At 42.9% G+C, this 70,949-nt stretch overlaps 5 protein-coding genes across 9 annotated transcripts; 1 reads left to right on the top strand and 4 right to left on the bottom strand.

Annotated features, from left to right (window-relative positions):
- Positions 1-13,670: 13,670 nt before the first annotated feature.
- Positions 13,671-26,823, bottom strand: LOC311113745 (ras-related GTP-binding protein C-like). The gene is made up of 7 exons (XM_084157047.1): positions 26,418-26,823; positions 24,802-25,005; positions 21,712-21,911; positions 19,872-19,986; positions 15,717-15,859; positions 15,306-15,454; positions 13,671-14,852 (listed from the first exon to the last, which is right to left on the bottom strand). The coding sequence occupies exons 1-7, from the start codon at positions 26,598-26,600 to the stop codon at positions 14,701-14,703; spliced, it is 1,146 nt and encodes a 381-aa protein (XP_084013173.1). The 5' UTR covers positions 26,601-26,823; the 3' UTR covers positions 13,671-14,700.
- A 672-nt stretch (positions 26,824-27,495) lies between these two features.
- LOC311113858 (c-Myc-binding protein-like) lies at positions 27,496-31,055 on the top strand. 2 transcript variants are annotated; one of them, XM_084157123.1, is made up of 5 exons: positions 27,496-27,603; positions 29,953-30,025; positions 30,126-30,174; positions 30,488-30,617; positions 30,733-31,055. In XM_084157123.1, the coding sequence occupies exons 1-5, from the start codon at positions 27,589-27,591 to the stop codon at positions 30,775-30,777; spliced, it is 312 nt and encodes a 103-aa protein (XP_084013249.1). In that variant the 5' UTR covers positions 27,496-27,588; the 3' UTR covers positions 30,778-31,055. The 2 variants fall into 2 exon arrangements, with proteins under 2 accessions (XP_084013249.1, XP_084013248.1); XM_084157122.1 differs by lacking the exon at positions 27,496-27,603 and adding an exon at positions 28,082-28,373.
- Positions 31,056-31,059: 4 nt separating this feature from the next.
- Positions 31,060-34,462, bottom strand: LOC311113714 (gap junction alpha-9 protein-like). Its single transcript, XM_084157019.1, has 2 exons — positions 34,444-34,462; positions 31,060-33,592 (listed from the first exon to the last, which is right to left on the bottom strand). The coding sequence occupies exon 2, from the start codon at positions 33,568-33,570 to the stop codon at positions 32,077-32,079; it is 1,494 nt and encodes a 497-aa protein (XP_084013145.1). The 5' UTR covers positions 33,571-33,592; positions 34,444-34,462; the 3' UTR covers positions 31,060-32,076.
- A 3,597-nt stretch (positions 34,463-38,059) lies between these two features.
- On the bottom strand, positions 38,060-49,581 carry LOC311113762 (rhomboid-related protein 2-like). 4 transcript variants are annotated; one of them, XM_084157069.1, is made up of 8 exons: positions 49,119-49,511; positions 47,592-47,846; positions 46,182-46,330; positions 41,363-41,475; positions 40,878-40,978; positions 40,717-40,777; positions 40,528-40,589; positions 38,060-39,753 (listed from the first exon to the last, which is right to left on the bottom strand). In XM_084157069.1, the coding sequence occupies exons 2-8, from the start codon at positions 47,826-47,828 to the stop codon at positions 39,577-39,579; spliced, it is 900 nt and encodes a 299-aa protein (XP_084013195.1). In that variant the 5' UTR covers positions 47,829-47,846; positions 49,119-49,511; the 3' UTR covers positions 38,060-39,576. The 4 variants fall into 4 exon arrangements, with proteins under 4 accessions (XP_084013195.1, XP_084013197.1, XP_084013196.1 ...); XM_084157071.1 differs by having other exon boundaries at positions 38,062-39,753; positions 49,297-49,503; XM_084157070.1 differs by having other exon boundaries at positions 38,092-39,753; positions 49,502-49,581.
- A 4,233-nt stretch (positions 49,582-53,814) lies between these two features.
- On the bottom strand, positions 53,815-67,808 carry LOC311113838 (akirin-1-like). Its single transcript, XM_084157120.1, has 5 exons — positions 67,431-67,808; positions 56,745-56,888; positions 55,190-55,318; positions 54,462-54,533; positions 53,815-54,272 (listed from the first exon to the last, which is right to left on the bottom strand). Exons 1-5 carry the CDS (start codon positions 67,636-67,638, stop codon positions 54,262-54,264), a joined length of 564 nt encoding a protein of 187 aa, XP_084013246.1. The 5' UTR covers positions 67,639-67,808; the 3' UTR covers positions 53,815-54,261.
- Between the last annotated feature and the right edge of the window lie 3,141 nt (positions 67,809-70,949).

Here is a 70,949-nt window from a genome sequence, read left to right as displayed (position 1 = left end):
ACACCTACACAAGTAGACCCCTGAGTCACCCATGCTCCAAACTTGAGGTGGTGGACTGAGTTTAGTGCACATGCAACACATTTGCCCTGTTCTCCATTCCATTTAAATAAATCTGCAAAGTACATTTAATTCAATTTCAATTTAATATTAAAGAAGAAGAAAAAAGGCTGCCCTGCAATTTGGTTACATTTATCAATCTTCAATTGTAAGGAAATTATTTTGTTATTTTGTGCTAAATAAAAAGTCAGTCTGTCCGAAGAAGGTGAAGAATGATTAAATGTCCACATTGTGCCTCTTTTCTATTTAACATGTGTCTTCTGAAAGTTGATTAACTGACGTGAATTAAATGTGTGCTTTCATTCTCTTGTTTAAGATGAACATGTGACTCTGAGAGAATTTCATTGCCTAGCTAATTGTGGGACAAAACATATGTAAATTGCTCACCAAAATTCTAATCTTGTTAGAATTTTTGACTTGAATGTATGGGGTATTATGTGTTCTTCCAATGCTGAGCCCACAAGACATTATTCATTGCTTGACCACTAACATTAGGAAGCGTCTATACCATACGTATATCATATCAAATATCAAAACATAAAAAAACATGGATTATCTAATTTAGGGATGAAAAAAATAACTATTTAGGCCTTCTTAAAATAAAGCATTAGGACACACCTGAGAACTAGAGAAGGGAAAGAATGTGTTGGATTTTGTGCCAATGGTCCTAGTTGGTTTACGAAAAAAACAAACAGGTAAGGACTAAGGGGCGATCGCCAGGGGTGCTTGTCCAGTCTCATTCTATTTACTGTTGAGTTGGGGATTTTTTCTACCCAGCTAAAACGATCCCATCACCACAGGTGTTAAAGCCGGGCTCTGACTGTCCGTGACAGAGTAAACATCACGAGGGCTTCAGGAACGTCAAACTCTGAAAGACAGACAAGGTCAGGGCAGGCCTGACACTAAAGTTTCATCAAACAACACAGAGCTTCGAAAACAACCTAAAACCCACCTACTTCTAACAACAACAAGACCAAATACATAGATACGAAACTACCTGTATGTCTGTGTTCTATCTCTATGCCCAAATCATTACAAACGTGCAGTGATGACGAAAACCCCATTTGCTGTTACTAAACCTCAAACTGGAGTATTGCTGACTAATATGCGAAAAAGTGCAGAAAAACAGGGAAATGTGTTGTATTGCAGATGGCAGTGATATTTGGTACTCATATGCCCCTCAAGGTGTGCCCACGAGCCATGTGTGAGAGAAAGGAGGGGAGGGAACTGGAGGAGAATTGCCTCTGCAGTGCTGAGGATGCCATTAATGTTCGCTGATCGCTCTCCCACATTTAAATAACAATACTGCGGTGAGGGAAACCACTGGTGTGGATCCAAGCTGCAAAACACCCAGGAGCTCTAGGCCTATCTCCCACTGTTTCTGTGTGTGTGTGTGTGTGTGTGTCAGGGTTTGTGCATGCATATGTGTGGGCCATTCTATTAGCATGTACAGGTGGATCTTGTGTCAATGTGTTCCTGTGTGTTGCTTGCCTGGCCCCAGATATTGTATAAGGAGCAGTGGATGCAATGTATGCAGGCTGGGCTCTTGTCTGTGCCTTCAACTCCTACCTTAGACCTCCTCTCTCAGCCTTGCTTCCTATTGGTCGAACTCCTCCTCTCTACTCATGTACTCCACTGTATTACGTATCAACACCTCTCCATCCACCTTCACATCCCGTCATCTTCCTCTTTCCCTCTATCCCGAGGCTGGTTACATGTAGCTGCTCTCGTTTTCTTGTACACGCACACGCACACACACACACACACACTCGTCGGCAGGATGCAATCCGTCACACTCACTTCTCACTTGCACTCTCCCAGTGTGTTGCCCCTGGGAAGGCTCTGAGGGGCAAACACACACACACTAACACACACACACACACACACACACTCTCTCTCTTAAATAAAGAAGAATAAAGAAGACAGATCACTTCAGAGGAGAATACTAAGCATACTACCAGACTATAAGAAGCTCGTCAGTACAACAAGAGAGTTAGCTTTAGAGCAAAAGAGAGAAGGCAGAGACTAAGTATAGAATGTAGTGGTGTCTTGCAGTGCCATTTAAATACACGGCTCCAGTAGTTACCGTGGAGAGACTGCACTTCACAGCATCAGGACATCGCCCTGCTGGATGTCCATGCTGCTGCTTCACAGTGCCAGAGAAGGGTGTGTGTGTGTGTGTGTGTGCACGCGCTTCTGCATGCACAAGTGAGTGTGTGTGTGTATATGCACTTATGCATGTGCAAGTGTGTGTGTATGTGTGTGTGTGTCTGTGCACACGCTCTGCATGCACAAGTGAGTGTGTGTGTGCGTGTGTGTGCGTGTGCATGTGCGTGTGTGTGTGTGTGCGCGTGCGTGTATCAGGGCTCCATGGTTCTCATTACTGTTTCACTGTAATGTGCTCCTCTTCCTGAGAAGACCCAGTAGCATAAGAATCCTATGTCTCATATGCTCACATACTGGCCTCTCTTAGAAAAAGGCCTCACCCTGACTGCACTGAATCCTTTAATACATATTGCCTTCTTCATCTGGATTTGAACATGGTTTTTCTGTATTTTTGTGTGTGAGAGAAAGGGAGACCATAGAGTTGCCCCTCATTTTTAACCTTGACTTTAGACACCAGTATTCCCAACAGAAGGTTCTACAATAGAAAGCAGGTACATTAGTCTGACTTGATACTGTTTGTCCTCCTTTAATGACACACCAAAACACACATCTCCAATGATGTTGATCATTGTCATCTCAGCAAGACATGACGTCATACTGAAGGTCTGTTTCCAGTCACACTGATTAGAGAGAGAGAGAGAGAGAGAGAGAGAGAGAGAGAGAGAGAGAGAGAGAGAGACAGAGAGAGAGAGAGAGAGAGAGAGAGAGAGAGAGAGAGAGAGAGAGAGAGAGAGAGAGAGAGAGAGAGAGAGAGAGAGAGAGAGAGAGAGAGAGAGAGAGAGAGAGAGAGAGAGTGTTTAGAACGCAGGGCTGGAGGGGGTACAGTAGTGTCCTGATTAGTCTGGCAGCAACGGTGTCAGACACTCAGCAGGGGGGTAGAGGCTGTGTGTGCGTGTGTGCGTGTGTGCGTGTGTGTGTAGTGTGTGTGTAGTGCAAGCGTCAGTGGTGGTTGAGGCTGAAATACTGTAGTAACAGTAATGAGTAAAGAGAGGCCTACTGCAAAGATCTACTTCCTCACAAGTAACTGGATTTATCATTCACCTGTGGAGATTCAAAGATGATGGGAGGAAAATAATCCCTGCAGAGACACCTTCACCCCTCCATCATAGACCACAATCTGTCTGTCTGTCTGCCTCTCTCTCTCCCCCTTTCTCGCCCTCTCTTTCTCCCTCTCTCCTGCTAAGGTCCAGAAACTCCAACACAATGTGTTCAGTCTCAGTCTAGTAAATGACTGGAGGGCTGACATTCTACTGTCAACATCCATCTCCACAGTCTATATCACTGTCCCATGTCACTACACCACACCGAGCAGAGCTAGCACAAATGTGTTATACCCCAAAAACACTGCCTAACGACTCTCTCCCTCTGCCAAGCCTGTTAAATATGCTGTCACATCCCCCGTGCGGCCCCATTTGGGTTCTCCAAATGACCAGAACATCCTTGGTGAAGTGGAAACTGCATATGTTATAAACCCAACACGCAATATGGTTTTCATGATCCCCCTGAATACTGAGCGAGAACTGGGTGAGTGATCCAAATGTCTAGCGGTAACTACACTGGTCATGCATACTCAAGCACATACACACACACACACACACACAGTCGCACACACACATTTGGAGGAGTATGGAGGGGCTCAGACGAGTGTGAACAGGCAAGCCTAGTCCCAGTGATAATCCAGTGCTTCTCTAGCGTGTTTCATTAACTTTGCACACACAGACACGCATCCACGCACATACTCGCTCACACACACACACACAACTGCATGTGTGAACACACACACCATCCCATACCCACTCCACACACCCACACACCCTCCACACACACACACAAAAACACACACACAAGCACACACACCACTTCACCCCCTCCACACACACAGACACACACACCACTTCACCCCCTCCACACACACACACACAGGGCTGCCTGTCTGTCTCCAGGCCTGTGCCTGCATCCAGTTGTATCTGCATGAGGCTGAGATAATGGCATCTGTCACTGCTCCTTTTGTCAGTGTGGCTGCTGCTCTGCTACTGCCCATTAGCTGGCTGTTGTCTGACTAGCCCTGCACTACATGGTCTACTGGCTGACCAGCCACGTAAATACAGGAGACGGCTGCCTCTCCTCTACCTCCCTCTTTCTTTCTCTGTCTCTCCTCTTCCTCTTTTCCCCCTCCAAATCAAAGTGCAGCGTAAGAGGGTGGGAGGGGAGAGGTAATAAGGCAAGGGGGTTTGACAGTCAGGGCCAAGATATAGGTGTTCCTGCCCCTACACTGAGACCCATGTTTTCGAGGCTATTGAACATGACATGGGAACACTGACATGGCATCATTTCAGGGTATCAATATAGGAGAACAGGGGAATCATGTACCAAGCCGACTTCTACTTTCAAATGAGTACAAATGGTATTCCATATACTTACTAATTTGTAACATAATGTTATTGAATTGTAATGACTCTGATATAAGGCTGATCTAATATAAAAAGTGACTCTTGATTTTAGAACCATACAATCCTAATTTGCATGAATGTACAGTGGGGAAAAAAAGTATTTAGTCAGCCACCAATTTTGCAAGTTCTCCCATTTAAAAAGATGAGAGAGGCCTGTAATTTTCATCATAGGTACACGTCAACTATGACAGACAAAATAAGGAAAAAAAATCCAGAAAATCACATTATAGGATTTTTAATGAATTTATTTGCAAATTATGGTTTAAAATAAGTATTTGGTCAATAACAAAAGTTTCTCAATACTTTGTTATATACCCTTTGTTGGCAATGACACAGGTCAAACGTTTTCTGTAAGTCTTCACAAGGTTTTCACACACTGTTGCTGGTATTTTGGCTCATTCCTCCATGCAGATCTCCTCTAGAGCAGTGATGTTTTGGGGCTGTTGCTGGCCAACACAGACTTTCAACTCCCTCCAAAGATTTTCTATGGGGTTGAGATCTGGAGACTGGCTAGGCCACTCCAGGACCTTGAAATGCTTCTTACGAAGCCACTCCTTCGTTGCCCGGGCGGTGTGTTTGGGATCATTGTCATGCTGAAAGACCCAGCCACGTTTCATCTTCAATGCCCTTGCTGATGGAAGGAGGTTTTCACTCAAAATCTCACGATACATGGCCCCATTCATTCTTTCCTTTACACGGATCAGTCGTCCTGGTCCCTTTGCAGAAAAACAGCCCCAAAGCATGATGTTTCCACCCCCATGCTTCACAGTAGGTATGGTGTTCTTTGGATGCAACTCAGCATTCTTTGTCCTCCAAACACGACGAGTTGAGTTTTTACCAAAAAGTTCTATTTTGGTTTCATCTGACCACATGACATTCTCCCAATCCTCTTCTGGATCATCCAAATGCACTCTAGCAAACTTCAGACGGGCCTGGACATGTACTGGCTTAAGCAGGGGGACACGTCTGGCACTGCAGGATTTGAGTCCCTGGCGGCGTAGTGTGTTACTGATGGTAGGCTTTGTTACTTTGGTCCCAGCTCTCTGCAGGTCATTCACTAGGTCCCCCCGTGTGGTTCTGGGATTTTTGCTCACCGTTCTTGTGATCATTTTGACCCCACGGGGTGAGATCTTGCGTGGAGCCCCAGATCGAGGGAGATTATCAGTGGTCTTGTATGTCTTCCATTTCCTAATAATTGCTCCCACAGTTGATTTCTTCAAACCAAGCTGCTTACCTATTGCAGATTCAGTCTTCCCAGCCTGGTGCAGGTCTACAATTTTGTTTCTGGTGTCCTTTGACAGCTCTTTGGTCTTGGCCATAGTGGAGTTTGGAGTGTGACTGTTTGAGGTTGTGGACAGGTGTCTTTTATACTGATAACAAGTTCAAACAGGTGCCATTAATACAGGTAACGAGTGGAGGACAGAGGAGCCTCTTAAAGAAGAAGTTACAGGTCTGTGAGAGACAGAAATCTTGCTTGTTTGTAGGTGACCAAATACTTATTTTCCACCATAATTTGCAAATAAATTCATAAAAAATCCTTCAATGTGATTTTCTGGAATTTTTTTCTCATTTTGTCTGTCATAGTTGACGTGTACCTATGATGAAAATTACAGGCCTCTCATCTTTTTAAGTGGGAGAACTTGCACAATTGGTGGCTGACTAAATACCTTTTTTCCCCACTGTACACTGTGAGGATGTATTGCCTTACAATAGAAAGAAATCAATTAACTACTTTCACATTTGTCAGAAATTCCAACATGCCTAACCGGGTCGACTTCATTTCCTCCTCATCACGTCTAATACTAACACACAGATCAAAAAGATAATTCACTGGAGTTAGAGCTTTATTAAGAGTTTCACTGACTGTATCGTCGCTATAATGACAGCGCACGCACATAAGATAAAGGTTCAACCTGACGTGCGTGCGTTCGCTCGCAATGTAATGGAACGAGAGTGTGACATCACAGACAGGCAAAAGTATGTTCTGCTGGTTGATTTTCATTATTGGTTGAGTTTCCTTATTAGATGGTGAGGAGATGAGAGAGAACAAGCATTGGTTTTGATAAAGCAAGGCAATTTCAGGAGCTGCTATAGTGTAAAATTACAGCAGTACATCATGCTGCTCTCTCTCTCTCATTGTGCAAGTCTGTGATGTTAACATTTGATTTGCATGTTGCCCACCATTGTGAGAAAGAGTGTGTGGGTGAGGAGGGAATATTAGTGACACAGGAAGATTAAAACCTAGACACTAGTGCCATCTAGAGACTGATTGGAAGTGCTACAGGGATTCTGGAGTGTCAATGTTCATGGCAGTCATGTCAGCGTGCCTGAAATTGTTTAAAATGTGATACAGTGGGGAGAACAAGTATTTGATACACTGCCGTTTGTGCAGGTTTTCCTACTTACAAAGCATGTAGAGGTCTGTAATTTTTATCATAGGTATACTTCAACTGTGAGAGACGGAATCTAAAACAAAAATCCAGAAAATCACATTGTATGATTTTTAAGTAATTCATTTGCATTTTATTGCATGACATAAGTATTTGATACATCAGAAAAGCAGAACTTAATATTTGGTACAGAAACCTTTGTTTGCAATTACAGAGATCATACGTTTCATGTAGGTCTTGACCAGATTTGCACACACTGCAGCAGGGATTTTGGCCCACTCCTCCATACAGACCTTCTCCAGATCCTTCAGGTTTCGGGGCTGTCGCTGGGCAATACGGACTTTCAGCTCCCTCCAAAGATTTTCTATTGGGTTCAGGTCTGGAGACTGGCTAGGCCACTCCAGGACCTTGAGATGCTTCATACGGAGCCACTCCTTAGTTGCCCTGGCTGTGTGTTTCGGGTCGTTGTCATGCTGGAAGACCGAGCCACGACCCATCTTCAATGCTCTTACTGAGGGAAGGAGGTTGTTGGCCAAGATCTCGCGATACATGGCCCCATCCATCCTCCCCTCAATACGGTGCAGTCGTCCTGTCCCCTTTGCAGAAAAGCATCCCCAAAGAATGATGTTTTCACCTCCATGCTTCACGGTTGGGATGGTGTTCTTGGGGTTGTACTCATCCTTCTTCTTCCTCCAAACACGGCGAGTGGAGTTTAGACCAAAAAGCTATATTTTTGTCTCATCAGACCACATGACCTTCTCCCATTCCTCCTCTGGATCATCCAGATGGTCATTGGCAAACTTCAGACGGGCCTGGACATGCGCTGGCTTGAGCAGGGGGACCTTGCGTGCGATGCAGGATTTTTATCCATTACGGCGTAGTGTGTTACTAATGATTTTCTTTGAGACTGTGGTCCCAGCTCTCTTCAGGTCATTGACCAGGTCCTGCCTTGTAGTTCATGATCATTGATGCTCCACGAGGTGAGATCTTGCATGGAGCCCCAGACCGAGAGTGATTGACCGTCATTTTGAACTTCTTCCATTTTCTAATAATTGCGCCAACATTTGTTGCCTTCTCACCAAGCTGCTTGCCTATTGTCCTGTAGCCCATCCCAGCCTTGTGCAGGTCTACAATTTTATCCCTGATGTCCTTACACAGCTCTCTGGTCTTGGCCATTGTGGAGAGGTTGGAGTCTGTTTGATTGTGTGGACAGGTGTCTTTTATACAGGTAACGAGTTCAAACAGGTGCAGTTAATACAGGTAATGAGTGGAGAACAGGAGGGCTTCTTAAAGAAAAACTAACAGGTCTGTGAGAGCCGGAATTCTTACTGGTTGGTAGGTGATCAAATACTTATGTCATGCAATAAAATGCAAATTAATTACTTAAAAATCATACAGACCTCTACATGCTTTGTAAGTAGGAAAACCTGCAAAATCAGCAGTGTATCCAATACTTGTTCTCCCCACTGTAGATTTGAATATAATCCACATTATGTTGGACAGTAAAAGTCTGTGATTTATAAAGATCTGTTGCTGTGCCATTCATCACTATATTTTGCTTTGCTTATAGACTGGAGTGCTGGTATCAACATAGGCCAGCATCATACATAGGCCTATGTACTTACTGTATATACAGTCGTGGTCAAAAGTTTTGAGAATGACACAAATACACATTTTCACAAAGTCTGCTGCCTCAGTTTTGATGATGGCAATTTGCATATACTCCAGAATGTCATTAAGAGTGATCAGATGAATTGCAATTAATTGCAAAGTCCCTCTTTGCCATGAAAATGAACTTAATCCCCCAAAATCATTTCCACTGCATTTGAGCCCTGCCACAAAAGGACCAGCTGCCATCATGTCAGTGATTCTCTCGTTAACACAGGTGAGAGTGTTGACGAGAACAAGGCTGGAGATCACTCTGTCATGCTGATTGAGTTGAAATAACAGACTGGAAGCTTTAAAAGGAGGGTGGTGCTTGAAATCATTGTTCTTCCTCTGTTAACCATGGTTACCTGCAAGGAAACACGTGCCGTTATCATTGCTTTGCACAAAAAGGGCTTCACAGGCAAGGATATTGCTGCTAGTAAGATTGTACCTAAATCAACCTTTTATCGGATCATCAAGAACTTCAAGGAGAGAGGTTCAATTGTTGTGAAAAAGGCGTCAGGGCGCCCAAGAAAGTCCAGCAAGCGCCAGGACCGTCTCCTAAAATGGATTCAGCTGCGGGATCGGGGCACCACCAGTGCAGAGCTTGCTCAGGAATGGCAGCAGGCAGGTGTGAGTGCATCTGCACACACAGTGAGGTGAAGACTTTTGGAGGATGGCCTGGTGTCATGAAGGGCAGCAAAGAAGCCACTTCTCTCCAGGAAAAACATCAGGGACAGACTGATATTCTGCAAAAGGTACAGGGATTTGGACTGCTGAGGACTGGGGTAAAGTCATTTTCTCTGATTAATCCCCTTTCCGATTGTTTGGGGCATCCGGAAAACACCTTGTCCGGAGAAGACAAGGTGAGCGCTACCATCAGTCCTGTGTCATGCCAACAGTAAAGCATCCTGAGACCATTAATGTGTGGGGTTGCTTCTCAGCCAAGGGAGTGGGCTCACTCACAATTTTGCCTAAGAACACAGCCATGAATAAAGAATGGTACCAACACATCCTCAGAGAGCAACTTCTCCCAACCATCCAAGAACAGTTTGGTGACGACCAATGCCTTTTCCAGCATGATGGAGCAAAGGCAAAAGTGAACTAAGTGGCTCGGGGAACAAAACATTAACATTTTGGGTCCATGGCCAGGAAACTCCCCAGACCTTAATCCCATTGAGAACTTGTGGTCGATCCTCAATAGGCAGGTGGACAAACAAAAACCAACAAATTCTGACAAACTCCAAGCATTGATTATGCAAGAATGGGTTGCCATCAATCATGATGTGGCCCAGAAGTTAATTGACAGCATGCCAGGGCGGATTGCAGAGGTCTTGAAAAAGAAGGGTCAACACTGCAAATATTGACGCTTTGCATAAACTTAATATAATTGTCAATAAAAGCCTTTGACAATTATGGAATGCTTGTAATTATACTTCAGTATACCATAGTAACATCTGACAAAAATCTCTCATAACACTGAAGCAGCGAACTTTGTGAAGACCAATACTTGTGTCATTCTCAAAACTTTTGACCATGACTGTACATACTGTAGTGTACCATCATCACATCACAATGACTTTAGGTCGATGACCAATGTTGACTTCAACTACAGCATAGTAAACCAGGACCTAAAGTACTTTATTCGCACCATACCTAAGGTCAAACCTATCTCACCTTATTATGAGAAAAAAAATCATAAATAATAAATACATCTTAAAACTGCAGTTAAGTATTCACATAACATCAGGTTGACAGGCGGCCTAACAGCGAATGTGATTAGTCTACAAGTTGAGACATTTTTAGTGATTTAGCAGACGCTCTCATCCAGAGCGATTTACAGTTAATGCATTCATCTTAAAATAGGTAGGTGGGAGGACCACATATCTCAGTCATAGTAAGTACATTTTTCGTCAATAAAGTAGCTATCAGCAAAGTCAGCGCTAGTAAGGGGGGGGGGGGGGGGGTGTTAGTTCACGCAAGGCTTCTTTTCCCCTTCATTTTTTATATATCACGCAAGGCTTCTTTTCCCCTTCATTTTTTATACCGGGGGTGGGACGGTGCAACGGGGGTGCTGTGGGATTATTTAGGACACGCTTTGAAGAGGGAGGGTTTCAGATGTTTTCGGAAGATGGGCAGGGACTCTTCTGTCCTACCTTCAGGGGGAAGCTGGTTCCACCATTGGGGTGCCAGGACAGAAAAGAGCTTTGCCAGGGATGAGCGGGAGCTGCCCTTCCGTAGGGTTGTCATAATGGTGTACTCGGGTTGGGGTGTAGGGTTTGAGAGACCTTATACTTTGATTGTTAATTTATGATTTCAGTACGTCACTGTCACATTTTAGATTCCTTGGCATGGTTACTACAGTGGGAATGCACTATTTGTCTTAAATTAGAGCCTATTTGAGGAGCCATCAAACCAACGCGGGAAGGTTGGAGGAGAGTTTAAAGAACCGCGGGGAAGCCGTCGCCAGGATTAATGCAGGATTTTTATAAGAAATTAGAGGCTTAATGAAGTGGATAAAAAAGCTGTCAGTGTTTTATTGCATCTAAATTGTGGGGAAGTGGTGTTTAGTTGCCTCGCCTACCTCTGCACATAACGGGTCGTCAGTGGCTGTGAGGTTTATTTTAACTGGCAAGGCACTTTCGTAGCAGAGCCATTCAGCTGATATTTTGCACAGTAAACCAGTTGGCCACACAATTGTTGAACCACAGCAAACTCAACAAAATTTGCAATTTCTGGGCTAATGTTTCAAATAATAGCATTGTTGAAAAATGTAGGCCTACGTGTTTATCCTATGATTTGATTAGCCTATGTTATATGGCAAATATATCGATTTCTTTATTTTTTGTCATTTAGCAGACGCTCTTATCCAGAGCAACTTACAGTTAGTGAGTGCATTCATTTTTCATACTGGCCCCCCGTGGGAAACTATAGATCAAATACAGATGTTTTTAGGAAAGTTTTGGTTGAGCTTTTTTTCTCCAAGTCTATTGTGTTGTGGTTTTTTTAAACGTGGTTGTCGGATTTATATACTTTACTTTACCTTCAGCATAGGCCATTGACGAAGGCCGTTGTTCTCCATCTCTCTCCGTTCAGGGCAAGTTTTTCCACAGCGAACCAGTTGAGGCCGCTCTCAGTCATCTCTGCCTGGACATCTCTCCTCCAAGTGTTTCTGGTTGCTCCCTGTGGTTGTGGCTAGGGTTAAAAACATTTGGATTGAGTCTATCATAGCCAATGTTGTCATCCCTGAAATACATAGTGAAATTATTCAGGTAGATTGGCAAACTGTGAATAGCAATACACGATGAAAAAATGAGAAGTCATTTGGCACCATCTAGCGTTCATTTCCAGGTGTGTAAAAAGAGGCTGGAGATTTGGCAAGCTAGCACATGAGTTTATGATACTGTGCCAGATACCAGATTTCATATGATACAGCATTGTGCCCTAGTCTGCCAAGGACCTAATGTCATAAAACATCAAGTAAAACCAGAAACATTTGCTTTTGATGTGCAAGTGTTTATTTCATGTGAATGATAAAACCTCTGGCAGAACTGACAACAGTGGATTTACTATAGTCCCAAATGTCTACTATTTGCAAAAATCAAATGAACAAAACAAACACAGGCAAAAAACAACACCTTTCTTGCGTTCAGGGCAGAATAATGAAATTTGGTCATTTTTTCCCACATTTCATTTTAATTGTTAGACCTGGTCTCCCCTACCCACAGTGAAATACAATGAGCAATGCTATGCTGAGAATAATTCAGCTTGATGACACATTATTGCATACATGCTTGGAATGGGTTTTCATATTGGCTTCATGCTGCGTTTCGTGTTTTTCGTGTGGATTGCTGTGATAAAACTGACAAGTCCTTGCCGCAGAACCCTCAGCTAAAGTGAAACCTTCACAATGTTAAAACAAATTTGTAATTCAAGGTAATAGATAATAGCACAAAGACCTAATTCTAAATCCACCAGAGTTGTGCTATATGGTACAGAGTAATGGAAAGTGACTGAACTGGACCTCAACAAACAATTCACCTTCCACACATCTTGTCTGCTAAGAACACTCCACATCTGTTGGCCTAACGCATTAAACGCCAACCTCCTCAGACAAACCAGAAGCAATGGCCCAACTCCTTGTGACTCTGAGACTGACCTAATATAGACACCGGAATGCTGATCTCCCAACACCAGGAGAGCTCGAGCACAGTGGAGTAGATTGCCAAAGAAGCGCCAGAAGTGGAAAGCCATGGTTGCTGTCCTATATGCGCCAGACGGCGCGATGGGGATGAGTGAGTGTATCGACCAGTCACATAAGGCAGGGTTTGAAGAAGTGGTGACCAGCATTTCATTGCCACCATTCTGTTCACCATTATAACCATCATGAAATTATATGTCCATTGATGCCACACAACCAGAATATATAGATCCCATCAGAGACCTTTCCTAGTTAGACTGGTCCTAGATCTGTTTGTGCCTTCTTGCCAACTCTTCTGTTCATTGTCACGCCTTGGCAAGACAGCACAAACAGATCTGGGACCAGACTAGCTCATTCCTAATGGCATCGGACTCCACCTGCTCAGTAAAGAGAAGGGTCATGCTCAAAGAACTTGTGATGTCATACATGTATGAGTTGCACACAGTTGAAGATTGGCACAGTTGGTTGGGTGTTATTAGCATTTGGTCTAAGGCAAGCATCCATGCGGGGCAGTATTACGATTCGGTGCCAGAAAATATTGCTAAACTGACTACTGTATGCACAAGGGATATATATATATATATATATATAGAATGTGATTGTATTCCATACATCATTTGATAGCCAAGCCAAGAGAATAAGCCAATGCAATGGGATATTTCCAGAATACTATATTTAGAATATGTTGTATGTGCAAGATTCTAATGAATCAGATATCCAACTGCAACATATTGTAGTTAGAATCTATAATGTTGTTTGAAAATTTATAAGCATCACTGATCACAGGTTTATTTTTTAGCTCAGTTTTCCAACATGGCATAGCATTATACAGTATGACACAACAGCAACTTTGAGCATAGGGCATACACTGGCAAACCAACATGATGGGGCACAGTCATGAATCCATAATCACAAACTATCCTATTTTCCAGCCACACACACACACACACACGTACTCAACACACACACACGAAGAACAAGTGGACACTACAATCCCTTTAGCACTCTGAGGAACCCTGTTTTCTTCAGAAGTAGTGAAACCAGAAGCAAAGTCTTGGGCAGCATACAGGTGAGTGAGTAGTGAGAGAAAGCTTGCAACAGGCAAGCTCAATCTAAATAAGGCCTTGAGAAAGTGTTACTATGTGCGTTTTGGATAAACACCAAGCATTTCTTAGAGATTTCGACTCATAAGTCTGCACAGGGTTACACAACTATACTGATCCCCGTACAGACTTTGCAGTTTCTTCTCCTTATCGAGGGTTACATCAATGTTTAAATTTTTTAAAAGTAGTTCTTCACATGGATGAACCAGCAGCTAAAACAGACAGCGATATTATCAAGCTTCCTCAGGGCTCTTGGGACTTGCAGCACGTGAGGCCTTTTCTCACTGAAAGTTCCCAAATGCCAAATACGCTTTTGCTTGCGTATAGCAGTCCTGTTGGACTTTCATTTCGCTGTTTTTACTGGTGGCAAACGGTGCCGAGAAAACAATGCCTTGTATTCACACGAAATTTACGAATGTTCCTAGTATCTCTGCATTTAGTTTCCCTTCCATCCTAGCTTTGTAACCTCGCAATCCTCCTTACCCTCTGGGCTTTGGGTTCAGCGCTGACTCTTCCTTTGAATTTTTTGCTCTAGTCCTCTTCCTGTGATTTTTAGGATCTGGGAGCGAGAGATATGATTGGTTTACTGAAAACCCCAATCCATTAGTCTTTTCCGCACGCTCCCTCCCCATCTTTCTTTCCTTTCCTCTCTCTGTCGGTCTGTCTGTCTGTCTGTCCATCTGTGTTTAGACAGTGCTCCGGGGGGTGCCGTTGAGTGTCACAGCCTTGGTGCAGGGCGTGCCGGCCGCCTGGGAGCCCGTCCACGGTGTGGAAACGCCCACCTCAAACACCTCGTGGACGGCCTTCCGGAAACAGTGGAAGTTGTAGTCTATCAAGCCTGGGGAGAGATAGGTGTCAATGAGAGAATGGTATGAATCTATTTTCACTTCTGTGATCTTAGAGACTTTGAATTTCACTCAGTCGATTACTCCATAAGTCATGTATTGTTGAAACAAAGAATAAAAGTAAGTTGTGAATAAAGTATCACCCTATCAAGATAAACCATTAACGCCCAGTGTGAAGAACATTTACAAAAACAGTGGCAAAGAAAAACTAACTAGCAACAAAGATGGCCTTCATCAGCCACTTAAATGAGTGTTAGCGCCTGAGAAGCTTGAAAATCAAGAGACTCAAGACATGATTAATTCCTTAAATAAGACTGTGCCACTCTTCCATTGAAATCTGTCTGAATTTTCCACTTGTGGGAGTGAAGTCACACTTGATTGAACAATAATGGGTAGAAGCTATTGACAGACTGCTTAATGAGGAAATGCTGTGGTGGATGGCTTGCCTTTGCGCTCAAAGCTCTCCTCTCGGAGGATGCAGACCAACGCCAGGAACTTGGTGACCTCTTTCAGGTAGAGGACTGTGGTGTTGTTCAGCTTGATGATGGCCATGGACTCCTTGTCGTAGGCACTACCACTGCCGTCCTCCTTCAGACTGGAACACAAACACACAATATAGAACTGTCAATGTAAGGAACTTATTAAAATTTAAAATGTGCTCGATACAGAGACCTAACATATCAAACTTTATAATAAGACACTAAACGCCTCATACATGCTTATAACAAGTAGTAAAGTATTATTTTATACCTGTCAGCTTGAAGTAAAGTGTGGTCCAAAACATTACCGCCAAAACACGCACGCACACAGCTGTAAACTATACATATCTGACAGGAATTCAGTTCTACGGGCCTTACCCATAGATGCAGGAGACATCTATAACCACGTCAATCATGTCACAGCACAGCTCATAAGACTGCATGTCCACCGGACTGCTGTCTGTAGCGATGTAGATCTTACTGACCACGTCAAACAGAAAGGCCTTCTCTATGCCGGAGTTCTGAGGACGGAAGGAGGGGAAAAGGGAGATGAGGGGAAGAGGGGAAGGAGGAGGGGCAGAGAAACGCCCTCAGTGCACATTTGGTACTCCTAAAAGCTATGTTTGGCAGAAATCTCAGAGCTATCTTTCAGGTCATATCAACAGCAAGGGTTTCAAAATGAATTATTGAGCTCCTAAGTTAAAAAAGAACATATTTTATTTACCAATGCAAAACTGTGGTGGCTTAGCGTACATGTATTTTGACTGGGATTGAAGAGACTTTGGGGTCTGGAAGCTTGGTATTATACAACAACCATAAAAGCAGCGCATGAAAGAGTCATCAGGGCTGACGAGGATGATGACACACTGTGAGTCACACACCAGACACCATTTCAGCTAGCGCTGGGAATGGCCAGGGACCTCATAAATCAATTTAATATATACCATCACAATAAATCCATTATTTATTTTAGGCAGGTCTAAAGAAACATTATGAAAATGCATTTCAGAAGAACAGAATGTGAGTTGGCCTACTGTATGTTATCTGGCTATGTGCCATGCCATAGGCTGTAGGATTGTTCATTTAGCAGACAAGATATGCTTATAAGTCCAGTGCCATTATTTTATATTATATGATTAGGATGCATGATTTTATAGTAAGAAGAATATAATTGAACTTAGTTGAATAAAATAGAAAGGATATTTTTCCCATTCCAAAGCGAGTATGGATATGAAGTGGCTATGTTGAGCGTAAAGTGATAATTTGAAACAGGTCTTATTTGCTATATTTAGAGTTATTTGGCAACTTTGTGAATGATACAAACCTTAAAAATGTCTTAGAAATCAAAACATATATGGGCTGCATGATGCATGATGGCCCATTATCAAATGGGCAGGAACAGCAGCAATAGCGAATGGAGGCCACCTTCCCGCCAGTTCATTTTTCAAACATGCCGGGTAGGCTACTCTGGTTACTTCACTCCATGCATCAACCACTGTTTGAGGAGCATGCAGCCTCTCGCTGCGTGACAGGTGATATTCCACCCAAACTCTGTATGCCATGGTCTCTCCAACCCTGTTCCTGCAGCTACCCAGTGCTTAATTTGGGAAACCAAGTGAAATCTGTTCAGGAACATTGATAGTAACATGTTTTCACAACGAAACATTTCATTAAACTGTTGACAGCCACTCTCTACGCGCTTGAGAAAGGAATGAAGGAGAGCGAGGAGGAGATGGAAACGCACAGTGGTGAGATTCTGTAGCTAAAAGGTAATGTGTCAGCCTATACATTTTGAAAATATAAAACAATTCCCTATTACTAGGCTATTCAAAATCAAATACACTATAAATTGTAGGCTAACTCTGTAAGCCACCCTGCACAATCAACAGCATCGCCTAGACCTATACGTTCTCTCCCAGACTCATGGATAGAACGTTTGGAACGTAGCATAACGTAACCAGTCCATCCAGTACAGTGAGGGAAAAAAGTATTTGATCCCCTGCTGATTTTGTACGTTTTCCCACTGACAAAGACATGATCAGTCTATAATTGTAATGGTAGGTTTATTTGAACAGTGAGAGACAGAATAACAACAACAAAATCCAGAAAAACACATGTCAAAAATGTTATAAATTGATTAGCATTTTAATGAGGGAAATAAGTATTTGACCCCTCTGCAAAACATGACTTAGTACTTGGTGGCAAAACCCTTGTTGGCAATCACAGAGGTCAGACGTTTCTTGTAGTTGGCCACCAGGTTTGCACACATCTCAGGAGGGATTTTGTCCCACTCCTCTTTGCAGATCTTCTCCAAGTCATTAAGGATTTGAGGCTGACATTTGGCAACTCAAACCTTCAGCTCCCTCCACAGATGTTCTATTGGATTAAGGTCTGGAGACTGGCTAGGCCAGTCCAGGACCTTAATGTGCTTCTTCTTGAGCCACTCCTTTGTTGCCTTGGCCGTGTGTTTTGGGTCATTGTCATGCTGGAATACCCATCCACGACCCATTTTCAATGCCCTGGCTGAGGGAAGGAGGTTCTCACTCAAGATTTGACGGTACATGGCCCCGTCCATCGTCCCTTTGATGTGGTGAAGTTGTCCCCTTAGCAGAAAAACACCACCAAAGCATAATGTTTCCACCTCCAAGTTTGACAGTGGGGATGGTGTTCTTTGGGTCATAGGCAGCATTCCTCCTCCTCCAAACACGGCGAGTTGAGTTGATGCCAAAGAGCTCAATTTTGTTCCCATCTGACCACAACACTTTCACCCAGTTCTCCTCTGAATCATTCAGATGTTCATTGGCAAACATCAGACGGGCCTGTATATGTGCTTTCTTGAGCAGGGGGACCTTGCGGGCGCTGCAGGATTTCAGTCCTTCACGGCGTAGTATGTTACCAATTGTTTTCTTGGTGACTATGGTCCCAACTGCCTTGAGATCATTGACAAGATCCTCCCGTGTAGTTCTGGGCTGATTCCTCACCGTTCTCATGATCATTGCAACTCCACGAGGTGAGATCTTGCATGGAGCCCCAGGCAGAGGGAGATTGACCGTTCTTTTGTGTTTCTTCCATTTGCGAATAATCGCACCAACTGTTGTCACCTTCTCACCAAGCTGCTTGGCGATGGTCTTGTAGCCCATTCCAGCCTTGTGTAGGTCTACAATCTTGTCCCTGACATCCTTGGAGAGCTCTTTGGTCTTGGCCATAGTGGAGAGTTTGGAATCTGATTGATTGATTGCTTCTGTGGACAGGTGTCTTTTATACAGGTAACAAGCTGAGATTAGGAGCACTCCCTTTAAGAGTGTGCTCCTAATCTCAGCTCGTTACCTGTATAAAAGACACCTGGGAGCCAGAAATCTTTCTGATTGAGAGGGGGTCAAATATTTATTTCCCTCATTAAAATGCAAATCAATTTATAACATTTCTGACATGCGTTTTTCTGGATTTTTTTGTTGTTATTCTGTCTCTCACTGTTCAAATAAACCTACCATTACAATTATAGACTGATCATTTCTTTGTCAGTGGGCAAACATACAAAATCAGCAGGGGATCAAATACTTTTCTCCCCTCACTGTATGCATAATTATACAGTCCACACTCAAAGGTGATTACTAGAGTATAGGTTAGACCAATTATGTACCAAAGACATCTTAAATCCGTTTTTCTTTATGTTTTTCTGCCATGTGTAATATCCGGTAGGTATGTATAGTATAATGGCACAATCATTATTTTAATTCTGGGGGGTTTTCGGGCTTGGCCTCATATATAGGTCTATGCGTATGCATAAGCTCTAATATGCATATGGTGTGTTTTGAATGAATCATCACCTTAGAAAGCGCTGTCCGTTTCATTGTGTTAAGGCTTTGAAACAACATCTACAATGACCATGTTTTCCACTCAGTTTCAACCTGTTGTTGAACTTCTTCAAATTGATCAATCACAGTGAGGTGAGTTTTAAAAGCATGATACCGTTTTGAAGAAGTGTTTGATGTGATTTTCGATTGCATTTATGTCAGAGTGGTTAGAGGGGCAATAGAGCCCTGAGTACCAGGCCATTAGCGACCTGATGGTCATTAGCGAGGTGGGTACTACAATATTATCATGATACTTTGGTGCCGATACGATATGTATTACAATTCTATATGTATTGCGATGCGATACTGGGATTTTATTGCGATTCGATGTTCAACAAATTTCGCACCATATGTCTGCTGTAGAGGCACAAGAGGGAGCCATGAGAAAACACGTTTTGATCAGTCATGGAAATAAAAGTGCTGAAAATATTTTGCTCCCTATTTAAAAAGAAGATGGAGAACAAGCTATGAAAAATACTAGAGTTTTGGTGCAGGTACAGCCAACTAGCAGGGAGGGACTAGCTGAACTTGTCTAATGAGAAACATGAGTTTCCGTTGCAAAATGTTTTGTTATGGTGTGCACTAATGAATACGACCCAGGTCAAACGAATGAAAGAAATGCAAAAATGCCTTCAAATCAAACACCAAGAACTAAATCAAGAGAGAATTTGGTACTTACGGATATAAAGATGTTTAGAAGGTTTTCCAGTGTTGGCAGCTGTGGGATAAGCTTCTGGACCACTTTACTGAAGGCCTCGAATATCGAGTGGTCATAGATACTTGTCAAATAGAAACTGAAAGATATATAAAAGAAAGGGAAGTTAGCTATTGGTTTGCACAGGTTAGAACAGATATGATAACTAAGTTCCTCGTGCTCTGTAGTTCAAGTAAAACACAAAGTGAGACTGGATCATATCACAAAACAATAGGGAACATTAGAAACTGAAAGCATTTCTCAGCTTTAAAAAACACACAAAGATAACCTATCGCTTTATAATGACCATGATGCTACATTTTGGGACAGTCCAACTGTAGAAACTAAAATATTAGCAAAACAATGTATTACAAAAGCATTACGGTAGCGTAACATTTTAAGGAATTCTATGAATAATAGTAGTGATAGAACATTGGGAAACTTTAAGCACTGCAGTTCTAACCAATAGAACCAAAGGTCCTAGAGAAGAGAGGCCAGTGGATGTGACTACAGACTTCGCACAGAGATTTTTTTAGATGTCTTTGTGGTGTTTTTTAGATGTCTTTGAGATGTCTTTGCAGTGCAGAGAACAAAACACATCCCAACTCAACATGACATCCCTCCTCCCAGCTTCACTATAAATCCACCACTGATCCAACTGTCTGGCCAACAGCAATCTCACCTTTCTTAAAAATCGGCCTACATCTCAGGATGGAAAGGCACACACTCGATTGAAAAACCTAGTACTGGAAATCTGCAGAGCTCTAGCGTGTTTGAACCAGTTTGTCTGTTCATAAAACGACTCGCTAGGCTCAGTATCATTAATGTATAAATGGCCTAGGCCTATATCTGGGAAATTATCATTAGGTCATATGATGATATCCCTGTCGAAAACAACCATTACAGCAGAATTCAAAATTTGAGGCTATAGCTTCAACTTCAAAAGAGAAAATAGCAAACATTGAAGTATGAGCATAACGGTACATGATATATAGGCTATATACTATAAGCTCTATAAGTCTACATGTAATCTTTCTGATCCTTTAACAGACAGTTTGTATTATGAACACTTGCTGTGGTGTTTGTTTGTTAAGAGGCCGGGGTGGAATCTGACAGTAATGCTCGAGGTATGACAACCATGCGCTGGAAGTATACAAGCTAACCCTATGATCCAGGCCCACACAGTGACAACTGTCCTTGTCATTTATATGTTATTGCACCACTCACAGTCAAATGTTGGACCAAAACAAGGGCTGTGTTTCGCCCCACATCGCCTTGGAACGTGGACATTTTTTTTCATCCATGTGTTGTATAAAGGCAAGTCATAAACTGCCCAAACTTCCTTATGCAAAGTAAGAGAGACGGGTTCTAACAGCTAAGCTAACACTAACATGAAACTGCTTGAAGCAATTTTCACTGCATCAACATCAGTGGAATCTCAAGTGTGATCTGATTCAGTCAGATTTCAGCCATATTCCAAAACCAATCCTGCTATTTAGAAAATAACCAAAGTGACAGTGGCAGAAGCCACAGGAAATGACTTGGCAGCACGGATGACTAGCTTATGTTGTGAAAAAAAGATGGCTGAGCAGTGCTAAAACTGCTAGCATTTTAGTCAAATGCACATCAACTGAACTCCCATGAGGTCATTGCTGGGTTGAAACAGTAGAAAAATAGAATACTAACCAACAATAGCAAGGCAATAAGTTGAGAAGGCTAATTAGCTTAGCGTAGCTGCTCTTTCTGTAGGTTTTCAATGGGAGGATTAAAAGGATGGTTAGATTTTTTGAACTATCCCTTTAAGGGTGAGTGTCTGTGGACCTACCTGAGGTGAAGCTTCTCTAGGCTGGCGTCTGCCAGGTCGTCGTTGGCTCTCTGGTGGATGTCCCTCTGGGTCTCGATCTTGTGGTCGTCGGAGAGGCCGTCCACTTTGTGGATGAACACCTCAAAGTTAATCTCAGGGTTGACCCTGTAGGCCCGCGACACGGTGAGGTGGAGTCTGCCCAATGCCTCCACATAGTCATCCTGGGCAGGGAGAAGATTAAAGAAGAACACACGCACAAACAGAGACAGACAGACCGAGACACACACAGAGAGCCTTAGAAAAAGGTAGCTTAAAACAAAGTAGTGTACAAGTGTGCTTAAAAAGTCGACTACATGCATCCTGCTGCCTGCATGCACATTTCCATGTCAATACTATCCAACACGCATAACGCAATCCCCTACACCCATATATCCTACTTGTTACAGTCCCAGTGGTGGAGAGGGTGAGCCAGAATTCCTGGAGAATTAGGCAATTTTTTTTATTAAAGCTATCAAAGATTTCAACATAACCATCATACAATCCTTCAGATTGCAAAATCTCAAAATCCCACTGCAAAAATGTGTGACAACATTGGATGTGTTGAGCAAGCCTGCCAATTTATTTCCCTGCGAATTCTGCATCTGCACTGAGAGATACTGAACGCTAGTGAGATATGGAGTGCCACAATGCCTCAGTACAGTGGCTTGTACAAACACTTCCTAAATTTAACTCAGCTGGAAAATCAAAATAAACTGGCAAAAGGATACAGTAGGTTTGTTGGACATACAACACCTGGGACATGTTACGTAGTTACAACCTAGTTACACCTCACAGATAATTGTGACAGCATTAAAGGGCTAATCCACCCCCAGAAATACAAATCATGAAACTCCTGTCAAATTGGTGAAAGCCTATGTTCGATCAGTGGGTAAAACAACAATTTCCCCCATGATTTAACTTCTAAGTGGTCTGTTAGTGAAATCAGGAAATCGTGTAGGAATGCGTCATAGCTACATGGTTCTCGTCACTGGAGATTCGGGATAACACACTATGACATTTCATAACGCTTTTTTAAAAATTAGGCCTACCTGCACTCCAGATCGCCAAATCAGCCAATAGAAGGTATGGGCATACTTGTCTAGAACACATACATCCATTTATATCGTCATGACAAAGTATATACTGTATTTCGCTTAGATGTGCTCAATCTAAACAGTGAACCAAATGATTCAACTCAGTTTCTCCTTCAAGTACAATGCCGCAATTTGCCCTGTGTGTCTGTTGGAAACGTGGAAAAGGGACGTTATTCCTATAGCAACGTACTCTGCACACGCTCTGGTAAGAGGCGAACTCGGTGAGAGACTCCTAAATTGATAGTGCAGTTTAAGGCGATTTTACAGCTAGCTAGCTACTTCACATGCTGATATTGACTTTGGTATTTTTGTGTGTAGCTATGTTTGCTAGCTAGCTACCTAGCTAGCCAGCCAGTCCAGAGAGAGTATTGCATTGTGGGTTTTGTAGTTGACTTGCGCTGCAACAGATTTCCACAACAACTTTCACATTGCTACCAACCTTGTTATAACCACAAACTGAAACATTTGTTCACAAAAAGAATTGTTATTTAAGACTGTTAATCATAGGAATTAGTGGTTTGGGGTGGATTGTCCCTTTAACGTTGAGAGAAAACACCAGCAATGAGGACACGCTGTCCTGTTCCGGGTTATAGGGATGTGACAAAAAAAAAAAAAACACACAATTACACGTGAATTCACAATGCAGGAACGGTTTGGGTATCAAGCATTGCACTTGTACTACCATTACTGTACTTCAATTCTTCTAATTTCACTTCTCAAAGTGTTGCCATAGAGGACTTCACTGCTGTCGCTTGCCTTTTTGGTGAGTCGACTCCAAAATAATTTACTCCTCGACTCCTTCCACATCGACTCCCGGTGTCGACTCCCATCTCTGAGTGTCAAGATTCGGTTCAGCTATGAATCGACTTTTAAGATTCAGTATTTGTGGAACAAAGGAGACTGATTAGTGGACGTACTTCCGAAGAATACAAACACTCGCATCTTTCATATCGTGCTAGCAAGGGACGGAGAGAAGGGCACAATATAGGTAGGTCGGCCACCAGACAGACAGAGTCAGAACCATGCACTAGGCCCATCTATCGGCAATTAAAAAGCTGGATCTCTCAATGGAATGCTGTATCTCGCAATTTCTTAGCTTCCAATGTCTCGCAACTTCAGTAAAGCAGGGCCTATCATCAATGAATAGGCTAGGATATTGAGCGAGATGCAACACGTCGCTCTCACAGTCACACACAGTATATGCACGGGTTCGCTTCACGCTGTTCACAGCGAGGTAGCTTTCTTAACGTTAAGGATCCCAATTTCATTTAAACGTTTTAACATTCACACCTCTAGTTCATTAGGCACCAAACGGAAGAAAACGGAGTGAAACAGGGAGGTCCAATAAGAAACGCTCAATTTCGTATTCCGTTGCATAATGTTTGAAAACATTTTTCTCTGCGTGTTCTACTAAACACAACCCAGAAAGATAGAAATGTAGTGACTCTGGGAACTCCTTTCAATGCGATCATTAAACTGAGATAGATATGGCATCTTTGATCCCTTATGGCCTCCCTGATCAAATTAGCTTTGATTTAGATAATGGTTAAGATCACTTTGTTCCAGCAGTTAGGATAACAATGTGCACTGTCTTGGGAAAACATCTGTGACAATCAATTGTCTTTGAAGCGGTGGGTCACTTAACGTTTCAACATTAGAAGCTTATCCTGTGCTGCAGAGTAGAAGTATTCTAGCCTAAGACTATATCATCCACTTCTCTATAAATACAAATTATGTTTATAAACTATACAGTTCAGTCTGTTTGAATACATTTCATTCAGTGTAAAGGCCATAGAACAGGTTCAGTCATTACCCATGACATGAGTGTTCTGTTAAAATGCTGTGGTCTGAAGGGCTTTCTCCCTTTCTAGTAATTATATTTCTATGGGATCAGACATTTAATCAATTATGGTTATCAACATGTCAGTAAGTCAGTCAACCGTTGTGTTTTTCATTCGTTTCCACTCAATCTTTTCACCTGTGCGTCAATGACGAATATCAAAGCCCCCGTGCCTCTGAAGATCATCTCGTAGTCAAAGGTGGGGTCGAAGAAGTCCACTTGACCCGGGAAGTCCCAGATCTGGAAGTTGACAAATGAGCTACTGGAGATGTCGTCCTTGTAGATCTTGTTGGTGCTTTCCAGGAACAACGTCTCGTTGGGAGACATTTTGTGGAATACCACCTGAAACAGGCAATTAGACATAGTGATGTTAAGACAAAATGACCACACCTAGAACTACTGCTTCCTTCTCAAAATACCAAAGAGAGACTTCATTTTGAGAGTTTGTTATTCCGTCACGGAACTGGGGTCACTACTACCAGAGGAAAAAGCCAAATCACATGCTTCTGGACTAGCGAGAGGCTTAAGGGAAGAACGTACTCTGCGGCTCAGCACTTAGGGTCATGGATTTACATGGGCCTTCAACAACAGTGTAGCACTGCACAACCATAGCCTATGAATGAAAATATATTTGAAAGGAACACAAATAAGCCATGTAAATATATAGTTTGGCACCCTTAAAAGAAATGCTCCTGTACTTCGGTGACTAAAATTATTTTTTTTAAACGTCCCGCTTTAGCCTGGATGTGTCAATATGTAGTTCATACATGCATAATCTATGAGCAGAATTACTGTTTTATCTCAAATAGCCACAAAATCCCTAGTTTGAAAGCAACTGTTTTATGTGTTGTGACTCTTGTATCTTCTACTACTGAAGCAGAAATACTTTCAGATTAATTTCAGTTTACATGATTTCTCCCGCACTGTATCAAATGGGTGAAGGCATTGCCCCCAGCATCTTAACAACGCCAAAATGTCTGCAAAAAAACAACTACATCTATGATAAATTAGTTATCTAGGCTACAGTGTACAATCTAAAAGTGGCAAATGACGAATAAAGCCCTTAGAATTTCTCCCAACTAAGGAGTAAAGTGGTACGTGCATCTTGAATGAATTGTATTGTCCTGGAAAGAGTATACTTATTGAACCATATAAGTGATGATATGACTTGCAAAATGTAAGGCGTGTAGCTGTATCTCTACTGTCATGAGTAATATAATGTTGACTGCAAGTGTCTGACAAGTTTTGGAAGGCCAGAGAAGGGATTTTAGAGAGGCACAGTCCCGTGCCCAATCCATACAGGTGATCACACCGCGCGCACACACACACGAGTGCCAAACAACAAACATGCTTTCACCTGATAAATGATTAACAAGTTACCTTGCAAACGTTTATTTGACATCAATACGGTTGAATTAAATTGTGTTGTTTGCACTCGTTAGCTGAACAAACAAGCTAGTTTCTAAACCTGACCATCTCTGTTGATGCTAGCTATACTAACATGTTTGCTTGCTTGTCCTGTAGCAGTAACTTGCTATCCAGACCAGGATGACAACTGGTCTTTGACATAGAAGTAAGGTATGACGTTCAGAGTGGATGCATGTTACTATATTAACCTCAGGAATGTTTAGAAGTTGTGGCAATGTTAGCTAGCTATCTCAATAACTGGTGATGATAGCTATAGTTGCTGTTTGAACCAAAATAAGGCGTTATGTAAAGACAGATGAATCATGTCCGCCGAGATCTCTTCCTACCTTCTGTATTGACGACTTGCCACTTCTCCGCAAACCCATCAACAGAATTCTAGGTTTACTGTCAGATGGAGTTGGGCTATCCTCGATGTCGGCCTCCTCTTCTCCATAGCCAAAATCTTTGGGAAACGAGTCCGCTACCCCGTAGCTGTCTGCCAGCGGCTCCACTTCGTACTGAATCGACATTTTGACCCGACGACGCGCGCTTCCTCCAATCCCCACTCACCCTATTAGTTTTACACAGTCCTGCTTTTACCGACAGATCCTTCCACTCCGCCGATAAAACGTAAAGTACAGTTTAAATGCATAAATAATGTCAATGTTACTTTCAAATCCAGAGTGTGTTGTAATATTCTCCCTTCTCCTTTAGATCTTCGGGTCCCCTATGTTTCCCTTTCGCCAAAACCCTGCTCTTGAACCCACCTCCGAATCTAATTGGACGATGTAGATAGGATACGAATAATAATTGGTTAACCAGGGTGTAAATCTGTCGAGACTGGTTCTTCCCTTGTCAGATGTTTTGCAGTCAGCTGACCAAGTAGACTAGTGCCAGAGAGGAAGAGACGAAGCGAGAGGGTCCACTCCCGTCAAAATCTGTCCACGCAGGAATACAGCGATAAGCAGACCGAATTTAATTTATAGCTCAATGAGACTGATAAGCAGACCGTCTGCCTTCCCGCCGGTTTGGGCGGAGACAAGAGCATATCGTCATTATATACAGTATCTCTGCTTGTGCACAGGCTTGTTTTGTGACCTTTCACCTGGAGTTATTTTTTGCTGGAAATTGATTTTTTTTTTTTTACTGGATGACCGTGGGGAAAGTAGATATTGTGTGTGGGGGGGGGGTCAATTCACGATGGATGTATCCCTTTGATTCATAGTAAAATTATACAATCTTATACAATAAATGATATTCCAGTAATTCCAGTATGGTTTTCCATCTGTGGAATGAATCCACATTCAATCAAAATGTAGTGTAAAACTGTCTGTGTGAAGCCTACAAAATCACCAGCAGAGGGCAGAAAAAGACCGTACAGAAAATATTTCAATAAACTACACTGCGCATTCTCTGAACACGAGCGTGCTTGTGTTGACTTCAAGGGCCAAGGCTGCTGGGGCAACTTGCAGGTCGTGAGAACGTGAGTTAGCAGTAAAGCCAAGGTTTAACTTCATAATGGCACACTACAGAGTAAGTGGACTGTATACTGAATATGTTTTACATTGGCGTGAGTAACGATGGAGTCCGTAAAACACAAAAATTGCATTGTTTCCACAACCAGGCGAGCTTGAAAAGTTTTCCCAGATGTAACTAGCTAGCTAATTTAGCGCAAAACACATTTGCTAAGTAGCTGGCTAGGGAGCGGACTAAACTCCACGGTGAAGGAATTTTAATAATAATAATAATAATAATTTCTGATGAACTTCACCAACTGAGTGGAGCCGAGACCAGGTTTTGTGGAATGTAGTCCCAACTACATCGATTCGCCCAAGGTCAATACTTAAAATAAAATAAAAAATATGAAACGCCCACCTTGTACCTATGTTTATCATCTGTACAGTTGCGTGCCTTTCTTTGTTTGCTGAAATCATTTTTTCAATAAACGTTAATCAAAAACCACAGGTATAATCAGTTTCTAAACCCAGAGGCACAACATCGCGAGACTTCCGAGAAAGCTTTGCGAAACCGACCAAACAGACTAGGCAGGGTTTTGGGGTTTGAGAAGTCAATGAGAGAAGTGAAAAATGATTCCTTAGTTGTTCATTTTCTCGAAATCTAAAGGCACAAGCCAATGTCTTAAGTAGTTGAAGATGTTTCTACTCCAACCTCGTGAAAGTGACAAACTGACACGCTTTAATGTTCGTCAAAAACAACTTTTATATCGAAGGAGTGCCTTTGGTTTGACGGACTGCACATGGGCAGTTCAGCGCGACACGACCGTTCGACCCGAAGACGTGTTTGTACGCATTAGCTTTGCTAGCCAACGTCGAAGTCGCCTAAAGTGTGATGTAGATTTCTATTGGCGAAACAGTTTTAGCTTGTCTTCATACTGTATTGTCTTTGGTGTGATATTGATACCACCCACTGTTTCCTTGTTGCGATTCTATTGGCACATGCGCATTTGCGCTGAGTTGCCATTTTAGAGCAATGAGCAAACAGTCGGTGGTTGTATTTGATGAACGTCTATTGAAAAAGTATGGATTTCAGCAAACATAGGTAGAAGTTTATAATTAAAATATTGACCTTGCGCGAATCGATGTATATAACATGCCACTTAGCAGACGCTTTTATCCAAAGCGACTTACAGTCATGCGTGCATACATTTTTGTGTATGGGTGGTCCCGGGGATCGAACCCAATACCTTGGCGTTACAAGCGCCATGCTCTACCAGTTGAGCTAGATTCCACAAAGACTGGTCTCGGCTACAATCTGTTGGGGAAGTTCATCAGAAACTAACTTCACCATGGAGGAGTTTAGTCCATTCCTGGCTGGCTAGTTAGTTTATTACCAAGGTACAGGACTGTCAGGAAGGATTCGTTTTTTTTCTTTCTCAATACACTGTAAGGAAGGCTATAATCTTTCTAGCATTCATTCTTGCCCCATTTAAGCTAAAATCCTTAAAATAATAACATTCCTTGATGGAATCATTGATTAGAAATGACTGGACAGGTGAAAGCCATGTGATGGAGCCCTTGCGTTCACCTGTCCAATTATGTTTTATTAACAGTGATCACTAGCCGGCTACCACCTGATTACTCAACCCGTCTCCTGAGTGGCGCAGTGGTCTAAGGCACTGCATCGCAGTGCTAACTGTGCCACTAGAGATCCTGGTTCGAATCCAGGCTCTGTCGCAGCCGGCCGCGACCGGGAGACTCATGGGCGGCGCACAATTGGCCCAGCGTCGTCCAGGGTAGGGGAGGGAATGGCCGGCAGGGATGTAGCTCAGTTGATAGAGCATGGCGTTTGCAACGCCAGGGTTGTGGGTTCGATTCCCACGGGGGGCCAGTATAAAAAAATATATATATGTATTCACTAACTGTAAGTCGCTCTGGATAAGAGCGTCTGCTAAATGACTAAAATGTAATTGTAAATGTAGAGGCTGGTGCCCTGGAGTCACTGGTCACTTTAATAATGGAACACTAGTCACTTTAATGTTTACATACTGCTTTACTCATTTCATGTGTATATACTTTTTATATTCTACTGTATTTTAGTCAGTGACATTGCTCATCCTAATATTTATATATTTCTTAATTCCATTCTTTTACTTTTAGATTTGTGTGTGTTGTTGTGAATTGTTAGATACTACTGCACTGTCGGAGCTAGGAACGCAAGCGTTTCGTTACACCCGCAATAGCATCTGCTAAATATGTGTATGTGACCAATAACAGTTGATTTGATGCACAGGGCCTTCTTCCTTCCCTTTCTTGGGCAAAATGGTGCCAACAAACATCCAGCAGCATCATGGATGAACTAGCTAATTACTGAACCCTGAATAAAACGGAAGTATCATTTGTCTCAATGCCACTGTGTCCACAGGCTTCAGAGTCCAAACGAGAGCAGTTTGGGAGATATCTGGAGAAGGCTGGTGTCCTTGACAGCCTCACCAGGGGTGTGTTTTTATTTAGAATATTTCATGAACTTTAATTGTTAGTTAATCTTATTTGGCCGATGCTAATTACGAAAACTGCTTGTGCCTTTCCTTATTACAGTGCTGGTGGCGTTGTATGAAGAGAGGGAGAAACCCAACAATGCACTTGAGTATCCTTTAAAAATGTTTGATCTGTTTTTGTATTGAACATTTCCTACATAATATAGACAGACATAGCTATGTTTTTGGAATGTGATGAAACATCACAGAGACCCCTCCTCCCATTCATAATCTGAACTTTCTGTTGCCTTTAGTGTTCTAGCAATCTGCAGTGCTCACACAGACAGAACAGGTGTAGACTGTCACAGATCCTGATGGGATGCTTTTCTAAAATATTAGAACAATAACTAATTTCCAATGACAACGAGGTTGAGAATGAATCTAATTCCTCCTCAGCACACTAATTTCTTTAACAAGATCCAGTTTTCTCAAGCAACACTTGGGTGTGGCTGGCCATGAGTCTGCAGACACTGAGGCACTCCAGCAGGAGCTAAGAGACGTGAGGCAGAGGTGTGAGCTGCTGGCCGAGGAGAACACAGAACTCAAGAACAGGGTAGGCCTACCTATGATTATTTTTCATTGAGTATGATGATCTATACATGGTAGGCTTGACTTTTCAAAACTACCTAATTAATTAATCGAATCTCTGTTTTTACACATTTCCTTAGCTTCAACGCTATGAGCCTACACAAGAGGATGGAGCTGCCGAATAAAAAGTGCCTCGACTTTATTGAAGTAATTTTGTTAGAAACTCTGATTTTTATGGCAAGCCAAAACCAACAACGGAAGGCAAGGGATTTAATGCACCTCTGTTTTGTTTTTTTCTACTATGTTTAAATATTTAACTTATTTTGTATATTTAATATTGAAATATAATAGCTTTTGTCCCTTATGATTGTCTCCAAAAGCGAACCCCCTTTTTCTGCTTTCACAGTGTACTTCGCCTACTGTACACCAATGCTTTGTATCTAGTAAACAAACAGTAACATAATGGTATTTTCCTTTTTATTTACACATTTGTTACAATATAGAAACCTTACATCATGATATCACTTTTGTACTGTGTGCACAGAGGCTCTGCTGGCGTTAACTTGAAATGCACAAGAAACTGAAAACCCCCACAACCCTTAACAGAAAAGCTGTCTAAAAGAAAGTGGAAACCAAAGTTCATCAACAGGGCCATTGTAACCGTCATACATGGTTTTACGATGATAGTGCTCATACTATGCAACATAGTTAATGCAAAATAAAAATCTAGATATAAGCTTTTATAAATATGAAATTAGGTCATCTTTCATGCAATATACAAATACATTATTTAGGTTACATATTCTATTTTATGTGGTCAATAAGCTACTTTGGCTGTGTTTAAACAGGAAGCCCAATTCTGATCTTTTTCCACTAATTGGTCTTCTGACCAATCAGATCTTTTCATATCAGATCTTTTTCAGAGCTGATCTGATTGGTCAAAAGACCAATTAGTGAAACAAAATTCAGAATTGGGCTGCCTGTCTAAATGTAGCCATAGTTCTAGCACTAGGACATATTTTCATGGTTTCTCTCTTAACAATGGTGTTTAAAATGAACTGAAACATACAGAAAGCATTCAACGATGTCACTGCTGTGTGATCTGTACTGTCCCAGTGTTGTTTTTCTCTTATCCACAACACTTTTAAATGCAGGTCAATATTGCCAATGGCAAATCCCCACACCCAATGTTTCATCTATTGTGTCTTACGTCATCACAAAGTATGACGGAGGCTTTGAAGCTGGTAAATACAAAAATAAACTACCACGTAGAGGAGATCAACAGTACAGTAAGCAATAAACAGAAACAAAGGTGACATCTTATAAAACACATCCATCCATTTTGCTGGACTACTGCAACAGATCCACCTCCGAAGCAGTTCGCACAATGTCACAACTCATGTCATGTTCTTCTGATCCCTGCATTTGAACAGAAGTTTAGCATGTCTGATGAGGGACAAAACATAAGGTTTCACTCTTAGCATTCAAACTTGTAAGTCTGTGGGGGCTCGCCTACTGCTTGCGTTGCTTGTCGATGATGGCCGGCGATTGGAAGAGGGTGGTCTCGGACTATGCCCTGACCCTGAACTTGAGTCCTCCAGTGAGTCTGGGGTGGAGGGACGCATTTTGGGTTCCGATTTCGATGCAGTCCGGTCTCGGTACCCACCACTGGCCTTAGCACCCCCATAAGAATCTGTGTCTGAGCTTTTGCCCTCCACCACTGTGGAACAATTTGAGGGAGCATTGACCCTCCATGTTTTCCTTCCGGCGCCTACTAGCAATGTCGGGCAGGAGGAGTTGTGAGATGTGTCCCTTGGGTGCCTGGGAGAGTCTGGGCTCCCCCTCTTCTCTTCCTCCTCACTGTGAGGGGGAAGGTGTGCAGACTCCTCAGGCTCCTCCTGCTTTGGCGGGGTCACTGAGTCGCAGGGCGGTGAGCGGCTGTCACTGCTGGTGTTATTGGAGTTGGAGTTGTGTTCTGTCGGGCTATGTGCAGCATCTTTGAGTTCTTCCACGCTCCGTTTACCAGCCAGTTCACCCTGAACTGGGAGGAAGGCAGAGGGGTTGATAAGGGAGGGGTAGGTGTGACCGTCCTGGGCCCGCTCCAGTAGGAGGTTGTAGCCACTGGGCGCTGAGGCCATGGTGGGCTTGCAGCCGGAGGAAGCCATGCATGTCTGATGCACCACAGAGTCTTTCTTGGTTTTGCTGGAGTAGAAGTCGTCAAGCTCGTCTTGCAGGTGTGGATAGTAGTCCAGGATGCCCTTCTTGACCTTTTTATAGCCCAGGTGCATGATCTCCAAGATGTTTAGGGAGAGGGAGACTACAGCGATGCATTGCATAAAGACCATGAAGACACTCTTCTCTGTGGGCCGGGAGACGAAGCAGTCCACCACGTTGGGGCAAGGCTCACGCTCGCACTTGAAGAGAGGGGAGAGCTGGAAGCCATAGAGGATGTACTGGCCTGTTATAAAGCCTACCTCCACGGCGGAGCGGGTAATGATGTGGGCCACGTAGGTGCGCAGCAGGGACCCCGACAGCGGAGCCTTGTTGAGCTTGCCTTGCTCCAGCTGCCTCACCTCTCGCTCAATCGTTTTCCGAGCCGCCACCATCTCCACGTCCACTAGCTCCAGCTCGCGACGCAGCAGGACCTTCTTTTTCTGCCGCTCCTTCTCCAGGGCTCGGAGGCGGTAGAGAGCATGGCCCATGTACACCAGCGAGGGCGATGAGACAAAGATGACCTGAAGGACCCAGAAGCGGATGAGGGAGATGGGGAAAGCCAGGTCGTAGCAGACGTTCCGACACCCAGGCTGCTCCGTGTTGCAGATGAAGTCGGCCTGCTCATCGTTCCACACGTCCTCGGCCGCCACACCCAGCACCAGCATGCGGAAGATGAATAGGATGGTGAGCCAGATCTTTCCCACCATAGTGGAGTGGATATGCACCTCCTCCAATATCCCCCCGAGGAAATTCCAATCCCCCATCTTTACGCGGGCATCGGTGTGTCTGTCAGTAGGAGGCAGGGGCGGAGAGAGGATAGAGGCATATTTATCATTTTGTCATTTAAAGAGGCTATATAGAACTTTTGCCTTTTTGGATGCCTCTAGAGCCTAAGGCCCCCTTCAATGGACAGAAATATTGGACAGAAATTCAAATTGGACATAAAGGGCCACTCCTCCCCTCTAATGAGCAAAAGCATTTAGGGTTAACCTAAAACCAAGGATTTTATTTTATTTTATTTTATTTTTGTGAAATACAAAATGTATTAATATTATCATATATATCCAGGCTCTGTCGTAGCCGGCCGAGACCGGGAGACCCATGGGGCGGCGCGCAATTGGCCCAGCATCGTCCAGGGTAGGGGAGGGAATGGCCGGCAGGGATGTAGCTCAGTTGATAGAGCATGGCGTTTGCAACGCCAGGGTTGTGGGTTCGATTCCCACAGGGGGTATGAAAAAAATAATGTATGCACTAACTGTAAGTCGCTCTGGATAAGAGCGTCTGCTAAATGACTAAAATGTTAATGTAAAATATATATATATCATACAGCCAACTTTCAAGCCACAATTTGACATTTAACAATTAGCAACTAAACTTCCTCACACTAGTATCTTCAACAATACATCGTAAAAACTAAATGTAAATGTTATTTTCTATGCAGTTTGTTTTAAAATCTGTTTCATTAACAAATACTCCATGAAAAATATTCCACAGACTATTTTAATCCCACAAAGGTTGCTTTACCAATTAAACTAATGCATCTGTCCTTTCATAAAAATAAATACAATTTAAAACTAAACTTGGTTAAGTCATTGACATACTAAACATTGACATACAAATAATGAATTGCAACATACCTTTATCAGGGGAAAAAAGGAAATGTACATCGAATACAGATGTAAAGTTATCATGAATATGGAGCATCACATATTTGTAAAGTAGATATCAAAATGAATGAATAAGCAAGCCATCGATTAGCATCTGGTTTATTATTTTCCTCTCTTGTTCCTTTCAGTAGTCCTGTTTTACCAAAAATAAAGGCATTCCCCTCGGTGATTTCACTTATAAACAATGAGAGAAATCAATGGGAGAGTAATTTCCATTTACCTGGCAGCAGCATGTACAGACTGCCGGTGATTTAAATCCCCGCGGGTCATGCAGGCGCGATGAGGCCACCAAATAGCTTTAAAAAATCGTTTGCCCCCTCCACATCTGTTGATGCGCATCACCTGAACTTCTGTGACCCGAATGTTACCAGGGTTGCAATAGGGACAGTACTCTACGTACAACTGAACAGTCGAGACAGCTGCCAGTGCCAGATTCTGGTCAGTCAGCGAGATAAAATCAATAGAGTTCTACCAATACAGTACAAGACAAATCATAGCCACACAGCAATTGTTTCAGCCTATTCATGCTTGTTAGTATTGATTCAGGGTTATAGGTTAGTTAAACAATATGTCCTAATTAAAAAGAAAGAGTGACCTTGATACATTGTGAAATTAGTGGGAAAAAAGCCATTTACTTGACCTGATGGGGTTAAAAAGATATTTGGCTTCTCCTAAAGGACCAGCTGAACTTACATTTGAACAGTCCAGTATTGCTTGAATGTATAGCCAGGAATATTAGAGCGATGCATGGAAAGTTGTTGCACTGCACAGATGGCCTACTTATTGGGTTCACTCTTGTCTACATCTGTAGATTCTATAGGCTGTTGGAGACTCCGTAGCCCCAGTGAGAGATGTTTGGTGATCAAGGTATATAGAGATACAGGCAATGTGATGGGAGTTTCTTTGAAATCAGTTACTGGTTCTGGAATCCCCCCAAACAACATTGCGCTATGGCAATGTGCCACAACTCTTTCAGATCGATAGTTATTTACTCTTGTAATGCAATCAATGGGTCATGTCCGATTTCATACTCTGGTGCTTCGCCTCTATAATTAAGTTGTCTCTGTCAGTTGACACTATTTTTATCCATTTACAAGAAATCAATTACTCTGGCCTGTTGCAATTGAAGTCAGTCAATTCAGGAAGTGATTTGAATTTAAAATCCAAACATTTTACAACTTTTGACATAAATAGCTTCTCCTTTTCAGTTTGAGAAGTCATTGAAAATAGATTCCCTTTTTCAATAATTGAATTGGAATTTCAGTTTACTTCTAAATTGACTAACTTCAATTCGAATTGAGCCTAAACCTGATTACCACAGATGTTAAGGGTATATTCAAAACTTGCAGTCTGTTTTTTTTGGTCCAGGAGTTGGCTTAATCTGGGTCCTGTAACTCGACCCGAAAACAGTTACAAAACAGTGTTTATAAAGCAGTTACAAAATGAAATGCAGTTCTGATCATTGTACATATTAGCCTACATATAGTCTCATGTCAGGATCAGAAAGCACAACTTTCTTTGTGGTTGTCCTTTAATCAGATCATACTATTATTATTTCCAAAGGAATGGATGTCGATGAGATTTCGATAATCAACTTTGGTCAATGCACAGTGCAGTTACATGGTGGCCTACGGTGTGTCTGTTATTTTGTCTATCAACAAGCAGACTAACACCAATATGAGTTTGCCAATCTGTGTGATGTGCAATTGATGTCTATTAGGGATAGGCGCGAGTCCTCGATACAAGGTTTATATTCTATTACCAATAATCAAATTCCTGTACACTAAATTTACAAATGTAACTATACTGAACAAAAATATAAACGCAACATGTAAAGTGTTGGTCCCATGTTTCATGAGCTGAAATAAAATATCCTAGAAAGTTTCCATATGCACAAAAAGTGTATTTCTCTCAAATTGTGTGACAAATTGGTTTACATCCCTGTTAGTGAGCATTTCTCCTTTGCCAAGATAATCCATCCACCTGACAGGTGTGGCATATCAAGAAGCTGATTAAACAGCATGAGGTGCACCCTGTGCTGGGGACAATAAAAGGCCACTCTAAAATGTGCAGTTTTGTCACAACACAATGCCACAGATGTCTCAAGTTTTGACGGAGCGTGCAATTGGCATGCTGACTGCAGGAATGTCGACCAGAGCTGTTGCCAGAGAATTGAATGTTAATTTCTCTACCATAAGCCGCCTCGACCTCGTTTTAGAGAATTTGGCAGTATGCCCAACCAGCCTCACAACCGCAAACCACGTGTAACCACGCCAGCCCAGGACCCCCACATCCGGCTTCTTCACCTGCGGGATCGTCTGAGACCAGCCACCCGGAGAGCTGATGAAACTGAGGAGTATTTCTGTCTATAATAAAGCCCTTTTGTGGGGGAAAATTCATTCTGATTGGCAGGTTTTGTTTTCAGTTGTGTTTCAGAAGAACCAGGAATTGGAACAACCAATAGAATACAGTTTCCTTCAACCCCGTTTCATTTAAAACTAATATGAGCGTACTCAAAATCATTTATGAGTACTCGAACACAGACATTATTTCAAATGCTATCCTTAATGTCTGTCACTAACACTTTCCAGCTTTCCAAAGCACCTGCCACACATCCATTTTAAATTTGGCAGAAGAATCAATTAAATATCTCTACTGGCCCAAATCCAAACATTTACTACTAGTAGCTCCCCGTGATAAGTAAGTCAGATTGTGCAGGTCATTAGTTAGAGCACGACAAAGGGAAACTGAAAATATTGGATCTCAGTACGAAACCTTAACCCCAAATCCTGGGTGGATTATTGTTGAGCAGACGGTGTGCCAGTCTGCTTCTGCTTTACTCTCCTGTAATACAGGAGCTAGCATTGTTCAATCCCAAACAATCTGGTACCCAATATAGACTGACTATACCATTCACCTGAGAACCCTGTGTACTGCCATGAAATGGTCTCTCTTTAGAATATAGGTCAAATCATTTGGCATAACTAGGGGGAATCGATTCACTTTCCAAATTAGTCTGATTCAAACACATTTATAGTCAGGGTTCACATTAGGTGAACCTAGTTTGAGGATTTTATTTAGCCTTTATTCCAGCAGTTTGGTGAATTTAAGAACCAATATTTATTTGCAATGACAACTTGGCCATTACTTTCTGAAGCTTCATTACCCCTCTTAACCAATGGTTTAAGTGTCCACAAAGTAAACAAGCAAGCATTAACTAGCGCACAATTAAATAATGCCACTGTATTGATGTTCCGAGTCTGGAACTATGGAATGTTCCACATAAACTGGCTAGAGTGGTGGCTGTCATTGGGGTACGATCAATTGTCTTTTTTTAAAGCGACTGTCAGCTAATGAGAGCCATAGAAGCGAGGCTGCCTGGAACCCTAGGTCAGGTCAGACATCAGTCAAGCAAATATCCTGCTCCATACCCATTCACTAACCTCCATGTCTGGCATTCTAAAGGCCAGATGAATTAAGATAGTTAATCTTGGCAAAACATATTAGTCGTATAACACCAAAGAGTATACACAACAACAAAACTAATAATCCAATCATTTTCAGAGATCGGATTATGCATGGCTTTGTCAACACAGATCTAAGATCCGAAGGGATTTTGGAAATGTAAAATATGTATTTAATGTAAAAGTGATGAAAGGATACAAGATCGAGTCTGGAGATCAAAAAATGAGCTTCAAATACAAAACAAGTCATTTACAATTGGAATGTTATGCTATCTACCAGACATTTACTTAGAAAGTACATGGTCAAGGTGTAATCACATAATAAATACCTAAAGTATGTATTGGTTTCTTAGAGATTTGTTGAACCACTATTTGGTTTCAGATACCAACTAACAAATATCACAACAAATAAGTTTAGGAAAAACATTAGAAAATATAATCAATAAAAATATGCCATACAGATGGCCTAAAGATGAGGCCTTTTCAATGACCTTTTCATTTTACTGAAAGGTTATGTAGACTAATACACACAGACACAATTGAAATGATATAGAAAATGCCTAATATACAATGGAAAGTGCTGCCCTCTACTGTTCCACTGTACAATCATCCTAAACACCCAAAAGATTGACTGACTGATAAATACAAACTGCTGGCAAGTAGTAAAAGCTAAAGAGAAACACAAATTAAAATCTTGCCTTCAATAAATGATCATTGAAAGAGGTTTAGCCAAGGATAGGTGAGCAGATTTACATTGATATACTATTAGCAGATAGCGTCTCATCCTGTCAACAGGGAAGTGAAACAATAATCTGGCATTGGGCCATTGGCATGGCTTGTTTATGAATTGACACTATTCACCAACAGATGACACACTTGCTCCTGATGGCTTGAAAATACCCAGAACACACACACACACACACACACACACACACACACACACACACACACACTTGTAGGCCAATCTAAAACTTAGAGGAAATTACCTGCTTGGGGGAAATAATGTCCTACCTCACTGACATATTACATTTACATTTTAGTCATTTAGCAGACGCTCTTATCCAGAGCGACTTACAGTTAGTGAATACATATTTTTTTATACTGGCCCCCCGTGGGAATCGAACCCACAACCCTGGCGTTGCAAACACCATGCTCTATCAACTGAGCTACATCCCTGCCGGCCATTCCCTCCCCTACCCTGGACGACGCTGGGCCAATTGTGGGAGCCGCCCATGAGTCTCCCGGTCGCGGCCGGCTGCGTGGCACAGTTAGCACTGCGATGCAGTGCCTTAGACCACTGCGCCACTCAGGAGACCACTGCGCCACTCACTGACCAATCAGGACAAACATCATATGGAAAAAACACCCGTAACACCAACAAACTGAGGTATATTGAGTTCAGTACAAAACCTCGAGATCAAATGAATAATGCATATCATTATCAACATCACTAAAAACACCATGTAGCAAAGATAATGTGCTGTGTGTAATACTACACTTCAACAACAGGGGTCCCTCTTTCCATTTAAATATCTTATCTCCTGCAGTAGGGGGGGTTTACATTTTTTGGATAACCTTCAAAGTCCCTGAAATGCCCCATTTCCGTTATTCAAAACACATTCATTTGTGTAGTGTGAAATTATGCAGGGGAAAGGAAGATGTTGAAGAGCACAGCGAACAAGAGGAAGACAACGTAACCGATTATGCAGAGCCAGAAGCGCGGGTCCTTCAAGAGCTTCTTGTTGTAGGCGCTGAAGAACACGTAACCAATGGTCATCCCAGCCACCCCTCCTCCGATGTGCGCCACAAACGAGACCTGAGGGAGACCAGGGAGGAGTCTCATTTCAGTCTCGTTTTCCCTTCAAAACCAACAAAGACATGCTGTGCTACAGCCTTGCAATTAGCATGCTCTGCCCTGTGGCTGTGGTTAGTATGCAAAGGGTGGACAGACAGTAAATCTAGCAGGACCCTTTTAAAAGCAGCCAGTGAATCTGGAACTGCACTTCTCCCAAAGACCAAGAAAACAGGAAATAAAAGCAAGATGAGAGAGGGGAAGCAAGTGATAGATTAGTAGCCTATAGGGTAGTCAGTTACGCTGCTGGAAAGACAAACAGCTGCAACCCTTATCATGCTCTCAGCTTCTCCTAAAGCAGAGAGAACAGAATCAAGGGTCACACTCATCACAGTCTAGTGACATGAATGGTTTGGGTGCAATAATTCAGGGGGAACAGACAGGTTGTGTCTGTGACACAGTGTGTGTGTAGAGGGCAATCTGGTTTAGAGATTAGTCAGTCCTGGCATGGGAGTTTGTGTCTGTGTAACTGTAACCTGTATAATTCAGCTGGGTGGTACTGCTACTGCAGTTGTCTATAGTTTTCTATTTACATACACTGATAAAAGCCAGGTCCACTCACTGTTATATTGGTCTAGGGTTGGACTTCACATAAGAGCCTCTCCAGTTGTGATCTAAAGACTGTTCTAAAAAAGCATTGCTCTCTGCTGAAACAATACTTATCTGTCTGTGGAAAATCTTTCAATGCCATACACCTTAAGAAGAGAAAGGGCATGCGAGAAGAAAAAAATGTCTTACCTTCAAGCCAACGTCGTGAGTAAGAAACCTTCTGTAAAGGGCGAATCCGATATCTGTCCCGACTTGAGAAAGAAAACATTGAATGTTTAGTTACTGAAATACGACCACAGAGGCGTGGGCGCTGCTGGAACAGTAAAGCTTGAGGCACTGGTGGGAAAATAATAGGAGTGGATCTGGGAAGAGACCTACCGATAATCACAATCACTCCAATACGAAACACTCCAAGGAGAGGAATCATCTCTCTGAAGTTCTGTAGGCCAGGGAGTAAAACAAGAGGTAGGAACAAGGACATCATGAGAGAGAGAAACAATCTGCTAAAATAGTAGAATCAGCAGTTAGCCAGAACTCACCACAATAGCATTCATGAAGTATCCCCCTATGAGGGCATATACCCCACCAGATGCCCCTACCAGACCACTGTGAGGATCAAATATGGAGCTGGCCAGGGAGCCTGAGGAAAAAAATTTATGAGAAGGTCATCTATAGCATTACAGACGTTTCAGCTATGAAACCCAAGGAAAAATAGACCTTTTGAGAAGCTAAAGAATTTCAGAGAATACCACCTACACAGCTCAGTGCCTGTGAGTTGCTAGCATTGTGCAGTCATGATCAGCAAAAACCCAGAAGTGGTATGTAACAAGCGAGCTAATAACAACTAAGGCAACCTGTCGCGCACATTGTGTTGGTTAACCAATCATATGCTATCCTACTCATGTCACTAGCCACACGAGTCAACTTAAAAGCAACTTAATTCAGTCGTAACAGACCTTTGAAGACAACTGTGTCTAATTGACTGTGCGTCAATGGAAAAAGGGGGTGTAATGTGGATGCCCACCTGCTAGGACGCCTGCCATGTAGACCATGCCCACTTCAAAGCCTTTGTGGACCAGCTCCAGCGGGATGCCCAGCATTAGCTGCATCACCAGGTTGCCCAGGATGTGCTCCACGCTGTGGGGGAGGAAGAGAGGAGATGGAGACATGGGAGTTGAGACTTGGGAGTACAGTGGTGGCGGCAGGAATTTTTCACTGGGGTAGCTCTGTCATTGCAAAGGGGTGCTTGCTATCTATGCTATCCCCTATAGCTAGGTGTCTAGCTAGTTCAATGCTACGACAATGTTTGTCAGCTATTTAGCTGGGAGGAGGTCGTCGGGTAAGCTTGGCGCCGGGTAAGTTTGGCTTTATACATAGCTTGGGCTTTGTCGAGTAAGGCTTAAACTATGTATTTAGATTGTAGTTACAGTGGGGAAAAAAAGTATTTAGTCAGCCACCAATTGTGCAAGTTCTACCACTTAAAAAGATGAGAGAGGCCTGTAATTTTCATCATAGGTACACGTCAACTATGACAGACAAAATGAGAAAAAAAATTCCTGAAAATCACATTGTAGGATTTTTTATGAATTTATTTGCAAATTATGGTGGAAAATAAGTATTTGGTCAATAACAAAAGTTTCTCAATACTTTGTTATATACCCTTTGTTGGCAATGACACAGGTCAAACGTTTTCTGTAAGTGTTCACAAGGTTTTCACACACTGTTGCTGGTATTTTGGTCCATTCCTCCATGCAGATCTCCTCTAGAGCAGTGATGTTTTGGGGCTGTCGCTGGGCAACACGGACTTTCAACTCCCTCCAAAGATTTTCTATGGGGTTGAGATGTGGAGACTGGCTAGGCCACTCCAGGACCTTGAAATGCTTATTACGAAGCCACTCCTTCGTTGCCCGGGCGGTGTGTTTGGGATCATTGTCATGCTGAAAGACCCAGCCACGTTTCATCTTCAATGCCCTTGCTGATGGAAGGAGGTTTTCACTCAAAATCTCATGATACATGGCCCCATTCATTCTTTCCTTTACACGGATCAGTCGTCCTGGTCCCTTTGCAGAAAAACAGCCCCAAAGCATGATGTTTCCACCCCCATGCTTCACAGTAGGTATGGTGTTCTTTGGATGCAACTCAGCATTCTTTGTCCTCCAAACACGACGAGTTGAGTTTTTACCAAAAAGTTCTATTTTGGTTTCATCTGACCATATGACATTCTCCCAATCCTCTTCTGGATCATCCAAATGCACTCTAGCAAACTTCAGACGGGCCTGGACATGTACTGGCTTAAGCAGGTGGACACATCTTGCACTGCATGATTTGAGTCCCTGGCGGCGTAGTGTGTTACTGATGGTAGGCTTTGTTACTTTGGTCCCAGCTCTCTGCAGGTCATTCACTAGGTCCCCCCGTGTGGTTCTGGGATTTTTGCTCACTGTTCTTGTGATCATTTTGACCCCACGGGGTGAGATCTTGCGTGGAGCCCCAGATCGAGGGAGATTATCAGTGGTCTTGTATGTCTTCCATTTCCTAATAATTGCTCCCACAGTTGATTTATTCAAACCAAGCTGCTTACCTATTGCAGATTCAGTCTTCCCAGCCTGGTGCAGGTCTACAATTTTGTTTCTGGTGTCCTTTGACAGCTCTTTGGTCTTGGCCATAGTGGAGTTTGGAGTGTGACTGTTTGAGGTTGTGGACAGGTGTCTTTTATACTGATAACAAGTTCAAACAGGTGCCATTAATACAGGTAACGAGTGGAGGACAGAGGAGCCTCTTAAAGAAGAAGTTACAGGTCTGTGAGAGCCAGAAATCTTGCTTGTTTGTAGGTGACCAAATACTTATTTTCCACCATCATTTGCAAATAAATTCATTAAAAATCCTACAATGTGATTTTCTGGATTTTTTTTCCTCAATTTGTCTGTCATAGTTGACGTGTACCTATGATGAAAATTACAGGCCTCTCTCATCTTTTTAAGTGGGAGAACTTGCACAATTGGTGGCTGACTAAATACTTTTTTTCCCCACTGTAGGTATTGTAGGTAGGTATCGTGGGTTGTTGTAGGTAGTTGTTGTATGTAATTATTGTAGGTTAGTATTGTATTCGGCGGTGCCGGGTGTAGCACGAAGCTAGCTAGCTAGCTAACTCACCACCTGGACTAGCTGGCGAGTAGCTATTAGCAACGGTATAGTTGTTTCACGCCTGAGAGTGCCTGTAATTACGCCAGCTGGCTGCCTGCAATGATTACATACAATAACTGCCTACCATTCAGCTGTTTTCTAACCTCACTGTCTGAACCGTTAACGTTAGGTAGCAAGTGGCTACTGTGCTTGAAAATTAGCAAGCTTGTTGCAACCTGGATAGCTACTTGTAAACAATAGCTGGAACGACCGAGCGAACAGACGCGAACTGGCTGAGTCAATTCAGTGGCTAGCTTTGCACTTGGCTAGCTAACAGTAGCTGCTAGGGGTAAGTCATAACCTACACTTGTGTTTTGTTTTTTACATATTGATAGCCCGAGTCGCTCAAGGAATTCGGGACATGGGTGACTAGTTAACGTTAGTTTGGCTCTCTCTGTGTGTTCGTGCCGTGAAGGGAGGGGTTCTTCTTTGTCTGAAAGCAATGGCTAGCTAGTTTGCTAACTATTCTAGCTAACTAACTGGCTGAATAAGTTGACGACGGACTCGCTCAAGCTGTCGGGACTAACCCACAACGTTAGACACGGACACGAACGATCTGCTTGTGTGTTGATACACTGGTGGTTGTTGTGGCTGAGTATTGGCGCTAAACCCTGCTGCTGGAGACCGGCATGCTAGCTGGCTGTGGCGTCTTATGACGAGGTGCCCGGACGTTTTTCACGGAATAATACTGCACCTAGTTAGCTAGCTGAATAAACTAGGTTAGTCTATTCCTAGAAAACATTGAACCGCTGTAGTTTACAACAATTATAGTTTCTGAGGTGGAAGTTGGGAGAGTTATATTTGGGAGTTGTGGTGAGGGAGGCCCCGCTCTCTCCTTTCCCAGATGTTTAGTTCATTTTATTCCGATCTCCTCTGCATTATTGTAGCCATCTGCTGCAGCCTGTCAACTATGCCTCTGCCTATCCCTGTTCTCTCCTCTCCGCACAGGCTACACAAACGCCTCACACCGCGTGGCTGCTGCCTCTCTAACCTGGTGGTCCCTGCACGCACGACCCACGTGGAGTTCCAGGTCTCAGGCAGCCTCTGGAACTGCCGTTCTGCTGCCAACAAGGCAGACTTCATCCCAGCCTATGCTACCCTCCAGTCCCTCGACTTCTTGGCGCTGACGGAAACATGGATTACCACTGAAAACACTGCTACTCCTGCTGCTCTCTCCTCGTCTGACCATGTGTTCTCGCATACCCCGAGAGCATCTGGTCAGCGGGGTGGTGGCACAGGAATCCTCATCTCTCCCAAGTGGACATTCTCAATTTTTCCCCTGACCCATCTGTCTATCTCCTCATTTGAATTCCATGCTGTCACAGTCACTAGCCCATTTAAGCTTAATATCCTTGTCATCTATCGCCCTCCAGGTTCCCTTGGAGAGTTCATCAATGAGCTTGACGCCTTGATAAGTTCCTTTCCTGAAGATGGCTCACCCCTCACAGTTCTGGGGGATTTCAACCTCCCTACGTCTACATTTGACTCATTTCTCTCTGCCTCCTTCTTTCCACTCCTCTCCTCTTTTGACCTCACCCTCTCACCGTCCCCCCCTACTCACAAGGCAGGCAATACGCTTGACCTCATCTTTACTAGATGCTGTTCTTCTACTAATCTCACTGCAACTCCCCTCCAAGTCTCCGACCACTACTTTGTATCCTTTTCTCTCTCCCTCTCCTCCAACACTACTCACTCTGCCCCTACACAGATGGTAATGCGCCGTCGCAACCTTCGCTCTCTCTCTCCCGCTACTCTCTCCTCTTCCATCCTATAATCTCTTCCCTCTGCTAAATCCTTCTCCCTCCGATCTCCTGATTCTGCCTCCTCAACCCTCCTCTCCTCCCTTTCTGCATCCTTTGACTCTCTATGTCCCCTATCCTCCCGGCCGGCTCGGTCCTCCCCTCCAGCTCCGTGGCTTGATGACTCATTGCGAGCTCACAGAACAGAGCTCCGGGCAGCTGAGCGGAAATGGAAGAAATCTAGACTCCCTGCAGATCTGGCATCTTTTCACTCCCTCCTCTCTACATTTTCTTCATCTGTTTCTGCTGCTAAGGCCACTTTCTACCACTCTAAATTCCAAGCATCCGCCTCTAACCCCCCCCCCCCCCCCCCCCCTCCTTCTCTGTGGATGACTTCGTCAACCATTTTGAAAAGAAGGTTGACGACATCCGATCCTCGTTTGTTAAGTCAAATGACACTGCTGCCCTACCCTATGCTTTGACTTCTTTCTCCCCTCTCTCTCCAGATAAAATCTTGCGACTTGTGACGGCAGGCCGCCCAACAACCTGCCCGCTTGACCCTATCCCCTCCTCTCTTCTCCAGACCATCTCCGGTGACCTTCTCCCTTACCTCACCTCGCTGATCAACTCATCCTTGACCGCTGGCTATGTCCCTTCCGTCTTCAAGAGAGTTGCACCCCTCCTCAAAAAAACCAACACTCGATCCCTCCGATGTCAACAACTACAGACCAGTATCCCTTCTTTCTTTTCTCTCCAAAACCATTATTATGAGCCGTCCTCCCCTCAGCAGCCTCCTGTGGATTAAGCCTAGTCCTGGACTAAAAAGTTTGGTCAATGGAGAATCTCCAGTGTATAATCTCTGTCTGGGAAACCGCCCCAAAACGTCTGGGCTTGGGCATCTGTGTGAGGTGAAGTGACCTTTACCCAGCGTGGACAAACATGTAGGAGACAAAGCGCCACGCCTCCTCCCGCCGGTCAGATTTGTAGGTGAGAGGGCTGTTCCAGATGCCCTCGCCCAGGGTGACCCACTGCTTCTGGGGCTTCCACACTGCATAGTAGATAAACACCGCTAACTGTCCAGACAGACACAGGGTAGATCAGTGACTAGTTACATAATGATACAGGAGGGGTCCTGAAAGGCTAAACAGTTGCTTTAAATGTAGCCATTAGTTAGCCTTTCATAAAGTGCAGTATGGGCAGAGCAGACCATTACAGCAGCATACAAACATACGTCAAACTGATAACACACATTGGCAACAAAGTTAATGAGAAGAGCAGAGAACCCTAGACAAATTCCTTTAACAAACTGTGTCGACCTGGCTAATTTTTCCACTCACTTTAACACCTTTAATATAAAACACACATCTCAATGATTCTGCCATAACAAGCTCACCACACTACTAAAATATCAGTGAAATGTCATGGACACAGTGTGCGGTGGTGTATGATTAAAAACACATTCCTTGGGAGGATAACCTTAAACCCTGGACCCAATGTTATTTGTGCTCAAACTCTATTTTCATTGAGCCAATGCATAGGTCTAGGGATTGCACTAAGAATCTTGGATGAATTCAGACATTGAGATGGATACACTGGCAGAGACTTCCCACAGCAGAAGGAGAGAGAGGAATGTCAGGTACAAGAGCTCTTCAGTTCGGACCTTAGCCGCATCCAAACTCAGAAAAAAAGTCACCCTGAATACACAAATACCAATATTGGGCCATTTAATAGAGCTCGCCAGCTTGTAGTCCTAAAAAATGGAAATGAGTCACCTCTGGTTTGTACAGCCATTCCTATGGGGAAAATGAATGGGGAAAGAATAGGGTTTTGGGATAAACATAGAAAATAAGGTCTGAGGTTAACACAGGCTTAGGAGAGCTTATACGTTTTGTTCTATGAGATAATATCAGTCAGTTAACATGACCTTTATGAATTATGAAGCCTTTGTGCTTTGTGCTTTTTCTGATTACATAAACGCTTCAAAATTCACAAAAAGTGACGTTAGCTGATGAAGATTATCTCATAGAACAAAACGTATAAGACCTCCTAAGCCTGTGTTTACCACATACCTTATTTTAGGCTTTATCCCAAAACTCTACAAATACTCAATTCATTTTCCCATAGGCTTTGTCCAATGAACCATGGTGGAGGTATAATATCAGCTGCACCTCTCTCTTTAAATACCATGTCCAGAGCATTTCTTGAAATCTAAAATTCACTCAGGTATAACAACCCAATCATAACACCGTATGTAGATGAAAGAGGCTACTTGTTGTCAGTGCTGCGCTGCCATTAGTATGATGTGTATTAACCATGATGTGTATTAACCCTCACCTCTCCGATGCTGATGAGGATGATGAAGATGGGAGGGGGGCAGCAGTTGGCTCGCCCCCGGTACTGTTCGTGGAGTTCTTCCGGAAGCATCCACTTAGAGATGGAGTGATGGAACCTCTCGCAGCATCCAACCTTCCTATTCCCGTCATCATCACCTTCCGTATCCCCCATCCGTCTCCCATCTCTGTCTACAGGGTCTACAGCGAGGGGGTCCTGCTCCTCAATGTCTATGTCCATCACTCCTCAGATTGTAGCCTAGACAAATAGTGGAGGAGTCCTAAAGTCAAATGAATTGACAGGAAGAACATGCTACATTTCTCCATTTTAAATCATGCATTCTCTATGAAAGTATGTCAATGTTTTTTTCAGTATGTGTCGATAGACATACATTGAGGGCTGGTTTCCTAGACATTGATTAAACTTGACTTAATCTGTGTCTGGGAAACTACACCATAGGCAGAGGATTTATTTGGAATAAAATCATATAGGTCAGGATAGTACCATTCAATGTAACACTAATTGATTTATTAGAGTGTATGTTGTGTTAAATGGGTTGGGTTTGCCTCAGAGTAACAAAACTGTAAGGGTGAGATATTATGTGTTGAGTAGCTACAGGGTTAACAACACATTAGTAAGGTATTTGATAGTGTTATAAACATGCGAAAGAGCTTAACATTGTTGTCTCTAGGGACAATTACAGTAGCTACACAACTCTTCCAGGCACACAGCGCAGATGCTTTTTGGAATTAGCCTAATAAAGGGGTCCCCAATTACAGCCATGGTTGCGGGCTGGAAAATGTACCGCAAGAATCCCAGACATATTTGGCAAAAACATAATCATTTAAAACCTTGATTACATTGGGATACAATCACATATGCCTCTCTATTTATGTGTTGGAGTACTTGGGAACCGATTTTCTAAATTATACATTTTACAATATATATAGGCCTAAATATATGTATTTTCTCAGAAATCTTAGGGCGGGGGGGGGGGGGGGGGCAATACATTCAGACTGCCTATTGGGGAACCTTGGTTTAATACATAAATGGCTGATATATTGGGCTACTTTGGAGTCTGCCACTGTCGGGTCAATATGAATGACAGAAATACAAGCGCGGGCAATACAATTTCAAAGGAATAAAGTTAATTTTCCTAAACCCTTTTTTTCAGACTGCCTATTGGGGAACCCTGGTTTAATACATAAATGGCTGATATATTGGGCTACTTTGGAGTCTGCCACTGTCGGGTCAATATGAATGACAGAAATACAAGCGCGGGCAATACAATTTCAAACGAATAAAGTTAATTTTCCTAAACCCTTTTTTGACTACATGGCTTTTTTCAGTTTCCCTGTATATGAACCATTAGCCTATGTAAACTTAACCCACCCACACACACACACACGCGATCATGTCCCATTCAGTACAGAAGTAGGTCTGCACATTTTCCCTAATAACAGAGGCTTTACTCCGTAGGCCTATATAGCAGGCAATGGTATTTAGAAAGTTTAGAAGTAATTTACGTACCAATTGAAAGAGCTGTCGAGTAAAATGATTCAACTCAACGTTTCCACTAGCATCTCAAAATATATAAATTATTGTAGCAGTTTCCCTGTAATACTTTTTATTTTGATGTTTTTATATTTTCACGCAATTCTAAAACAGTCCGGACATTCCAAAGCGGGTAAAATCCTCACTACTGCACCTTTCTGAAAATGACGGTCTATTCTGATAAATGACTTGAGATAATTATAGTCCTCGCTTGGCTTTTCCTGCTACGAACTTCCTTCCTTTTCCAAACAAACCACTGAAGCAACCCCACTTGAAATGCATAGACTACAGAATCTCATTTCATAAATCTAAAAAGTTGAACGTAGCGCAAACTTTACAGGCATTTAGCAACAACTCACCTGCGCTTCCGGTAACACCTGAGATCGGTGACGCCATGGGTTTGAGGCTTTGGCTAGAGGTCCCAATTTATGATTTTTACCTGCATAATGTCCTCCACCAACAACCGGTGATTAAAAGTGTGATATGCACCGTTGTTTCGTGGACCACAGACAAACGAGTCATGTACATGTTTATCAATGATTCTGGTGTTCAAATATTTACCTTGTTCCAAAGGAAAAGCCTGCTGTACCGTCAAGCATCCTATCAATGCAATTCCATGCACAATACGAGTTGTACCACTAGAGGGTGGAAGAGACCATTACAAAAGAGAATACCCATAATAATGACACTCGTCTCAAAAAAACTAGTTTTACACGTACAGACTTTATTGGGACGCTTGTCGATTTGCAAATATACACCAATCCTCTCAGATCTTCATAAGTACCCATTGGGGGTAGGAAGTAGTGTTAAATTAGACATATTGGAAATATCACAATAGTTCACCCCCAACCTGATTACTCAAGTCATACAGTGCATTCGGAAAGTATTCAGACGTATTCTAAAATTGATTAAACACACAATACCCCATAATGACAAAGCAAAAACAGGTTAAGAAATATTTGCAAATTCATTTAAACCCCCCCGGGAATATCACATTTACATGCGTATTCAGACCCTTTACTCAGAACTTTGTTGAAGTGTAACAGTGTTGCTTCCGTCCCTCTCCTCGCAAGGGCCGCGGCTTTTGTGGAGCGACGGGTAACGGTGCTTCGAGGGTGACTGTTGTCGATGTGTGCAGAGAGTCCCTGGTTCAAGCCCAGGTAGGGGCGAGGAGAGGGACGGAAGCAACACTGTTACATTGATGCTGTTGACCCGGATCACTGGTTGCTGCAGAGAAGGTCAAAAGGGGGGTGAGTGTAACCGGTGTGAAATGGCTAGCTAGTTAGTGGTGCGCACTAGTAGCGTTTCAATCAGTGACGTCACTCGCTCTGAGACCTTGAAGTAGATGTTTCCTTTGCTCTGCAAGGGCTGCGGCTTTTGTGGAGCGACTGGTAACGGTGCTTCAAGGGTGACTGTTGTCGATGTGTGCAGAGGGTCCCTGGATCAAGCCCAGGTAGGGGCGAGGAGAGGGACGGAAGCACCTATGGCAGCGATCTTCTTGGGTATGATGCTACAAGCTTGGCACACCTGTATTTGTAGATTTTCTCCCATTCTTCTCTGCAGATCCTCTCAAGCTCTGTCAGGTTGGATGGGGAGCGTCGCTGCACAGCTATTTTCAGGTCTCTCCAGAGATGTTTGATCGGATTCAAGTCCGGTCTCTGGCTGGGCCACTCAAGAACATTCAGAAACTTGTCCCGAAGCCACTACCGCATTGTCTTGGCTGTGTGCTTAGGGTCGTTGTCCTGTTGGAAGGTGAACCTTCGCCCCCGTCTGAGGTCCTGAGCACTCTGGAGCAGGTTTTCATCAAGGATCTCTCTGTACTTTGCTCCGTTAATCTTTCCCTCAAACCTGACTTGTCTCCCAGTCGCTGCCGCTGAAACACATCCTCACAGCATGATGCTGCCACCACAATGCTTCACCGTAAGGATGGTATTGGCCAGGTGATGAGCGGTGCCTGGTTTCTTCCAGACGTGACGCTTGGCATTCAGGCCAGAGTTCAACCTTGGTTTCATCAGACCAGAGAATATTATTTCTCATGGTCTGAGTTCTTTAGGTGCCTTTTGGCAAACTCCAAGCGGGCTGTCATGTGCCTTTTACTGAGGAGTGGCTTCCGTCCGGCCACTCTACCATAAAGGCCTGATTGGTGGAGTGCTGCATAGAACGTTGTCCTTCTGGAAGGTTCTCCCATCTCCACAGAGAAACTCTGGAGCTCTGTCAGAGTGACCATCGGATTCTTGGTCACCTCCCTGACCAAGGCTCTTCTCCCCCGATTGCTCAGTTTGGCTGGGCGGCCAGCTCTCGGAAGTCTTGGTGGTGCCAAACTTCTTCCATTTAAGAATAATGGAGGTCACTGTGTTCTTGTGGACCTTCAATGCAGAAATTATTTGGCACCCTTCTCCAGATCTGTGCATTGACACAATCCTGTCTCGGAGCTCCACGGACAATTCTTTCGACCTCATGGCTTGGTTTTTTCTCTGACATGCACTTTCAAGTGTGGGACCATACACACTACCGGTCAAAAGTTTTGGAACACCTATTCATTCATTACATTTACATTTACATTTTAGTCATTTAGCAGACGCTCTTATCCAGAGCGACTTACAGGAGCAATTAGGGTTAAGCATTCAAGGGGTTCTTTATTATTACTATTTTCTACATTGTATAATAACAGTGAAGACATCACAACTATGAAATAACACATATGGAATCATGTAGTAACCAAAAAAAAGTGTTAAATAAATCAAAATATATTTTATATTTGAGATTCTTCAAATAGCCACCTTTTGCCTTGATGACAGCGTTGCACACTCTTGGCATTCACTCTACCAGCTTCATGAGGTAGTCACCTGGAATGCATTTCAATTAACAGGTATGCCTTCTTAAAAAGTTAATTTGTGGAATTTCTTTCCTTATTAATGCGTTTGAGCCAATCAGTTGTGTTGTGACAAGGTAGAGGTGGTACACAGAAGATAGCCCTGTTTGTTAAAATACCAAGTCCATATTATGACAAGAACAGCTCAAATAAGCAAAGAGAAACAAGTCCATTATTTTAAGACATTAAGGTCAGTCAATATTATGGCAAGAACAGCTCAAATAAGCAAAGAACTTTGAAAGTTTCTTCAAGTGCAGTTGCAAAAACCATCAAGCGCTATGATGAAACTGGCTCTCATGAGGACCGCCACAGGGATAGAAGACCCAGAGTTACCTCTGCTGCAGAGGATAAGTTCATTAGATTTACCAGCCTCAGAAATTGCAACCCAAATAAATGCTTCATAGAGTTCAAGTAACACACATCAACTGCTCAGAGGAGACTGCGTGAATCAGGCCTTCGTTGTCGAATTGCTGAAAAGAAACCACTACTAAAGGACACAAATAAGGAGAAGAGACTAGCTTGGGCCAAGAAACACGAGCAATGGACATTAGACCGGTGGAAATGTTTGTACAAATTTGAGATTTTTGGTTCCAACCGCTGTGTCTTTGTGAGTGTGGGTGAACGGATGATCTCTGCATGTGTATTTCCCACCGTAAAGCATGGAGGAGGAGCTGTTATGGTGTGGGGGTGCTTTGCTGGTGACACTGTCTGATTGATTTTGAATCCAAGGCACACTTAACCAGCATGGCAATCACAGCATTCTGCAGCGATACACCATCACATCTGGCTTGGGCTTATTGGGACTATCATTCGTTTTTCAACAGGACAATGACCCAACAAACCTCCAGGCTGTTTAAGGGCTATTTGACCAAGCAGGGTGATGGAGTGCTGCATCAGATGACCTTGCCTCCACAATCCCCCGACCTCAACCAAATTGAGATGGTTTGGGATGAGTCGGACCGCAGAGTGAAGGAAAAGCAGCCAACAAGTGGTCAGCATATGTGGGAACTCCTTCAAGGCTGTTGGAAAAACATTCCAGGTGAAGCTGGTTGAGAGAATGCCAAGCGTGTGCAAGGCCAAGGGTGGCTACTTTGAAGAATCTCAAATATAAAATATATTTTGATTTGTTTAACATTGTTTTGGTTACTACATGATTCCATGTGTTATTTCATACTTTTGATGTCTTCAATATTATTCCACAATGTAGAAAATAGTAAAAATAAAGTAAACCCTTGAATGAGTAAGTGTTCTAAAACATTTGACCGGTAGTGTATGTATAGACAGGTTGTGTGCCTTTCCAAATCATGTTCAATCAATTTAATTTACCACAGGTGGACGCCAATCAAGTTGTAGAACATCGAGGATTAATGGAAACAGGATGCACCGGAGCTCAATTTCGAGTCTCATGGCAAAAGGTCTGAATGCTTATGTAAATAAGGCATTTTTCTATTTATTTGTAATACATTTGCAAAAATGTCTAATAAACTGTTTTCGCTTTGTCATTATGGGGTATTGTGTGTAGATAGAGGAATTTTTTTTTGTTAATCCATTTTAGAATAAGGCTGTAACGTAACAAAATGTGGAAAAGGTGAAGGGGTCTGAATACTTTCCAAATGCACTGTAACAGTCTTAAATAAACCTTAAAGCATATGCACTGCACAAATGAACCTTCCTTTGACAAAATACTAACTTTCTCATGTATTTACTTTATAATTTAAAAAGATTACCAAAATAAAATGGTTTCTTTTAACAGTTTGATCAACTGAATGCATGACAAAAAAGTAATTGAGAGAAACCATTTTAAATCACACAACTTTTATTTTAAAAAGGAAAAAAAATCCACATCCTCAGAGTTGGAAAAGAGAAAAATAAACTGGGTGGATAAGAGGCCAGGGGGCTTTAGCAATACAGCTGCTGCAGAGGGGCAGTGCTGGCAGGTTATAGCACAGAAGGATCAGAATAGCCACTGCAGCGCTGGGGAGATCGACACAAATCTGCTTTAGTCAAAATTCCAGAGAGATAGCATATCGACTTTTTACATTATCTTCCGATTCGTTAGCGTTTTGGCCAGCAGCCACAGTTCAGGAGTATAGAAATCAGTTTTGGATTAAAAATGTGGCTATACCATGGCACCCAAATATCATGAAGAAAATAAAGGGGGGACATAAAAATCACATATCTAGTGGAGGAAGAGGCAGTAGAAGAGCAGCCGTCCTGTGAGAAAAGCTGGTACCTCAATGGGGGAATTCAAGAGACGTCTGAAAACAGAGGGATTGAATAATGGATGAGATCAACAACATGAAGACAAATGAGAGGAGAAGAATGAATTATAACTCTGAACAGAGAAAAATCTATTACTTTACGTGGCTTTAGGGATTGCTTTGTTTACTCTTCTGAAGCAAAATGGTGGACGGGTAAAATGTGAAAACTGAAACTGGGATACTTACAACTAGCAGGCCTGGCACCGTATCTTCGCATGATCTGGTCTTGTGTGAATTTCACAAAAGATTCGTATTGTTCTGCAACAGAGGATCAAGATGGCCATTGGATTAGTACAAAATTGTGACGGTGCAGATTCAAGTACCAGATAATGTCAATACATTTCCACAAATGATGCAAAAAAATAATAATACTTGGTGCTTGAGCCTTCACTAAACATCAGCTAAAAGGTTGATCATAATCATTCCAGTCAGGGCAGATTTCCATTCTAGAAACATTAGCAGTCTTGGCTAGTAGTGTCTAGTCTATAAATCCATATCTGCCCAGAGAAGCCCTAATTTAACAAAAACAAAATCAGCAGGACATTAGATAAAGGAGGCATTAAAGGTGTTCTGGGGGAGCAGCAAATAGGCCTATCTCCTATTGCACACAGGGTGCCATTTGTATCAGTCTTTCTTCATTGCTAGTGCTAAAGGGTGTGAAAACATGTTAAAAAAAAAAAAGAAAGAGAAGAAAAACGCAGCTGTGACAAACGAAACTGCCCTTTTCACACTATCGAGTCGACCCGAACCAAACTGTGCTCGCTCTGACATTTTATTTTCTGTTTTGGCACGCTCCAGCATCTACAGTGGATGCGTAACCATGCCAGCTCAGCTTGTTTCGGCTTGGCTAAGTAACGTGAAAAGCCATTTTGACTTCAGTTTAAGGATGGTGATATGCCAAGTGCTGTCTGTACCTGCAAGTTTTGTGTTGAGGATCTGTTCGTACTCCTCCCGGATCTTTTCCTCGTGGTCTTTGAGCAAGCGCTCACACAGGTAGCTCACCTGCCTCAGTGTGAACGACGGCTGGTCCTTCCTCGAGGCACCTGGGACACACACAGTGAGATTTGAAATAGGCTGACATTCCCCATGTCATCCATACATACACTATAGGTGACAGAGTCTGCGCAAGACAATTTATTACTTTTTTTTTGTCACCTTCGACTCAGCAGCAGCCTAGAGAAGTAGTTCCCAACCGGTGTGCAAAACCTTTCCTAATCTAGGTTGTTATGTTTACACACTTATAAACGTGACCTGTGGAATGCACATGGAATGTTTACTTGGGAGCACTAGTGCCGGTCAGATAAAACATGAAATGGCACATGGTTACATCTGTATCGTTGTTTCAAGTCCAGTGTGCTCAGGATGTTGTTACATTTGTATCATTTGAGGGGCACGCATCATGAGCAAAGTCATTTGTATAATTTTACTTCACCTATTAGCACAGGCAAGTCTGATTAGGCTTAGCCAGAGTCATTTATTTCTTAATACGTGTGTCTCTGGCCTTAGCTATACCACAGCCTCTGCTATAGAAACAAACGGAACATGGCCTTGTGTCCATGGTTGCCCCTTTACAATGCAGAAAACCGCTCATCTGTAGCCCCAAAAAACATTCAACACTGAAGACCAATTATACCCGAGATTCATTTTCTTCTTCTGGCTTCTTTCCGCCACAGATTCACGGGACGCTCTTAAAAGGGTACACAAGTTAACCATCATGAGTATGGAACTATCAAAACTATAAAAATATTTCAAATAAACCATATTTAATAAAAAACGTTTGTCACAGAAAATAGATGGTTTGCAGTATGAATCAGATAAAATGAGAGGTCATTACCACTAAATAAATTAATAGGGACATTTTAGGTGTGCCGCAGGATGTAATATCCCATCAAGGTGTGCCATGGTTAAAAAAAGGTTGGGAACCAGTGGCCTAGAGGGTCATGTGGCACTAAAGAGGCCCCTTCTCCAAGTCTTCTTCTGAGCTTGGGAGCTGGATCCAGGGGAGGCTGAATGATTCATGCCCTGGGCCTTTAAGTGGACTTTGACCCATTCTGAATTTCTGCCCAAAGCTTTTAAAGCTAAATTCCAGGCAATGCTCTCGGAACTAGGAGAGACAGAAATATAATTACTAGAACGGAGCGACAGACATTCACATTCAAGTCAATGTAGTAATTGTCTATGGGTTTGGAAACATTGAAAATAATGAGACTGTGCTGACCAGCTATACTTGAGCCAATGGGATCTATAAAAACATATACCAACTCCAAGCATCGTTATGTAACGTCTGTGGAGGCTGAAATGTTTGGGGTTTGTATTACCGCTGCATGCGCACACTGAACACCATATGGGTGGTGACGTGGTTTGGCAGGTGACTCGGTTGTTGGCCCACCTCGCACAACATCAACAACTCCAGCCCCCCTGTGTGTGTGTATGTACACGTGTGTCCATCTCTCTCTCGCAGGGTCTCACCTGGCGGGGAGCTGGGGGCGGTGAGGGAGGAGCTGGGGGCATCGGTGGAGCTGCAGGCAGCCTCACTCTGGTTGAAGGCCCCCTCCAGCTGCCGTCGCCTCTGGTAGCGGCTGTACTCCTGACGGATGTTCTGGAAGATCTGCTCTGTAGAGGGGACAGAACACAGGGGACACGGTCATAAACAGGGCCGGGAACAACCAGCACTCACAGAGGACAAATAAAGCCTGGAGCACCATTATGAAAATGATGCCTGTCTATTTGATTTTAGAAGACAACTAGCCACACCCTTGCTTGTAAGCCCAAACATAAAAAGGTGACATGTTTATTTTTAGATGGTCTCTGATCATAGCAAACCAGCCATGTCAGATAGGCATTCTTAGAAGCTAAATGTGTTCCAAAATTGCATGTTGTTGATCATCACTACAAGCTACAATCATGCTATAGTCCTAGTAGGCATAGTGTTCTATGATAGCAGAATGTTTTTCTCAAGCCTAAATGAAGGCCCACAGCTATGCACACATCCTGTGAGCTGCAGTGTTCAGCTGATATGGTTTTCAAAACAAACGCACTAACAGGAAGGAGAGCTTTAAAGCTGGGGAGTAACATCGGCAACAAACACACCAGCTGTGTCAACCCACACAGCACACGTGCGTGCGCACACTTCCTAAGAAGGAAACCACCCCTTCTGAGATCCTGTGACTAGCGAAAAGGAGCGAAGGAGTCAGTTTCACTTCTTCCTTCAAATCTTTCAGGACTTGTGACACATCCATAGCTGACTAGGAGACAGTCAGGCTTAATAGGTCTTCGTGTCTCTAAGAGTCAACTAAGCAAAGACAAAAATAGTAGACTACTTGTCTTGTACCAGCATGTCCGGCAATAACACAGCAAGAAAACTACCTGAATATTTGATGCAGAGGTCTACTTGGCAGTGGTGCTAAAGCTGGAGGCCTTTGTTGACAGGCAGGAGCACCAAACACAAAGCAGAGTGATTTATTTAGATAGATCTGGGTGATATCTGACTGCAATGCAGAGGCCGGGAAGGAGCGTGAAACTGGGCACCGGCCTCACATGCTACAGCCTTCTTTCCAGAGAAACTGGGTTGGGTTTCACCCTCCAAGGTCTTTGACCACTGCAGAGCTGGGCCTCTGAGCCAGGCTGCGTCCCAAATGACACCCTATTCTCCATGAAGGGCTCTGGTCAAAGGCAGGGCACTAGGCTATAAAGGGATTAGGGTGCCATTTGGGATGAGATAATCTAACATAGTAGGCATAAAAGAAAAACGCCCGAGCGGAGTTCCCACATCCGGTTTTCAGCGGAAAAGGAAGCTAGGTTGAATTAGCTTTAGCCCTGAAAACCGGATGCATCCGGTTGTTGGCAACGCCGCTAAGCGGGGGGACTTATCCTTATTCCACCTCAAAGGGCGAAGGGCCTTTGTGCACCTCTATCTAGGGAGGCCTGCCTACTTTATCTTGGGTTGAGGGAGCAGCAGCCATATCAATATAAGAGCAAACATGCATGTCTCCGTGAGCTGTTCTGAGGGGGAAGCTAACTAGCCAGCAGGCCTACATGGGCCCTTTCTCAATTCATCGTTCCTCGCCTCCTCAAAATGCATTGTAAGCGGTAGTCTGAGGGGAGGGACATTGGATATTTTCGTCCAATGCACATTGAAAAGGAGGCAAGGAGAGAGCGGAATCTAGGCAAGATCAATTGAAAACTAGCCTTTTTCAGATGCCATTTTGAGAGTGAGGTAGCTAGCCATGTGACTGACTGGCCAAGTATTATTGAGCTGGAGGCTTCAAATGAGCAGAGTACACCACCACAAGAAGAGCAGGACAGGAGCAGCAGGGGAGTTGAGTCTTCCTGTGTGAACAATGCAGCTCTAATCTGACTGGCTTTGTTTATTAAGCCATGGCCAAACTTTTCTAACTCAATAAAGCTGTACTTATCCCAGAGACAGGAGTATATGAAGGGGGCTAGACTAGACATGGATGGCTTCCCCCTTGAAAAGTTAAGTTTGTAGGAGTGACTCAAATGGTTCACGATGCTGCATGAACTGACTAGTTGAAAGGCCACTGTGTCAGATTGTCTGCCAATAATACCCCAAATAGATTGGTGCAATGATCTATTAGCTTGAGCATCACGTTGTTCATCTAAATAGCTTACCCACAAACAATGAGACCTAAGCCCAAGTCATAAGTCACTCCCTAAAATAAAGTTGTCAAAAGGTTTGGTTCTTTATGTCGGTGCCATGACAGCAAGTCACCGGCATCTCAATCTCCATTCCTGTAGGCTACATTTTGAAACACTCCATTTGATACATGGGTGAAAGTAGATTTAATTTCTTCCCAGTACGGGACCTCCTATGTGTGCGCGCACTTAAAATCATAGAATTACATATAGAATCCCTATTAATTCAATCAGATCTCTGTGGGCCTAGTCATAAAGATTTTTCATTTAACGTTTGAAATGCATTACCTTTTATTGTTGCATAAACAACAAGTCATGATGTTTTCATCTGATTGTCAAAAGGGCTCCTTTACTAGGCTACCCATGCATATTCATCTACTTGCAACATATTTCCAGCATCCAAACAGTGGTGAATGGAAAGAGAAATGTTACACAAAACACCACAAAGTGTAAATGACATTTTGTCGATTGTCATTAGGCCAGAATGTATGCATCCACTGCTGTCCGCGCGCGTCTCGGTGACGGCCATTCATCTCTGCCTTGGCAAAATGTCAGTGTTCTCGTCGAACCACATTACATTTGAGCATAGGCTATACCACCCATTTTCAAGTCCATTCGCTCATTTTTCATGCCTCTGACTAATGATATGGTAATGATAAATAATGGTCTAATAGCCTAGTTTATGACATTTTGTTTTAATTATTGTGATAGGCTCATGTTCTACCAGTATGGCGTACTGCCACTATTTATTTTGCTGGGACTCCATACTGGACCGCCTTACTTTCACCCCTGATTTGATCAAACACATTAAGTTTGACGAGAGACATCCTTTTCCGAATCAGGGCACATCTGCACTTGGGTTTGCTGTGCTTAATGATCTCAGGGCAACCTTTTGAGTGACAAGTGAAATCCCTCCCCTGCTCCCAGTCAACTGCCAGCCAGGCTAGCACTGCCAACCAGCAGAGTACCAATCTGGGGGCGTTGCCTAGCAACAATGACCCTGCCACAGCCAGGCCAAAGTAATCAATCACAGAGACTTCCTGCAAGAGAGAAAAGCCTCAGCTAAAAAGCTTAGGGAGAGAACAAACAAAAACAGTGTATAAGGCAGGAGATTGGCCAGATAAGTTGGACGTGGGGGACGACGGGTAGCGGTGAAGAGAAAAACAGGCCGTCTGACTCATTTCACCCTCCATTGCTGAAGTATAGTGGGGGGACTTAAGGACTCCAATGCTGCCAGGAAGCAGGCTGTATTGTGGGTCAGGCCAAGTTGATGTAGCAAAGACCCTCTTAAAAGTATAGAGACAGCATTTGTTGCTACTTGAGCATGAATATGGGTGGGAACTGACCATAGGGCTTACTAACTGCCGGGAAGTTTGTGTATAATGAATTGAAGGAAAATTCTGTTGAGAAGTACTAGGCTAGCTAGGCTCACACTGTGCTGAACATTAGCACAGATAACTAGGTCAGGTTGCAGTGTTCTTCAAACACAAACCAAATTAATGTATTGCCCATTATTGTACAAGGTAAGAACCTGGAAGGTAACCATCTTAAGAAATTCTGCACACAGATCTAAATCCAACAAACCCCAACTCAGTGACCCACTGACAATACAGCAAGTAGGGTTGTGAACATGTTCAGTCTTCGGTCTGTTGCGTGTAGAATATTCTAGCCTATTCATTGATGATAGGCCCTGCTTTACTGAAGTTGCGAGCCATTGCAAGCCAAGAAATGCAAGATACAGCGTTCCATTGCAAGATGCAGCTTTTGATTGCCGATAGATGGGCCTAGTGCAACGTTGTGGCCGACCTGCCTACACTGTTTGAGTTTGGTGACAAACAGTACAAATTACTCGCCAGACAACTTTGAAAAACAGAGTGAATGATTCACAAAGATAACATTTGTCACATCCCTTACTAAAATCACACAGTATCTGTGCAGCAGGGGTACTGACACATACTTAATGTGGGCAAGACTAAATATGTTGTTCTCTAATTCTTGCAAAAACATTTCAAGTGAACTACATATTTATTCATTGACTATGGTGACACCATTTACCAGAATGCAGCAGCCACTACTCTTAAACCTTTGGATGCCCTCTACCATAGCGCCATTCAATTTATTACAGGTGACTGTTTTAATACTCACCACTGCATCCTGAATTTAAAAGGTTGGCTAGTCCTCATTAAAGTCTCGTAGATCAATTAATTATTCCAATCAAGTGGGCTGAAGAGGGAGAAGGAGGAGAACCTGTCCATGTGCCCTGGGAACTACAACAAAGGAAACCTGACTGGCTCGTGGGGAATGCCAATAAATATTGAAGGGGGGAGGGGGGGTAACTAGCAGGCAGCTTACCTTGAAATCAGCGACTGAACAGGAAACTGCGTTCACCGGCAAACCCACAGCGGAGAAGCTAGCTTGCAAAGAGCTACAATGTGGCTGGGGCGCCTCTCTCATGGTAAAGGTGAGCATAATATCAGGTATCTGGGCCCAATGTCTGCAGACACCGACATCTTACATTCCTTTCCTCTCTGCAGCTGCTGTGCAGTATGTAATTCAGCAAGCCAGGCAGATACTGAGTAAAATGCCAGTGTGCATGAAGCATGAGGATAGCTGGCCTGTACATACACAGAAGCCATTAAAGTGGTGAAAGAAAACTCAAACTAGCTTGTGGCGCACATTTGTGTTTTCACTCTAGGTCTTAACAGACATGACAGCTCTGCATCAACAAAAACAAAGATTGAGAAGCATTGTTGGTTGTTCAACAGGTTTTTTTTCCATTGAGCCAATCCCTAAATTGTATAGCCTACACCCAGTAACCCCTGCTTTGAACTGAGGAACTAAAATTAGAAGAGAAAAAAACATTACGTTAGGCTTAGCTAATCAAGGGAGAGGCTAAATTACAGAAGGAGATTGGCTACCCTTATCACACCGTCGCATTGCACACAGGAAGGCAGACATGAAGACACCTCTTCCTCCATCTGCCCGTTACACGAGCTTCTTCAGCTGTTGAAACCTGCATGTGTGTGAACCTGCCAACACCCTTGTGATGTTGCTAGATTTTCTGCCTCTTGCGTCAAAAGTGACATCAGCATTATCTCAAAAAAGGGGCTTAGGTGGGGGACGTGGCGGGTCCGTTGGCAGGCCGAACTTAAGAGAGCATTTTAGAGGCCCCCCTTCTTGACATTTTTGCATTTGTAAGCCAATTTCTTACAATTCTACAAATGTCTCCATGGAGCGGATAATTCTTTTTGTAGTTTAAAGCACATTTCCTGCGATTCTACACATTCTGCAATGGCGCTGAGAGAATTGCCTTTTTAAAGCTAATTTCCTGCAATTCCATGCATTTTGCTATGGCTAATGCAGTTGTATTTTGCTTAAACATAATCAAATGAATACATTTATTGTTTTTTGAATTTTCAATTCACTAGCTTTTACTTCGGTGATTGTCAGTTCTCAAAAGATTATATATAGATATCTACATAATTTATATCTGATTTCAGTTGTTTAATTTTACACAGAAAGCGTTTTTCCCCCATCCAGAAAATGTATACAAAATATATGATAATTATTTTACACCATGTTTGGACTTAGGTGTCCCGAAAAAAAAAAACGCTTAGTCGGCCCAACCAACGATTTGAATGGCAGATAAACCCTGGATACGCAGGTTCTCCCATACAAAAGAGAACAAAAACAATGTAGCTATCAAATAAGTCCTTGTCCAAACATTAAAACAGGCTTAGGACTAGCCTACATGTCAGTTGCACAATCTGGTTTGGTACGATGGGCTGGGCTGGGCAGGACCAAGCCAACTGCCTTTGTCCAGAACTGGGACGCCAGCCACACAGTTTCCATTTCACTTCCACTATCAGCAAGTCATAGACTATGTGGGAACCCACAGTTCATGCCAAGCGCAAATATCTCAAGGTCAGATTACTACTTCAAAGCCACTCCCTAATATCCGCTCACCTTTTCTGATATCATTTTCATTTTGGTGTAACATCATTAGAGGACAAAAGTGGTTGGGGAATGTTAGGTATTCACTCTGTGGGCATTCAATTAGGTACATTCCAGGAGAGCGCTCGCCCCTTTCAAAGGTCGATGGGTGCCATGAGGAATACCAACCCAGACCACAGGTGGGGCGCAGGGAGCCGGTGGCCATGGGAGTTCAGCGGCATGGAACATTCTGAAGATAGGAATGTTGGACAAACAGAGATGCAAACTGGTGAGGGCCCAAAAAGGTGAAGATAAGAGTTTGTAAAATGCAAGTGAAATGTGCCCATTTTCAGAGTGGGGTGTTACAATACCAACATTTTACAAACGATGTGATACCAGGCCAAGTATCACGATACCAAGTAGTATCATGATACCACGGGGTTTGCGCCCCACCTCCCCCAGGACGCCTGTTCCCGTTCTATACGTTCTGCACAAAAACCTGTCCCTGATATTCACACCTCTACACAATCCAACACATTGAATGCTATTCATCCATTTTCCATTTTTCCTGTGCCATCCAAATGTGTGCATAGCCATGGTACCATGTTGTTAGCTAGCTAGCCAGGTAACATGACAAAACAAGGCAGTTTGTCGCGGGATAAAGGGGAGAAGGTAATATGGGGCATAACTTTTGAGCGGTTTTCAGTGCTGTAAAGGCACAAGTATGACTGTCACTGTGGTCTGATTTTCCTCTATGGCAGTGGCACTTTCTATTTAACCAGGTAGGCCAGTTGAGAAAAAGTTCTCATTTACAACTGCGACCTGGCCAAGATAAAGCAAAGCAGTGCGATAAAAACAACAGAGTTACACATGGGATAAACAAAACATACAGTCAATAACACAATAGAAAATCTATATACACAGTGTGTGTAAATGTAGTAAGTTATGGAGGTAAGGCAATAAATAGGCCATAGTGCAAAATAATTACAATTTAGTATTAACACTGGAGTGATATATGTGCAGAAGATGATGTGCAAATAGAGATACTGGGGTGCAAATGTGCAAAATAAATAATATGGGGATGAGGTAGTTGGGTAGGCTAATTACAGATGGGCTGTTTACAGGTGCAGTGATCGATAAGCTGCTCTGACAACTGATGCTTAAAGTTAGTGAGAGATAAGAGAGTCTCCAGCTTCAGAGATTTTTGCAGTTCGTTCCAGTCATTGGCAGCAGAGAACAGGAAGGAATGGCGGCCAAAGGAGGTGTTGGCTTTGGGGATGACCAGTGAGATATACCTGCTGGAGCACATATTACGGGTGGGTGTTGCTATGGTGACCAATGAGCTAAGATAAGACAGGGATTTGCCTAGCAGAGATTTATAGATGACCTGGAGCCAGTGGGTTTGGCGACGAATATGTAGTGAGGGCCAGCCAACGAGAGCGTACAGGTCACAATGGTGGGTAGTAAATGAGGCTTTGGTGACAAAACGGATGGCACTGTGATAGACTACATCCAATTTGCTGAGTAGTGTTGGAGGCTATTTTGTAAATGACATCGCCGAAGTCAAGGATCGGTAGGATAGTCAGTTTTACGAGGGCATGTTTGGCAGCATGAGTGAAGGAGGCTTTGTTGTGAAATAGGAAGCCGATTCTAGATTTAACTTTGGATTGGAGATGCTTAATGTGAGTCTGGAAGTAGAGTTTACAGTCTAACCAGACACCTATTTGTAGTTGTCCACATATTCTAAATCAGACCCGCCGAGAGTAGTGATTCTAGTCGGGCGGGCGGGTGCAAGCAGCGTTCGATTGAAGAGCATGCATTTAGTTTTACTAGCGTTTAAGAGCAGTTGGAGGCTACGGAAGGAGTGTTGTATGGCATTGAAGCTCGTTTGGAGGTTTGTTAACACAGTATCCAATGAAGGGCCAGATATATACAAAATGGTGTTGTCTGCGTAGAGGTGGATCTTAGAGTCACCAGCAGCAAGAGCGACATCATTGATATACAGAGAATAGAGTCGGCCCGAGAATTGAACCCTGTGGCACCCCCATAGAGACTGCCAGAGGTCCAGACAACAGGCCCTCCGATTTAACACATTGAACTCTATCTGAGAAGTAGTTGGTGAACCAGGGGAGGCAGTCATTTGAGAAACCAAAGCTATTTAGTCTGCCAATAAGAATGCGGTGACTGACAGTCGAAAGCCTTGGCCAGGTCGATGAAGACGGCTGCACAGTACTCTTATCGATCGCGGTTATAATATTGTTTAGCACTTAGAGGCTGCGTGACAGCAAAGCCTAGTAAGACTGGCCAGCTTGTTACAGGCTAAATGAAAAGATGTGCGATGCGAGCCGCACCAAAACACTGCCTGCACACCCCAGCTCGCCATCACGGCTAAATAACATTTAAAAACTGATAGACATGCACAGAAAGAACGGGCGGAGAAAAGCAGCTGAGTAGGCTAATGGCTGGTTAAGGGATGAGGCTGACTGCTCACAGCTGTCACACGTGATATTGGATGAAGCACTCATTCTGATATGACATATTACATTTACATTTGAGTAATTTAGCAGACACTCTTATCCAGAGCGACTTACAGGAGCAATTAGGGTTAAGTGCCTTGCTCAGGGCACTTCGACAGATTTTTCACCTAGTCGGCTCGTGGATTAGAACCAGCGACCTTACGGTTACTGGCACAACGCTCTTAACCACTAAGCTACATATCTGGCATCATGCTCTGAACTCTGATATTCTAGTTGTAGGACACGTAGGGATGCATTCTGTGCGCAGTCATTCATTTTGAGAGAGAAGGTAGTGATCACACCGGGAGAACATCTGTTTGCACCTCTCTTTTATAGCGCAATGGGTAATATACTGAGTCCGCAAACTTTGTCAACCCCCCCCCCCCCTTTATGGATCTACACAATTCATGTGGACGACCTATTTTGGAGATCAATCTGGAGGTGAAAGAAACACCTGTTTAGGCGAGGTGGTGGCTACCAGAGTAGAACACTTGAAAAAGAAAAGGCGAGCTGCACACTCTAGGAGCTCAGATGCAATAATTGTATAGCCAACGTTTTAACAGCCAAGCTGTCTTCATCAGGGTATAATGATGAGATCATAACAGTGAATATCACCGAAAAGTGACAAGTTTGCATCCCTGCAAATATGTAAAAAGGTGCAACCACCAACTGCCTTGGTTAGGGGCTGAAGGAAAAGCAGTCAATCAATTAAAAAGAGATAGGCCAGACAAAGACAAACCAAAGGGGGTTAACCAGTTCAATGGATGAGGCATCCGCGTCAACATGCAGGCCTGGGTAATGATAAGGATGGGAGAGGCTCAAAAACAAAAAAGACTACCAGGAGTGCCCAGTCCATACAAACTCTGGCCCAGGAGGCAGTCCATTGTACACTCTTATTAGATTGAAATTCTTCACAGCATTTTGTGACAGGAGGAGCTGCCCATCCATTGAACTGCAGCAGGATGCAGGGCTTGAATTAGGGTTATATTCAGCTGAATTTGAGGTTAGGAAAAGACAAAAACAACAAAGGATTTACTGTGGTGCAAACTAAAAAAATCTGCACGGAAATGAACAAGGGGTTCAAAATATAAGATAGGCCCCAGCACTGTAATCCTCCAGTTAACATATTATACACACATCTCAACAAAGAAATAGGATCAAATTGTGCGAAGTGGGAGCAAGGTTTTAATTAGGGTTTAGACAGCGGTGAAGATTAGCTGCTGTCAAATAGCTTGCCTCTACCCCGGTGACCGGCACATTCAATGAGCTTTGTTGGATTGCTGTCGAGATATCCAGGTAATTATCTTGCCACCCCTGCAGCCCCCACGCTCGCTCAACTCTCACAGGGGTTAACCTTTTCAAGCGGGTGGGCAGGATGGGTGCGAGCATAAAGGAGCAGAACAATGCCCTCTCAGCCCAGGGAAAATCGAGAAGGTACAAAAAAAACCTGTGTTCCCACACTTCTAAACAAAAAGGCTTGGACGTTTCAATGCAGCGTTCTACTATATACAAAATAAATGCTGCGGTGATGGCTGTCTGCTCATGGAATAAAGTGGCCTAAATTTACAGCACTAATTTACAGCATGTTTTATTTCAGCCACACGAGACCAATCATGGATTGTGGACCATGCAAAGGAAAGCAATCAAAGCATGTACGTTAGCTAGCTGCTAATGTTGGCTAGCTGGGTTAGGGTTGTTATGTAGCTAGCTTAGCAAGCTGACGACGAAACTTGCCTTTTTTTGCTTTGTGTCATAGATAATGGTGCTAGCTAGTTAACATGCCAGGCAATGCAAATTAATTCACAAATATATATTAGTCAACATTGTTAATGGCTCACTTGTTAGCCAGCTATAACGGCAGGTTAGCTAGCTGACTGCGTTTAGTTAGTTAACGTTAGCTTGCAAATGTTAGGCTAGCTACTGTAGCTACCTAACATTAGCTTCTTATACACCAACCCCCATTCTATCGAACCACCCATTCTATTCCACCCCCTCCCCCATATCAGCCTCCCTGAAATACAGCTAAATCCAAATTTTGACAATGTCTTACCTGGAGTTAGCCTGTGTTCTCCTCCCATAGCCGGGGGAGACATCGAGTGTGATGATGGGCAGTCAACTGGCGGACGGAGGTTGCATCTTTGAGGGGACGGAGTGCTTGGAGCCCCCGGTAGTGCATTGCACCTTCTTCGCTTAGGAGACTGGGGACTGAGTAGGGCCTCAAACTCCATCGAGCGTTTTAACGTAGCTCCACACGCCATAGTGCCTGAGCAAAAGAGACAACGAAGATATACGACCCGCAAAACGTGAGGTCTAAACGTTAAATATCTTCTAAAAATGCTGTACTCGACCCTTCTCTTTCCCGTTCCTCTCTCTTCACAACAACGGTTTGCTGAAACCGGGAGAGTGAACCAGTCAACTGCCCAGCCTACCGACTGAATTTCTAAAACGTCACAAGCGCCGACCGTACCATTCGACAAAAAGAGGGTGAATGTAGATTTCGGAGAAAAAACTTATTCACGTAGAATTTCTCGTATAGAGCATAATTGTGATATTTAGATTTTATTTAAAATATTATCGATTCTACATACATGTGTGATACATTTTGTCAATAAATGTACTACTTTACATGTTTATTCTTGTCATCCACCCCTTTTCTTTTATGACGACTGTTTTCAGTTTAACTCAAATTTGATGTTCACGAGAGTGACTGCTCTGCTCCTTTTAACAGGTAGGCTACAGTAAGTATCTGTTGTCTATCATGTTCTTTATAAATACTAAATTAAAACACTGTATTCCCCCTTTACATACATCAATGAAAACCAAGGGCGTTTCAAATGTCCCTTCACTTCCCATAAATGATGTCTTTATAAATTACTGTTGAGCAACTCAAGCAAGAGCAGCAGATCTGTTGCTGCTCTTTCCAACCACATTGCTTATTGCCAAGACAAACATGACAATGAGTGACAGTAGGCACGATAGCAAAAACAGACTGGCACCCAGGCTAGCTCTAGATGCTCAATTTAATTAGTTCTGGTTACTTTGCAGTCTCACCTCCCCTCTTGCTTTTTGCCTTCATATTATTTCATCCATGGGTTTTCAATATTGCAAAGAATATCACAGGGAAAACCTTTGAACCACAAATTGATAGATTTTGCCAAGGTTCCTCATAGGTTAATATGCCACGGTCTCTGCAAGAATCCGTCCTAAACATTTGCTCATTGTGATGCGTTTAATGACATACTGAGTCCATTGTGACACTGCAGGTGAAAGGATACATTGCATTGTGTACCAGTTAGCCTAGAGCCCTCTGCACAAGGGAGGTTTCCTTTTGCATGTCCTTTTCGATTCATACATCCTCATATTTTTCATTCAGAGTGTAACATGTCATGTATGGTTGCACATAAACATTGAAGTCAAATCATTAGTGAGTTATTCATTGTGTTTCTGGTCCCTAGTACCTGAGAGGGACATGCTTTATATATTGACATGGATGTATTATCTGTGGTCATCTTGTCTGCCACCTTGTCTTAAAGGCCTAGTGCAGTCAAAATGTGATTTCTCTGTGTTTTATATATATATATATATATATATATATATATATATATATATATATATATATTTCCACACTATGACGTTGGAATAATACTGTGAAATTGGGAAAATTACGATAATGCCCTTTTAGTGTAAGAGCTGTTTGAAAAGACCGCCTGAAATTGTTGGTGGGATGGAGTTTTGGCCTGCCTGCCTGGTGACATCAACAGGCGGTGAATTAGTTCATAGACCAATAGACGGATTGGTTGTTTAGCAACAAAACCAACACGTGTGCAACTATGAGGCAAAACAGATTGGGTTGGCTTACATTGTTGACAACATGTAAATTATATTTAGTCACCAAATGTTTATTGAAAACATAAATACATTTGCACAATAAGCACTTGTTGTCTCTCAAATACATCGTTACAGTTGTTGGTTAGCTAGATAGTGAATTTGAGTCATATTAGCATTAGGGCTGTCAAATGATTAAAATTTTTAATCAAATTAATCAGAATTTTCAGTGGATTAATCATGATTAATCACTATTTGCAATTACACCTGAATCCTAACCATTTTTTTTCTGAAATGCATACCAAAAGATAAATAACAGGACACAGATACATAATTTTCATATTATGTCTGTTTATTAACACAGCCAAATAATGGTGTTTTAAATCAAGCTGAAACATACTACACACCATAATATTTGTCTTTGTAATGTTCCATCACTTCCTCTTTGGCATTCCTCTTAACCAGGATGTACAATTTACAGTATTCAATTGAACAGAAAGCAATAAATGTAGTCAAATCATAACAGTGACCTACCACATTTTTGCACAATTTGAGTCATCTGTGGAAAAAAACATTTTCAATAAAACTTTTAAATCAAACCAAAGAACAATCTTTTACCTTTTCCTCCATTCTTTAATCCAGTTGCTCAAAAATCCAGTTGCTAACTACTATAACATGTTGCACTGAAACTGGTCTTTTTGTTTGAACATCACCTTTCAAATCTACTGAGCTTCATCATCTTTCAGCCAGTTGCTGAGGCAAACTAACTTGTTCACATTTTCTGAAAGTAAAGCTGACCTTTTCTTGTTCACAATGTGACCTGCAACTGAGAAAAGTCGTTCACAGGGAACAGTGGTTGCAGGAGTGGCTAGATATCAAATTATCTGAGGTTGATTTTGTTAATTGCCTGCAAACATTCAGCGTGGTCTGGCGCAAACCACTTGCTGAATCTGACGGCCCAGCAAACGCATGTTTGGCGTTGACATGGTACTTCAAGCTTGAACAGCTCCGGTGAAATTGAAACTCCTTCTTACAAATCTTGCAAATAACCTTGTACTTGTTAACTGTACCATCATCATTCTTTTTATATTTGAATCCGTCAATAGGCCCACTTTGCTCACCTTGCTCCATCTCGCCTCTAGCTCCCAACCACTTTCCTGACCTGAATAATTTGTCACACTGCGCATGCGTGAAATGCGTTAAAAAAATTGACGTAATTAACAGCAAACAACTAATTAACGTCGTTAACGCGCTATTTTTGACAGCCCTAATTAGCATTAAAATGAAATAAGTCAAAATAACGCAAAAGACATGGTATCAAGAACAAGATACAACTAGCTGAAATGAGCCACCTACGATTCCCCACATGACAGTTTCTTGTCATTGTTGCTAGCTATCTGACCGTTCAGAATCATAACAAAACACGGCTTCAAATCAAATCGAATTTTCTTTGTCACATGCTTTGTAAAAAACAGGTGTAGACTAACAGTGAAATGCTTACTTACGGGTCCTTTTCCAACAATGCAGATAAAGATATATTTTTTTTTACTACAAATAGTGACACAAGGAATAAATACACAGTGAATAATGAATAACAATTCAATTCAGGTAGTCTGGGTAGCCATTTGATTAGCTATTTAGCAGTCATGTTTAGCGGTCTTATGGCTTGGGGATAGAAGCTGTTCAGGGTCCTGTTGGTTCCAGACTTGCTGTGCGGTAGCAGAGAGAACAGTCTATGGCTTGG

This window comes from Coregonus lavaretus (assembly GCF_964263955.1).
Source record: "Coregonus lavaretus genome assembly, chromosome: 3".
Taxonomy (NCBI): domain Eukaryota; kingdom Metazoa; phylum Chordata; class Actinopteri; order Salmoniformes; family Salmonidae; genus Coregonus; species Coregonus lavaretus.
Note: the sequence above shows the minus strand (reverse complement) of the source record. Positions and strands in the feature narration are given on the sequence as shown.

Excerpts from the sequence above, each read along its gene's own strand:
- LOC311113858 (XM_084157122.1), top strand. The coding sequence starts at position 28,224 with ATGTTTCTACTCCAACCTCGTGAAAGTGACAAACTGACACGCTTTAAT. Across the intron at positions 30,175-30,487 it reads AAACCCAACAATGCACTTGA|TTTTCTCAAGCAACACTTGG; the intron begins GTATCCTTTAAA and ends AACAAGATCCAG. Across the intron at positions 30,618-30,732 it reads ACACAGAACTCAAGAACAGG|CTTCAACGCTATGAGCCTAC; the intron begins GTAGGCCTACCT and ends ACATTTCCTTAG.
- LOC311113745 (XM_084157047.1), bottom strand. The coding sequence starts at position 26,600 with ATGTCGATTCAGTACGAAGTGGAGCCGCTGGCAGACAGCTACGGGGTA. Across the intron at positions 21,912-24,801 it reads TATTCGTCATTGACGCACAG|GATGACTATGTGGAGGCATT; the intron begins GTGAAAAGATTG and ends CTCCCTGCCCAG. Across the intron at positions 14,853-15,305 it reads GGAGAGCTTTGAGCGCAAAG|GCTTGATAGACTACAACTTC; the intron begins GCAAGCCATCCA and ends ATCTCTCCCCAG.
- LOC311113838 (XM_084157120.1), bottom strand. The coding sequence starts at position 67,638 with ATGGCGTGTGGAGCTACGTTAAAACGCTCGATGGAGTTTGAGGCCCTA. Across the intron at positions 55,319-56,744 it reads CGCCCCCAGCTCCCCGCCAG|GTGCCTCGAGGAAGGACCAG; the intron begins GTGAGACCCTGC and ends TGTGTGTCCCAG. Across the intron at positions 54,534-55,189 it reads CCTCAACACAAAACTTGCAG|AACAATACGAATCTTTTGTG; the intron begins GTACAGACAGCA and ends CCTCTGTTGCAG.
- LOC311113714 (XM_084157019.1), bottom strand. The coding sequence starts at position 33,570 with ATGGGGGATTGGAATTTCCTCGGGGGGATATTGGAGGAGGTGCATATC.
- LOC311113762 (XM_084157070.1), bottom strand. The coding sequence starts at position 47,828 with ATGGACATAGACATTGAGGAGCAGGACCCCCTCGCTGTAGACCCTGTA. Across the intron at positions 46,331-47,591 it reads TCCTCATCAGCATCGGAGAG|TTAGCGGTGTTTATCTACTA; the intron begins GTGAGGGTTAAT and ends CTGTCTGGACAG. Across the intron at positions 39,754-40,527 it reads CTCACGACGTTGGCTTGAAG|GTCTCGTTTGTGGCGCACAT; the intron begins GTAAGACATTTT and ends GGTCTCCCTCAG.